General features: G+C 36.7%; 5 protein-coding genes and 1 non-coding gene across 9 annotated transcripts; 2 read left to right on the top strand and 4 right to left on the bottom strand.

The window, feature by feature from the left end:
- Positions 1 to 3,489: 3,489 nt before the first annotated feature.
- LOC112717239 (uncharacterized) lies at positions 3,490 to 4,383 on the top strand. The gene has a single exon (XM_025769329.1). The coding sequence runs from the start codon at positions 3,490 to 3,492 to the stop codon at positions 4,381 to 4,383; it is 894 nt and encodes a 297-aa protein (XP_025625114.1).
- Positions 4,384 to 21,683: 17,300 nt separating this feature from the next.
- On the top strand, positions 21,684 to 23,691 carry LOC112718150 (uncharacterized). The gene is made up of 3 exons (XM_025770043.3): positions 21,684 to 22,045; positions 22,151 to 22,818; positions 23,109 to 23,691. Exons 1-3 carry the CDS (start codon positions 21,887 to 21,889, stop codon positions 23,557 to 23,559), a joined length of 1,278 nt encoding a protein of 425 aa, XP_025625828.1. The 5' UTR covers positions 21,684 to 21,886; the 3' UTR covers positions 23,560 to 23,691.
- Positions 23,692 to 24,013: 322 nt separating this feature from the next.
- On the bottom strand, positions 24,014 to 31,043 carry LOC112714970 (membralin-like protein At1g60995). The gene is given in 14 exon segments (XM_025766676.3): positions 24,014 to 24,686; positions 25,011 to 25,108; positions 25,189 to 25,280; positions 25,658 to 25,764; positions 25,883 to 25,968; positions 26,307 to 26,423; positions 26,901 to 26,984; positions 27,115 to 27,194; positions 27,426 to 27,520; positions 27,678 to 27,736; positions 28,354 to 28,435; positions 28,529 to 28,954; positions 29,305 to 29,367; positions 30,662 to 31,043. Coding segments are annotated over 14 exon segments (2,019 nt in total). The 5' UTR covers positions 30,815 to 31,043; the 3' UTR covers positions 24,014 to 24,209.
- Positions 31,044 to 37,691: 6,648 nt separating this feature from the next.
- LOC112714969 (uncharacterized) lies at positions 37,692 to 44,407 on the bottom strand. 4 transcript variants are annotated; one of them, XM_072204517.1, is made up of 21 exons: positions 43,840 to 44,407; positions 43,599 to 43,731; positions 43,370 to 43,506; positions 43,230 to 43,275; positions 42,755 to 42,967; positions 42,156 to 42,659; positions 41,917 to 42,051; positions 41,583 to 41,798; positions 41,414 to 41,503; positions 41,092 to 41,336; positions 40,883 to 40,971; positions 40,399 to 40,439; positions 40,055 to 40,085; positions 39,824 to 39,946; positions 39,582 to 39,743; positions 39,358 to 39,453; positions 39,141 to 39,253; positions 38,858 to 38,993; positions 38,623 to 38,727; positions 38,169 to 38,521; positions 37,692 to 37,938 (listed from the first exon to the last, which is right to left on the bottom strand). In XM_072204517.1, exons 1-16 carry the CDS (start codon positions 44,112 to 44,114, stop codon positions 39,428 to 39,430), a joined length of 2,466 nt encoding a protein of 821 aa, XP_072060618.1. In that variant the 5' UTR covers positions 44,115 to 44,407; the 3' UTR covers positions 37,692 to 37,938; positions 38,169 to 38,521; positions 38,623 to 38,727; positions 38,858 to 38,993; positions 39,141 to 39,253; positions 39,358 to 39,427. The 4 variants fall into 4 exon arrangements, with proteins under 4 accessions (XP_072060618.1, XP_072060620.1, XP_072060617.1 ...); XM_072204519.1 differs by having other exon boundaries at positions 43,599 to 43,741; positions 43,840 to 44,205; XM_072204516.1 differs by having other exon boundaries at positions 39,358 to 39,743.
- Positions 38,321 to 39,423, bottom strand: LOC140175558 (uncharacterized). The gene is made up of 5 exons (XM_072204065.1): positions 39,358 to 39,423; positions 39,141 to 39,253; positions 38,858 to 38,993; positions 38,623 to 38,727; positions 38,321 to 38,521 (listed from the first exon to the last, which is right to left on the bottom strand). Exons 1-5 carry the CDS (start codon positions 39,421 to 39,423, stop codon positions 38,321 to 38,323), a joined length of 621 nt encoding a protein of 206 aa, XP_072060166.1.
- A 7,486-nt stretch (positions 44,408 to 51,893) lies between the features above and the next one.
- Positions 51,894 to 52,001, bottom strand: LOC112719418 (small nucleolar RNA R71). The gene has a single exon (XR_003161721.1). It is a non-coding gene; the product is annotated as a small nucleolar RNA R71 (small nucleolar RNA).
- Positions 52,002 to 71,691: the final 19,690 nt, after the last annotated feature.

Raw genomic sequence — 71,691 nt, 5'->3', positions numbered from 1 at the left:
GTTAAAGCACTATCTTGGAGGCGAAATTGATCGCCAGAGGTCCACTCATCTGCTGAACTAGCAGAACTGACCGTCAAGCTAGTGACGTTAAAGAAGCGCTTGTCGGGAGGCAACCCGATAATTTCGTATCCTTCACTATTTTTCGTAGTAGTTTTTCTTAGTTATTTTATTTTTATTGAGTTCTTACTAATTTTCTGATCATGCAGCTATATTCTCCTAGGAACCGAACACCTCAAGCTAAAAAAAATAAAAAAATAAAAAATAAAAAAATAAAAAAAATAAAAAATAATGCCACACGACGCGACCGCATCAGCGACACGTCCACGTCGCAAGGAGAGGGGAGAAAATAAAAACGAACAGAGAGTCACGCTGGAGCGTGGCTGGAGGCGTGCCAGTGGCACAAATCGCCCCCACGCGACCGCATCGCGGACGCGTCCGCGTCATGTGGGAATATTAGCCTCCCACGCGATCGCGTGACCCACGCGGCCGCGTGCCCTGGTTTTCGACGTAAAAAGGGTGCACAAACAAATATTGTGCTGGAGTGGTGCTGGCTTGGTGCTAGACGCATAATCCCCATCACGCGAACGCGTCGCCGACGCGTCCGCATCATTCCGTTCTGAAGCCACTCACGCGATCACATGTTCCACGCGATCGCGTCACCCCTAAATTGGCAAATATTTAAATTTGAACAGAGAGTTGTGCAGGCGCGAGGCTGCACTCACGCCCGAAGTATAACATGGGTCACGCGACCGCATGAACTAACTAAAACGTAATCACGCGAACGCGTGTCCCACGCGTTCGCGTAGCTTGCGCCACACTAGTTCACCGCCCAGTTTTCTTTCTCTCTCTCGCTCTCCCAATCCTATTTCTCTCTTATTCTTTTATCCTTTTATTTTTCTTTCCTCATAATATTTATCTCTTTCTGTTTTTAATTCTTATTTGCTTGAGGACAAGAAAACCTTTAAGTTTGGTGTTGACGCTTCGCTTAAAGCTTTTCTGTTTATTCCTATGGCACCAAAAGGGAGGCGAATCATCTTCACGGAGGAGCACAACCTGAAGAATAAAGTGACCGTTAGGATAACTAAGGTGATTGAGTTCCTTTCATTTTTATTCCTCCCCTCTTTTTTCTATGTTATGTTCTGGCTTTCTGCTATTTTGCTTTGTTTGTTGCATGATCTTTTATTAGTTAGAATTCTAGGACTAGTTTTTTTTAATTTCTTTAATGCTGAAAAGATGTTTCATATACCACTCACTGAACTTGAATCTAAAAAGAAAAGAAAAAGAAGTGATGTATTGCATGAGAAATTGAGTTTAATTCTAAGAATAGTCTTATTTACTTAAATGTGGTGGTATTTTCTGTGATTTTTGAATGCATGATATGAACAGTGTATATTTGAATTTGAATCAAGGGATGCTGATGTATAAGGAATAGGAATTTAGAGAATTATTATGCCTTCTCTGAAATAAATAGAAATTTAATCCTTGAAGCAAAAGAAACAGCTCAAAGAGCATCAATGACTAGGGAGGTCAGACATGATTAAAAGCTCAAAGAGTTGTTTTCCTAGTCATATGCTTGTGGTGTGATTGTGTCAAATAATCCTTGAGACAGAACACTTAGAGTCGAGATCAATTACATTTAACAGAGTATGCCAAAGGCTTTGAGCACCACTGTCTGGGAGTAATTAAAAGAAAAATCAGAACTCAAAGAGAGTTCCCCAGTTAAGTGCTTGTGGTGTTTCTGTGTCAAGTAACTCTTGAGACAAAACATTTAAAGTCACGGCTAGACTCAAGGTGCAAAGCACCAAAGAAAAATAAATTAAAGTAAATTTTGTTGTGTTCAAGGATTAAACTGAAATGTAAAGATCAGAGAATTCATAATATCATCCGGATTCTAATTCTGAATGACAATAACATTCTTGATTCAAAGGAGAGTGAGATGCCAAACCTATTCAGGATTATAGTTATAAACCCCACTATAAAAAGAGACATGAGCTTAATCGAACTCTCATTCTCATGCAAATTCACATCATGAGCTTATATTAATTTTGGTTGCTTGAGGACAAACAACAGTTTAAGTTTGGTGTTGTGATGCGTGAGCATCTTATCTATCTTTTCCTAGTAAATTTGCATCTAAATTGTTGAGTTTAATTTAGAATTAATTATATTTTAGCCACTATGGATGCTATTTTGAGTTTTGTACAATTTTATTTATTTTAGGTAGCATTCGGAGGGATTTGACGAAGTTTCTGCAAAGAAAAAGAAGAAACCAAAGAGATGACTAGCGAAGACCGACGTGGACGCATGGCTCACGCGATCGCACGGAATGGAGAAATCGCAATGACGCAATCGCGTGCCTGACGCGAACGCGTGGACTGGAATCTACACAATTGACCCGAACGCGTGGATGACGCGGATGCGTCACATGCGCGATCTGCAAAAATACAAATGACGCTGGTTACGATTTCTGGACTGTTTTTCACTCAATTTCCGGCCCAGAAAATACATATTAGAAGCTGCAGAATGGACAAATCAAGTGGTCCCCACCCATAAACTGAAAATCTGTTAATTAATTCGAATTTAAATTCAAATCTTATCTTTTAGGAAAAGATTATTTTTAATTTTTTATTTTTAAACCTATTAGGATTAGTAATAAATAGAAAACTCTGTACATTTAGACAGGTACCAGATTGTTACCAGAACCCTTATTTTTCTTCTCTGAACCATGAGCAACTAATCCTTCATTGTTAAGGTTAGGAGCTCTGTCTATTTGTATGGATTTATTCGTTTGATCTTTCTAATTTAATTCATGTCTTGATTTATATTTCAATAATTGTTTTTGCTCTTTACTTTATGAATATGGGTGGAACGGAAGTATGACCCATGTTCTAATTGAGTTCTTGTAAAACTTGGAAAAGCTCTTTACTTGAACAACAGCTTGAAAACATATTATACTGAATTTCTAATTGTTTGTATTTCACAGGATACGTGACATATAATCCCTTTATTTTTGGATAATTAGAATTCTTTTGGCATATAAACTAGAGATTGATCATCACCCTCTAATTGGAATTAATTGACCAAGGAATTGGCAATTAATGAATTTTAAAGGAGACTAGGAAGGTCTAAGGAATTAGGGCCTAGTCACATATAGTTTGCCATGAAATTATATCTTGCATGATTAAATTAGTTAGTGATAAAAATAAATCTGGAAAATAGATAACTCTGAAACCTTAACTGCTTTCTCAACATTTTATTCCCAACTCATTTAATTGTCTATCCTTTTGATATTCTAAGTTCGAACTTAAACCTTTTGAACATCTCAAAACCAATTTTTGCTTGCCTAACTAACCCAATCAATCAATCATTGTTGCTTGATCCATCAATCCTCGTGGGATCGACCCTTACTCACGTAAGGTATTACTTGGTATGACCCGGTGCACTTGCCGGTTAGTAAGTGTGGGTTATAAAATACCGCATCATGGAGCCAATATGTTCTTTCTCTTAGAAACTCATGTGAGTGGCGCTCGAGGCAACCAAATTAGGGGCAAGATTGGCTTTGACAAGTCCTTTCTAGTGGATGCAGTGGGTCATGCTGGCGGAATATGGTGTCTCTGGGATTCTTCTGTTTGGAGTGTGGATGTGCTAGAGCATCATAAACAGTTCGTACACCTAAAAGTCTCTAGTAATAACTCCAATCCTTGGCTTATTACTGCTGTTTATGGTAGCCCCCAGTGGGCAACAAGAAGAATGCTATGCCAATCTCTTAAATTATATGTTGCTAACGTTAACCTCCCCTGGTGTCTGGTGGGTGACTTTAATGCTATGTTACACAACCATAAGAAAAGTGGTGGAGCGCTGAGTAACAATCATTGTGCATGTAAAGAGTTTCAAGAGTGTGTTGCAGCTTGTGGCCTGATTGATTTGGGGTTTGCGGGCTGGCCATACACTTGGAAGAGGGGCAATCTTGTTGAGAGGTTAGACCGGGATTTGAGCAACCTGGAATGGCAACTTGCATTCCCAGAGGCTATTGTTAAACATATGCCCATGTTGAAATCAGACCACTCTCCTATTTGCCTGCAACTTTCTCCCGTTAGCGAGCAGAATAGAGGAAGAAGGCCGTTCTGCTTCCTTGCGGCATTGATCATGCACCCTGACTTTGGAAATGCTGTTGGTGCGTCTTGGAATAATCAGGGCTCTTGGGCTGAAGGCATAGTAAACTTTAAGAATAGGATCAAGGAGTGGAACAAGTCGTTATTCGGTGACATCTTCAGACAAAAGCATAGAATTCTCAGAAGACTCCAAGGATTTAACTCTAGTTTGGGGCACTCTCATAACTCCTATCTTGATAAGCTTCAAAAAGAGCTGTGGGTGGAGTATGAATAGATTCTCCTTCAAGAAGAATTTCTCTGGTTCCAAAAAGCTAGAAGTAAGTGGATCAATTTTGGGGATCGTAACACTAAATTCTTCCATGGCTCCACTATGGTTAGAAGACGCAGAAACAAAATAGTTTCCCTCCGGAATGACACCAGTGACTGGATAACTGAGAAGGTTACGCTTGAACATATGGCCACTTCCTTTTTCTATAATCTCTACACAGACAACACAAACCATACTCCCTTTATTCTGAAGAACATGTTTCCTACTATGAATAGCTCAGACAACAACACCTTAGGACGTAACGTGACAGATGAGGAGATCAAGGATGCGATGTTCAACATTGGTAGTTAGAAGGCCCCCGGCAAAGACGGACTTCAAGCTATCTTCTACCAAAGTGAGTGGAACAAAAATTGGCAGTGACGTATGCAATCTGACTAAAAACATTTTTCAGCACCCGGATAAAGTTGAAGAGGTAAATCAGACACTTATTACTCTTATCCCAAAAATAGAACCTGTGACACACCTAAAGCAGCTGAGACCCATCAGCCTCTGTAATGTTTCTTATAAGGTGATTACAAAAATCCTGGCTAAGAGGTTGAGAAGTGTCATGAACAAGTTGGTTATGCCTAATCAGTGCAGCTTTATTCCCAGAAGACAGAGCTCTGATAACATCATCATCACACAAGAAGTCATTCACTCCATGAGACAAAAAAAGGAGGAGAAAAAGGCTGGATGACCATTAAGATTGATCTTGAAAAAGCATATGACAGGCTCAAATGGAGCTTTATTAAGGAGACCCTTATGGACATTGGGTTCCCCCAGAATTTCATTAATCTAACCCTCTCATGTATCTCAACTGCCAGAATAAGGGTGTTGTGGAATGGGGAGGAACTGGAGGAATTCTCACCAACCAGAAGAATCAGACAAGGAGATCCATCTCTCCGTATATTTTTGTTCTTTGCATTGAAAAACTTTCCCAACTCATTAGTACAGCTGTGGAGCAAGATGTTTGGAAGCCTATTCGTCTAAAGAAGGATGGGCCGCCTATCTCTCACTTGTGCTTTGCGGATGATATTATTCTCTTTGCAGAAGCCAGTGTCAACCAAGCCATCATAAATAAATGTCTTGAAGCTTTCTGTCAAAGCTCCGGCCAGAATGTTAGCAAAGAAAAAACTAGAGTCTTTTTCTCCGGGAATATGGGTCACACTGTGCGAACAGTGATTAGTAATGTCTTGCAATTTGCCAGAACAGACAATTTGGAGAAGTATTTAGGAGTTCCCATTCTTCACGCTAAAGTAACAAAGAACACTTTTGAGGGTAGTATCAACAAACTCCATGCCAGATTGAACTCTTGGAAAGCCTCCACTCTCTCCTTGGCCGGAAGAACAACTCTGGTGAAATCAGTCCTTTCTTCTATACCTTTATATAATATGCAATCTGCCTTATTACCTACTGCTACTTGTAATTCTATTAAGAGTATTTGCAGAAATTTTATTTGGGGCGACACAGACCAAAATAAAAAGGTTCACCTCCTTAATTGGAAAAAATTATGTGAGCCGAAACAATCTGGTTGGTTGGGCATTAGACATGCAGATCACATGAACCAAGATTTTATGATGAAGGCTGGATGGGGGCTTGTAGCAAGGAAGGATGATCTCTGGGCCAGGGTCCTCCGATCAAAATATGGCTGCAGCAACGACACTATGCCCAAAGTGGCTAGAAGGCAAAGTAATTCCAACCTCTAGAAGGGTATATGTGCCTTTTGGGACAATGTGGAACGCAACTGCATTTGGAGAGTTGGCGATGGATCCCAAATTCGATTCAGGGATCACTACTGGGTTCCGGGAGTAGGCCGCCTAAGTGAATCCACAAACCATGTAAGCAATAGTCTTAATTTTTCTGAGATGCTGATGGAATTTCTTGATATCTCAGGGCAGTGGGATATGGACAAACTACAAAGGATGCTGCCAGAGGAGATTACTAAGAAGATTGTAGCTATTTCTCCCCCACCCCCTTGGAAGGAAGCTGACCACCTAGCCTGGGGGCCTTCTTCCGATGGATCCTTCAGTACAAAGTCAGCATACCAGCTAACCATGAAGGACCAACAGGTTCCAAATAAGAACTTCCGGTTGGTGTGGAATTGGCAAGGCCCTGAACATGTCAGAACTTTTCTATGGCTGGTAACTCACAATGCTATTCTTACAAACTCAGAGAAAAGGCGAAGACACTTGACCAATGATGATTCTTGCCCAAGGTGCCGGTGCCAAGAAGAATCAGCTATGCATGTACTTCAAGACTGCCCCTATGCTAAAAGCATCTGGCAAAGGCTTATCCCCCCTAATGGGATAGATTTTTTTCTCAGTACAGACCTCAATGAGTGGTTATCTCAAAACCTGATGGCCAATAATAGTTGGAATTGCCTCTTTGGTGTTGCGATGTCGTCTATATGGTACCTCAAAAATAAGCTTGTTTTCAATGAAAAATCGGTCCATGTCACAACGGCCATTAACCAGATTCGGGCGCGATCGGAGGAGTTTTTCAGAATTGCTAGAAGCAACTTGAAACCGCATAATATCCAAACTGCCGGTGTCTCTCTTATAAGTTGGTCTCGGCCTGAGGAAGACTGTGTTAAAGTTAATGCCGACGGTTCATGATTTGGACATACTAATATTGCTACTTGTGGTGGTGTCTTCATATATTCGAATGAGAGATTCTTAAAAGGGTTCTCCTGTAATCTGGAAAACTGCTCAATTATGCATGCAGAATTATGGGCAGTGATACATGGTCTAAACATTGCTACTACTAATGGCTACCAGAATCTCATTGTGGAATCTGACTCGGCTGAGGCCATTAACTTCATCAACCGCGGATGCCGCCCAGCCCACCCTTATGCCCCACTGATTCAGGATATCCATGTCTTGACAACTAGAATCCAGAAAATCACATGGCTACATTCTCTTCGTAAAGCTAACTTTGTGACTGATCTCCTTGCTAAGAAGGGACAGGAACTCCCTGTGATTGATCAAGCCCACCCCCCTTTTATTAGTTTTGCTCTTCTCTAGTGACTGTTTCGAGACCCTCTGTTTAAGGGGGTCTTGAGTTTTAGTTCTGCTTTGCTTGTTTGTTTTCTTTCCTTTGGGTCCTTGACCCCCTAGTTCACCAAAAAAAAAAAAATTGTGAATATATAAAAAAAAAACAAAAGTTATAAGGTAAGTATATTTTTGAAAAAAATATATAAGAAACTTATAAAATTTAGAGAAAAAATAAAATAAGTTTATGAACGTTTTTGAAATAAAGTATTAAATTTCTAAAGGAAAATTAAGTTTTTAGAAAATTGTAATGTTTATATTTTTATTTTTTTATTAGTCTATTCTCTTAGACAAATGTTTACGTAAAAGTCAAAATTTGGATCCTCTAAATTTTGAATTTCATTTTATAAGATAAAGTGTGATTTTTTACAATTTATTTTATAGGTGGGATCTAGAGAAAATATGATAAAAAAAACTATTTAAGGGTGAGAAATCACACTTTACTCTTTAAAATAAAAGTTCAACATTTAGAGAATTTAAATTCAAAAAGTAGAGTACAGTACTCATTAAAACATGATCTGCTAATAAAATAATAAATAAAATATATTTTAATTTTTATGTTATTTATACATAAAAAAATATAAAATTAATTAGTATGTAATTTATATAAATAATTATATTATTTTGTATATTTTTAATTAAATAATCAAATTTTAGAATAATTAAATCTGCCATAACAAAATAATTAAATCTATAATAACTTAATAATAAAATTTATTTATAATAATTTTTTTATAAAAGATCAAATACATATTTCAATATGCAATTCAATGATTTATTTTTGTGCATGTATAAGATGATTGATATAAGTCTAGCATTATAAGTTTTTAAATACTTGTTCGATTTCCAAAATCTTTTAAGTTGTAATTTTTTATATATTTTTAGAATCTATTAAAATAAATAAATAAACTAAAACTCTACGATGAAACATGTAAAAATGGAGAAACTTCAACAGCAAGACTGTTATAGTTACTCTCTGATCTCTTTATAACACAGTTATCACTCGAATTCACGCTTCACTCTCATTACAATTCATAATTCACAATTCACAACTAAAACAAAAAGTTTGTATCTGTTTTCGCTCTTCATTCTTATTCTTTTTGTCTTTTTGAGATTCTACCTTCTCCAACTACCATTTGTTCACTTTCTTGTTTAATTTCTCTGTTTTTCACTTCAATAACCGATGCAAATGCCAAACGAATAACAACCACCGTCAGAGACACACAAATGTTGCCGCCGAAAAAGGTCCGAGTCAAGATTAGAATATTCAAGAACATAGTGGCGGTGCTGTCCTGCTCCGACCGCCACAAGAAGCAGAAAGACGGCGAAAAAGGTAGTTACTACAATTTTTCTGCTTCTGATCGTCCTCTTAGCTATACATCTACAACCCCACCGATTCTGAGTGGCTACCCTTCCGACAAGTAACACTGGAAATTCATGACAGCCATGATGACAATGATGATTTTTAAGATGTTCTGATCCTATGTTTTTTTTTTCTTTTTGGTATAGAATAGTGCTGTTCCAGAGTAATGACATTTACATCCACTTTTAATTAGTAAGTATCTAATAAGATAGATATGTCTATCTATTTTAATATATAATAGGAAAGTAGTAAAGTGATTTGTGAGCCACAAGTGGAGAGTTTTATTGCCGACACGTAGAGCTGTGTGTGATTGACAAGTACTTGTTCTTAAAGTTGGGTACCTAGCAATTCTCAAATAAAGAAGTAATTGGGCAGGATTTTGATTCAAATTCAAATTGAAAATGGTAAAATGTAATTTTTTATTATTTGTTTTATAAATGAGACAAAAAAATTGTAAAAAAAATATTTAATAATAAAAAATTACACTTAACTCTTTTAAATAAAAAATTAAAATTAAAAAGATCTAAATTTATATTGTATTAATATATTAATATATAATAAACAACTAGTAATTATGTACAACCATTTTAAGTTTTCAACAGTCCTGTGCCCATGTAGTAAGGATTGAAGTAGAGAGATTATGTATGTAGTGTATGTTGACTATGTTCTAGAATTTAGATTACATTCATCGCAAATAATAAATATATATTATTATTTTTTTAAGAGTACTTTCAACGACCAATTTTAGGTTCCTTCCTCCTGAAGCATTTCACCTTTGTAAGTTGGTGATGCTATCACTCGAATGATGAAGTTAGTTAACTAAGAAGCTCTATATATCAAATTCATCACTGTAACTCTTTTACCTATTTGCTCTGTTTTCATCTACTCTCTCCAGCATTTTTCTACTTTCTCTCTTTATCAGTGTTGCAGTTTCTCAACTCGTACCTCCAGATGACCACAATAAAAACAGAAATATCCTATTCGCTTATACTTCAGATTTACCTCCATAATCTGATCATTTACCTTTGCAATTATCATGGATTTTTTTTCAGTTTCTGAGTGACATCAAGGCTGATTTGCACTTTTATAATTCTTGATTTCCTCCATTTTATTATATACGCTCCCACGTTTAACAGCTATAGTTACTCTCTGATCTCTTTATAACACAGCTATCACTGGAATTCATGCTTCACTCTCGTTACAATTCACAATTTACAATCAAAACAAAAGGCTTGTTTAACTTTTCGCTCTTCATTCTTATTCTTTTTGTCTGTCTGAGATTCCACCTTCTCCAACCATCATTTATTCACTTCTCCTGTTCAATTCTTCTGTCTTTCGCTTCAATGGCCGATGCAGATGCCAAACGAATAACCACCACTACCACCGTAAGAGATACACAGAGGTTGCCGCCGAGAAGGGGCCGAGTCAAGATTAGAATATTCAAGAGCATAGTAGCGACGCTGTCCTGCTCCGGCCGCCATAAAAAGCAGAAAGACGGGCAGAGAAGGCAGCTTAGCTCTACCTCCACAATCCCACCGGTTCCAAGTGGCTACCCTTCCTACAAGTAACACCTGATATTAACGACAACCATGATGACAACCGCCACAAGAAGCAAAAAGACGGCGGAGAAGGCAGCTACTACCTTAGCTCTATGTCCACAACCCCGCTGATTTCGAGTGGCTACCCTTCTGACAAGTAATACCTGAAATTAACAACAACCACGATGACAATGATGATTTCAAGATGCTATGTTCTTGTGTTTTTTTTCTTTTTGGTATAAAATAGTGCTATTTGTATATTATTACCTTTTTCTGTCTTAATTAATTAATGTATGTAGGTATATACATTAGTGGTCTAGACTTATAGCTGTTGACTATGTATATAAGATTTTACAACTGATTTTATTTGTATAATTATTACTCCTTCTTTGTGATTAAAATGTGTTGTTATCACCTTTTTTAGTTATATTGTTCTGAATTTCGAGAACAACAGTGTCAGAAATCTTAAAATGATTGATTATTCTTTCGAAACTTAGGACACTATGGGCTACAAAATTACCAAATTGGGGCATATCATTATGCATTAGACTTATATAAAATCATTTTTTTTTCATAAAAATTTAGTCTTAATAAATTTATTCACGAACAAAAATATAAATTAATGTTGAACTATTTTATCGCACATAGACCAATTTTTTGGAAGTGAAAACTTCAATTCCATTTGTTGAATTTTCCTGTTCTACTTTCTTATTCGTTATCAGGCAGCCATACAAAAGTTGGGTGGAACCGCTTTTCGAAAAAATCAGAGTTTAGTAAGTTATAGCAATAAATATAATAATTAGTTTTTACGGTAAAAGATATTTTAATAATCAAAACGATGTCCGATAGTTTTGTTAAGGTTAATTAAAAAAAATTGAAAGAGTACATAAAGAATAGACAAAAATAAAGAATGTTTTGTTATGTATTTTTTTTAAAAATTTTTATTATGGTATCAGAGCTCCTCTTAAACTCTGCTGATATTTATGGATAAACTAATCGATTCAGATTTTAAAATTCCTTCAACATTCTTCAATTTTTTATTAATAATATTGTAAAAAATAAAACACCAAATAATTAATTTACCTTATAAAAAAAAGCCAGAAAAAATGGGTCGTATAAATCAATAGCATAAAACTTTTCAGGATAATGACATTCACATCCGCTTCTAATTAATAAGTATCTAATAAAATAGATATATCTATCTATTTTAATATATAATAAGAGAGGAGTAGAGTGGTCTGTGAGCGACAAGTGGAGAATTTTATTGTCGACATGTAGGTTAAGCGTGGTTGACAGTTTGACACGTACTTACTCTCAAGACACCCGGATGTTCTTAAATAAAGAAGTAATTAGGCGAGATTTTGATTTAAATTCAAATTAAAAATGGTAAAGTGTAATTTTTTATTATTTGTTTTATAAATGAGACAAAAAAATTGTAAAAGAATATTTAAAAATAAAAAATTACTCTTAGCTGTTTTAAATAAGAAATGAAAATTAAAAGATCTAAATTTATATTGTGTTAATCTATTAATATATAATAAACAACTAGTAATTATGTACAATCATTTTAAGTTTTCAACAGTCTTGTGCCTCACGTAGTAAGGATATGAAGCAGAGAGATTATGTATGTAGTGTATGTTAACTATGTTCTAGAATCTAGATTACATTCATCACAGATAATAAATATATATTATTATTTTCTTAAGAGTACTTTCAACGACCAATTTTAGGTTCCTTCCTCCTGAAGCATTTCACCTTTGTACCTTGGTGATGCCATCACTCGAATGATGAAGTTAGTGAACTAAGAAGCTCTATATATGAAATTCATCACTGTAACCCTTTTACTTGTTTGCTCTGTTTTCATCCGCTCTCTCCAGCATTTTTTTACTTTCTCTCTTTATTAGTGTGTGCAGCTTCTCACCTCGTACCTACAGATGACCACAATAAAAACACAGAAATATCATATTTGCTTATACTTCAGATTTACCTCCATAATCTGATCATTTACCTCTGCAAATATCATGGATTTTTTCAGTTTTTGAGCGACATCAAGGCTGACTTGCACTTTCACAATTCTTGATTCCCTTCATTTTGTATACGCTGCCACGTTCAACGGCAAGGTTGCTATAGTTACTCTCTAATCTCTTTATAACACAGCTATCACTGGAATTCACGCTTCACTCTCGTTACAATTCACAATTCACAATCAAAATAAAAGGCTTGTTTATCTTTTCGCTCTTCATTCTTATTCTTTTTGTCTGTCTGAGATTCTACCTTCTCCAACCATCATTTATTCACTTCTCCTGTTCAAATCCTCTGTCTTTCGCTTCAATGGTCGATGCAAGTGCCAAACAAATAACCACCACTGCCACCGTTAGAGACAAACAGAGGTTGCCGCCGAGAAGAGACTGGGTCAAGATTAGAATACTCAAGAGCATAGTAGCGGCGTTGTTCTGCTCCGGCCGCCACAAGAAGCCGAAAGACGGCGGAGAAGGCAGCTTAGCTCTACATCCACAATCCCGCCGGTTTTGAGTGGTTACTCTTTCGACAAATAACACCTGAAATTAACGACAACCACAGTGACAATGATGATTTTAAGATGCCCTGTTCTTGTTTTTTTTCTTTTGGTTATAGAATAGTGCTGTTTGTATATTATTACCTTTTTCTGTCTTAATTAATTAATGTATGTAGGTATATACATCAGTGGTTATAGACTTGTAGCTATTGACTATGTATATAAGATTTTATAGCTGATTTTGTTTGTATAATTATTACTCCTTCTTTGTGATTAAAATGTGTTGTTATCACCTTTTTTAGTTATATTGTTCTGAATTTCGAGAACAACAGTATCAGAAATCTTAAAATGATTGATTGTTCTTTCGGGAGTTGGACACTATGGGCTACAAAATTGCCGAATTGGGGCATGTCATTATGCATTAGACTTATATGAAATCATTTTTTTTCATAAAAATTTAGTCTTAATAAATTTATTCACGAATAAAAATATAAAATTAATGTTGAACTATTTTATCGCACATAGACCAATTTTTTGGAAGTGAAAACTTCAATTCCATTTGTTGAATTTTACTGTTCTACTTTCTTATTTGTTATCAGGAGATACAAAAGTTGGGTGAAACTACTTTAAAAAAAAATGAGTTTAATAAGTTATAGCAATAAATATAATAATTAGTTTTTACGGTAAAGAATATTTTAATAATCAAAATTGTTGTAAGATGGTTTTGTTAAGGTTAATTAAAAAAAATTGAAAGAGTACACAAAGAGTACATAAAAATAAAGAATATTTTATTATGTATTTTTTTAAAATTTTTATTATGGTATCAGAGCTCCTCTTGAACTCTGCTGATATTTATGGATAAACTAATCGATTCAAATTTTAAAATTCCTTCAACATTCTTCAATTTTTTATTAATAATATTATAAAAAATAAAACACCAAATGATTAATTTACCTTATAAAAAAGGACAGAAAAAATGGGTCGTATAAATCAATAGCATAAAATTTTTCAGGATAATGACATTCACATCCACTTTTAATTAATAAGTATCTAATAAAATAGATATGTCTATCTATTTTAATATATAATAAGAGAGAGTAGAGTGGTCTGTGAGCGACAAGTGGAGCGTTTTATTGTCGACACGTAAAGCTGTGTGTGGTTGACAATATGACACGTACTTACTCTCAAAGTTAGACACCTGAACGTTCTTAAACAAAGAAGTAATTAGGCGAGATTTTGAATCAAATTCAAATTGGAAATGGTAAAGTGTAAATTTTTATTATTTGTTTTATAAATGAGACAAAAAATGTAAAAAAATATTTAAAAATAAAAAATTACACTAAACTCTTTTAAATTAAAAATTAAAATTAAAAAGATCTAAATTTATATTGTGTTAATGTATTAATATATAATAAACAACTAGTAATTATGTACAACCATTTTAAGTTTTCAACATTTCTGTGCCTCACGTAATTAGGATCTGAAGCAGAGAAATTATGTATGTAGTGTATGTTGACTATATTCTAGAATTTAGATTACATTCATCGCAGATAATAAATATATATTATTATTATTTTTTAAGAGTACTTTTAACGATTCCTTCCCCTTGAAGCATTTTATCTTTGTAAGTCGGTGATGTCATCACTCGAATGATAAAGTTAGTGAACTAAGAAGCATTATATATCAAATTCATCACTGTAATCATTTTACCTGTTTGCTCTGTTTTCATCCACTCTCTCCAGTATTTTTTTACTTTCTCTCTTTATCAGTGTATTGCAGCTTCTCACCTCGTACCTCCAGATGACCACAATAAAAACAGAAATATCTTATTTGCTTATACTTCAGATTTACCTCCATAATCTGATCATTTACCTCTGCAATTGTCATGGATTTTTTCAGTTTCTAACATCAAAGCTGACTTGCACTTTCACAATTCTTGATTCCCTTCATTTTGTATATGCTCCCACGTTCAACAGCAACATTGCTATAGTTACTCTCTGATCTCTTTATAACACAGCTATTACTGGAATTCACGCTTCACTCTCGTTACAATTCACAGTTCACAATCAAAACAAAAGGCTTATTTTTCTTTTAGCTCTTCATTCTTATTTTTTTGTCTGTCTGATATTCCACCTTCTCCAACCATCAATTGTTCATTTCTCTCGTTCAAATCCTCTGTCTTTCGCTTCAATGACCGATGCAGATGCCAAGCAAATAATCACCACTGTCACCGTCAGAGACACACAGAGGTTGCCGCAAAAAATGGGCCGATTCAAGATTAGAATATTCAAGAGCAGAGTGACGGCGCTGTCCTGCTCCGGCCGCCACAAGAAGCAGAAAGACAGCGGAGAAGGCAGCTTAGCTCTACATCCACAATCCCGCCGATTCCGAGTGTTACCCTTCCGACAAATAACATCTGAAATTAACGACAACCACGATAACAATGATGATTTCAAGATGTCCTGTTCTTGTTTTTTTTTCTTTTTGTTATAGAATAGTGATGTTTGTATATTATTACATTTTTCTGTTTTAATTAATTAATGTATGTAGGTATATACATATGTGGTTGTAGACTTGTAGTTGTTGACTATGTATATAAGATTTTACAGCTGATTTTGTTTGTATAATTATTACTCCTTCTTTGTGATTAAAATGTGTTGTTATCACCTTTTTTAATTACACCTGAAATCTTAAAATGATTGATTGTTCTTTCGGAACTTGGACCCTATGGACTACGGAATTGCCGAATTGGGCATGTCATTATGTATTAGACTTATATGGAATCATTTTTTTTTTCATAAAAATTTAGTCTTAATAAATTTATTCACGAATAAAAATATAAAATTAATGTTGAATTATTTTATCGCACATAGACCAATTTTTTGGAAGTGAAAACTTCAATTCTATTTGTTGAATTTTCCTGTTCTACTTTTTTATTTGTTATCAGGCAGCCATATAAAAGTTGGGTGGAACGCTTTTAGAAAAAAGCAGAGTTTAGTAATTTATAGCAATAAATATAATAATTAGTTTTTACGGTAAATGATATTTTAATAATCAAAACTGATGTTCGATGGTTTTGTTAAGGTTAATTAAAAAAATGAAAGAGTACATAAAGAGTACACAAAAATAAAGAATGTTTTGTTATGTATTTTTTTTAAATCTTTTATTATGGTATCACCGTATCAGAGCTCCGCTTAGAACTCCACTGATATTTATAGATAAACTAATCGATTCAAATTTTAAAATTCCTTCAATATTTTTCAATTTTTTATTAATAATATTGTAGAATATAAAACACGAAATAATTAATTTACCTTATAAAAAAGGCCAGAAAAAATGGGTCGTATAAATCTATAGCATAAAATTTTTCAGGATAATGACATTCACATCTACTTTTAATAGTAATTATCTAATAAGATAGATATGTCTATCTATTTTAATATATAATAAGAGAGTAGTAGAGTGGTCTATGAGCGACAAGTGGAGCGTTTTATTGCCGACACATAAAGCTGTGTGTGGTTGACAGTTTGACACGTACTTACTCTCAAAGTTAGACACCTGGCAGTTCTCAAATAAAGAAGTAATTGAGCGTGATTTTGATTCAAATTCAAATTGAAAATGGTAAAGTGTAATTTTTTATTATTTGTTTTATAAATAAGACAAAAAAAATTGTAAAAAAAATATTTAAAAATAAAAAATTATAGTTAACTCTTTTAAATCAAAAATTAAAATTAAAAATATCTAAATTTATATTGTGTTAATCTATTAATATATAATAAACAACTAGTTATTATGTACAACCATTTCAAGTTTTCAACAGTCCTGTGCCTTACGTGGGAAGGATTTGAAGTAAAAATTATGTATGTAGTGTATGTTGACTATCTTCTAAAATCTATATTACATTCATCGCAGATAATAAATATATATTATTATTTTCTTAAGAGTGCTTTAAACGAACAATTTCACGGTTCCTTCCTCCCAAAACATTTCACCTGTGTACATTAGTGATACCATCATTCGAATGATGAAGTCAGTGAACTAAAAAAACTCTATATATCAAATTCATCATTGTAACCCTTTTAACTGTTTGTTCTGTTTTCATTCACTCTCTCCATCATTTTTCTACTTTCTCTATTTATCAGTGTGTTGCAGCTTCTTACCTCTTATCTCCAGATGACCACAATAAAAACAGAAATACCCTATTCACTTATACTTCAAATTTACCTCTGCAATTCTTATGGATTTTTTCAGTTTCTGAGTGATATCAAGGCTGACTTGCATTTTCATAATTCTTTTTTCCCTTCATTTTATTGTATACACTCTTACGTTCAACAGCAAGATTGCTATAGTTATTATCTGATCTCTTTATAATACAATTATCACTGGAATTCACGCTTCACTCTCGTTACAATTCACAATCAAAACAAAAGACTTGTTTATCTTTTCGCTCTTCATTTTTATTCTTTGTTTTTCTGAGATTCCACCTTCTCCAACCATCATTTGTTCACTTCTCCTGTTCAATTCATCTGTCCTTAGCTTCAATGACCGATGCAGATGCCAAACAAATAACCACCATTGCCACCGTCAGAGACACAGAGGTTGCCGCCGAGAAGGGGTCGAGTCAAGATTAGAATATTCAAGAGTATAGCGGCGGTGCTGTCCTGCTCCGGCCCCCACAAGAAGCAGAAAGACGGCGGAGAAACAGCTTAGCTCTACATCCACAATCCGCCGATTCTGAGTGGCTACCCTTCCGACAAGTAACACCTGAAATTAACGATGACAACCGCCACAAGAAGCAGAAAGTACACGATAGAACATGTATTCATATGTAAAATATAATATAATAACTCTATTTAGAGTACTTAAAAGTATAATTAAAATAAAAAAAAATATATTTTTTATTGTACATAAATTATTTTAAAAAATAATAAATTGTTAAAATTAATAACACAAGTTTAAAATGATAAAATCTAACTTTCTTACAAGTATTTTTTATAGTATTTTTATTCTTTTAATTTTTAATTTATTCGTACTTTATTATGTAATTAATGATTAAATAAATTATCTTAATGATAAATTATTTTTTGTATTATCTTAAAGAAGAGATCAATATAACAGTCTAAAAAATAATGTAAAAATAATTTTTAAATAAAAAATAGATAATATTAAAATTTTTAAATACAAAAGTAAATTATATAGATAGATATTTAAGAGATAAATATGAAATACATGTCTAAAATAAATAAAACAGACAAAAATAATTCTCCATTTCTCAACAGTACTCCCATTTTGTCTGTTTTATTTATTTTAGGTATGTATTTCATATTTATCTCTTAAATATTTATACAATTTATTTTTTAAACTGCTATATTGGTCTCTTCTCTAATATAATACAAAAAATAATTTTTCATAAAAATAATTTGTTTAATTTTTAATTAAATAATAAAGTACTAATAAATTAAAAATTAAAAAAATAAAAATACTATAAAAAATACGGTAAGAAAATTAAATATTATTTTAAATTTCTGTTATTAATTTTAATAATATATTTATTTTTTAAATAATATATGTATGATAAAAAAAATATGTTTACTTGTTTGGAATACACATTTTATTATTATATTTGTATGTTCATAATTTTAATTATACTTTTAAATACTTTGAATAAATTTATTTTATTATGTTATATTTTACATATAAATATATGTTCCGTCATGTAATTAAATAAAGATATATTTTTTTAATAAAAAAATTTAATAACTAAAATTAACCATTAATTATGTGAATAAGCAGTGATACATAGCAAAAAGAAGCACTGGCTATACTAGGAAGGACAAGTTATGGGTGACGGAATTCAACGACGTGACTAAGGGATGATGCACTAAAGAAATAGAGGTTGTGTGGGAAGGCAGTAGATGGCGATGACGTTGGTGCTTCTTGTCACGAACGCAACGGTTCTTAGAATGACCGAATCTAAGTGATGAAGTGATGAACAAAAAATGGAGGAGTGGAATGTGCTTTAATTAACGGGAGTGGAGCTTTGATATTCTAAGAATAATAAATTATAAAATAACCCAACTATAGTTAAGATAAGGACCAATTACAATGTGACACATAATGAAAGGTAACTTACGTATTATTTTAGAGGGGGTTGGATAGTATCATATATAATATATGGAATATTTTAGTTGTATTTTATAATAGGAATATTGTAGTAATTTTTTATAAAAAAATATTAATTTATACCGATTTAAAATTTAATTTATTAATATTTTTGCTAAATTGATTTGTCCGATCTAATTTTAATAAAAATAATATAATTTAATTGATTATATGTATTAAATTTTAATTTTTAAAAAATATCTTAAAAATAGATATTTTTTACATCTTTATCTAAGTGGCTCTCTTATTTAAAAGTTACGAATTCAAATCTCATTCCTAATTTTAAAATAATAATAATAATAATATGTCTTTTTTTATTTAAATTCAAAATTCTTATATATATCACATGCGGTTCCTTAACCTTTCAGTCCACTCTATCTTCCAATCTGAGTCTACCCAGCAAATAAAGACAAAAGAAATAGAGAAGTTTGATTTCATAATCTAATACAGTAGGTTTCTTTTCATTCTCAACATCTACAACAAAATTAATGAAGATGACTAGCAAAATCACATGTGTTGCTATAGCTTGATCCTACACGATTCGATTTTTATACTCATAGTATAATAATATACACAAATGTGTTATTTGACCAATATAATTGAATTTTTATTTTATTATAACTATATTTCGTATTGATTTTATATTTATTTATTTTAATATTAAATTAAGTTAGCTTTTTTAATTTGATTGTATTTTCAACTTAGAAATAAACATTTTTCATGATATATTCTCAAATTATAGCCCTTTAATTTGATTATTAAAAATGTATTCCAATCTGATTGATTGCATTTTTAAGATCTAAGTATGGATAATCCAAAAATTGGAGAATTAGAGTTGAAGAAAACAGCTCTCATTAACACTCTTCCCGATCCAAGAGGCGGCAAGAGATGCTTCGTGGCCTCTATCTGCAGCCTTGGTTCAGATGGCAGTGCAAGCGGCATGCTCGGTGGCCGGCGCCGTCGCAACCGGCGGCATGAAAGAAGAGTGGTTCTGCATAGTGATGATCGGAATAGATACTGCACAAATTATTATTGCAAGACAACAAGATCTCCAATGTGGCGCAAGGGACCTCTCGGATATAAGGTCGTCACTCATCTGCACGGTGCACACTATAATATAATAATATAATATTTATAACTTTATATATATTCTATATTGCAAGACACACAGGATATATACTACAACACTGAACACACCAACACATAAATTTTAAAATTTTATAAAAGAGACATATGTATAATATAAAATATTTTTAGATAAGATTTATCTATTTTGTGTTTTAAAAGTAGATATTAAGTTTATAAATTAAAAAATTTTATTATAAAATAAAAATTTAAATTTTAATATATTTATTTTATTTTTATTAAATAAAAATATTTAAAATTTTTTTATTAATAATATTTTAAAATTTTATTAATATTAAAATATAAATTAATTTTTTAATTATTTTTAATATTTTAATTATAAAATATTTAAAATATTTTTTATTTTAATAAATAATAATATATACTATTTTTAATTTTTTTAAAAAAATATTAAAAATAAAAATAAATACATTGACATGATAATATTTAAATATATCTATATGTATCTAAACGAATATTAATAAATATTATGTTAAGAATATATTATATTTAAAATATGTTTAGCACATAGACACCGCAACTCAATAAAACATCCATATGTCACCAAAAAAAAATAAAACATCCATATAAATAGTATATATCCTTATATTCAAGAAATTAATGAATTTCATATTAATTATTTAATTATGTGCAGACTTTGTGTAATGCGTGTGGGATTGATTACATGAAGCAGGTTACGAGCAGAGGCAGTGGGGTTGCTACACTTCCAGATAAGGCAGAATTAGGATCAGATCATTCAAAATCACAAGGCTCTGCAGATGTTTAACACATCATTTTTCATCAACATATTGCATGTGTCATAGTTATAAAAGTTTGGACATATGAGCCTATATGATATTTATTTTTCAAAAGTTTCAGAAGACTTTTTATTAAATAATACCATTTATCGTTTATTTTTTTAATGCTAATTTTTAATTCCAAAAAAATTTATAAGATAATACAATTTATTGCGATAAATTTTTTTGAAATTTTGCTGTTGATATACTTTTATTTTTAGTTGATAGCTTATAGAGAAGAGTCATTTCTGCTTCTAAAATTAGATTTTGAAGTTAAAGAATTGTCAAAATATATCATTATTAATTAAACAAAACAATAAGTAAATACATAATTTTTTTCTTGTTTCTATATTAATTTTATCATATTATTAAGAAATAAATACTATTAATATCACAACTAATTTAATAAAGAATTATACTATATAATCAGTAAAATTTATCATTTTTACACGCTAATAAAGATATTTTTGTACTAAATTTTAATTCCTAAACATTTTATCTTAAATTTTAATAGTATAAAAATAAAATATTGACTCAAAGTATTGGCTAATATTGATAAAAAAGTATTAACTCCCTAACATTTCTCTTTTAATAAAATCTTATTACATTGAGAATAAAATTTCTCTAAATAAAATGAAAATATCAATTTGGAGTTATTGGCTACGTAGTTATATCCAACGGCTGCTATATATTTCCAACGAATTCATGATTATTATAGTTACAAGTTTAGCAAAAAATGTAGTGTTTGGATTTAGATATTGTTACTGCACCTAAATATAGTGCAAAATCCATGTAACATACCATGAACAGAACACAAATGTTTCGTTCAATGGCTTCATTTCTTCTTTCACCTTTCTGTTGTTTCCTACATACCTCTTCTCTCTTTCTCTCTACACATAATTATACGTATACGTATACGTATGGGAAGGCACCGAACCACGAACTCACAAGCATTTGATTTTCACCTTTTCTCTTTCTCTAATAAGATGCCAAAATCAAAATCTAAATCCATCAAAGAAATGAGCAAGGCCTACAAATCCCTTGTATCCAAAAAGCACCACGACAAGAAAGAAGATGAGGTATAATAAATAATATAATCTAAGCCTTTATCAAGTTTTGGAATCATCTATTATATGATTTATTGAGATAAATAATCTTGATTTTTGTTAATTATATATTTGCAGGGGATAACAGCACACCAAAGATTTGTGGAGAATGATGATAAAAAAAGAGTGGATGAAGATATTTGGAGTCCAAAATTTTTGTCAAGGGTAGCAAGCAGAAGATCCAAGACACCAACACCACAAACAAAGTCCCTCTTTAGAATTGGAAGCCGGCGTTGCACCACGCCAACGCCGACCTCCCTATCAAGAAGTTCTAGCCCCAGCAAGAACATCAATGATAACGATGATAATAATAATAATAACAATAATAATAGTAGTAGTAGTGGTAATAATAATAATAATAATGTGTTACCAGAAATTAGTTCAAATCCTCTAAAGAGGATCTTGAGCAGAAGAGGAACCACATCAGGTCCATTGTTAAGGAGCAATAGCAAATTAGAAATATCAGGGCCAGAGTTGATATACCATGCAGGATCTCATCGTCATGGTGCTTCTTCTATAATCAATGATATGGGAATGTGGATTCCTGGGGATTCTGAAAATGTTCCTGAAGTGTCGGTGTCAAGCAATCTGAGCCGTAGATTGACAACACCTATCTTATTTTCACAGACAACAGTTAGAAGGAAACCACCAGAAGTTGAGAAGATCATAGAGTGCACACTTGAGGACTTGTGCTTTGGATGCACCAAAAAGATTAAAGTTACCAGAGATGTTATCAAACATCCCGGGTATGTTTTTTCTTAAAGTGAAAGCTTGGGTTAAATTGATAGTTGAGAGCTGTCTATCAAATCATCTAACGGTTCTCAACTATCAACTTCATATGAAATTAATTGCACCTAAATTTTCACCTTTTCTTAATCTATCATGTCATCATCTTACACTTAGCATTTAATTTTAAGTTGTGTTATATGTACTTATTCGAATGAGATGTGCGATTTGCATAGAGACATAATGAGTATACAAAATATTTCTCTTCGAAAATTAGAAGAATATTACTTACTAACTAATTTTGCAACAGGGTAATGGTCCAAGAGATTGAGATTTTAAAGATTGAAGTGAAGCCGGGATGGAGAAAAGGAACAAAGATAAAATTTGAGGGAAAGGGTGATGAGAAACCTGGATACCTCCCTGCTGATATAGTGTTCATAATTGAAGAAAAGAAACACAATTTGTTTAGAAGAGAAGGCAATAATGACTTGGAAATATGTATTGAGATTCCTCTAGTAGATGCACTCACAGGGTGCTCTTTACCAATTCCTGTATTAGGAGGGGAGAAGTTGACTTTGTCATTTGAGAATACTGTTGTATATCCTGGATATGTGAAGGTTATTGAAGGTCATGGCATGCCAACCCTTAAAAACGATGGGAAAAGAGGTGACCTCCATGTCAAGTTTTTAGTTGACTTCCCCAAAGAATTGAGTGATGAACAACGGCAAGAAGCTTTTAGAATCTTAGAAAATTGTTGCTAATGATGATCATAGTTGTACATTTGTATATTTTGTATGCAGATATGAATGCATTTGCTATCAGTTAAAGACACAAATTTTCTGGTAATGATAGATATACAATTCATGCACAATGTTGGCATTGGATTATTTCTCCATAAGAAATAGCTGATAATTACATATATTTGTGTATATAATACCTATAACCAGTTAACCACTGTTTTGAGTATCTTACTAAACTTTTCTGTAAATTTCATTTTATTCTGCATTCAGCTCCTAAAATAAAAAAGTTGGTAAAATAAATAAAAAAATCTAATTATTCTTGAATGAAAATGATAATTAATTTTTATTTTATGATTTTACAAATTTTTCTTATTTTAGAGAATCTTTTTCCTCCTACTTTATAAGTTTTTTTTATCTTTTTTGGGGGAACAATTCCATCAACCTATAGCTTATTAGCTTTGACGAAGACAGAATAGACATCAAACCTTCAATATTTATGAAAGAAAAAAAAAAGCTATAAAGAATATACATACATTATATACACATTTTTTTTCGTTAGTTTTATTTTCATTTGGACCAAAGAAAGAGAGAAAGTTCAGTCACCTATATGATATGCCGTACAATATTCCTATATTAACAAGTACTTATGATCAAAATCTAATGTTCTACCACTATCTGTCATTATCCTGATTCTCACGGTTTTCATCGTGAGGAGTTTCAGCAAAAACTTGTCCTTGGTCTCTAACATCTCTGAACATTGAAAAAAACGAGTTGAGACCCTCAGATGAAGCACCTCCTAAGATCCATAACAACATAGAACTGAATGAATTCATGGAACCGGGGTTCGGACCACCTTCTGCTTGTCGAATGTCAGCTTGCCCAGGAATCTGCACGGGGTTGGCTACGCTGTCTTGATTGTTTTCTGGTCGTCCTGGAGGCTCAGCAACTCCTGCACTGTTCTGAGACGCCGATGGATCAAACCCCGGCCTGAACCCTGCCCCTGAATTTGAATCTGTGTTAGTTACTCCTTGGTTTCTTGTGTTCAATCTTGTGATGTGCAAGGTTGACGCAAGAATAGTAGATGAGGTAATGTGAAAGTCTTGTTGATGTGACCGTCGATTTTGCATGAATCTTTGCAATGCCGGTACCTAATAAACATAGTATGAGTTACACTTCAATTACGGAAATATGACAAACAATTAAATGTACAGAGAAATTTTTAAAACTTTTATTGAGATCTGAGAGTTATATTTCTTCTCCTAATAATAAAAAGAATTTCTTTTGATCACTTGTAAATTACAAAACTCAGTTGGCCCTTATTTCCTATCCCCTTCTTCAGGTTTTAGGACCTCATTTAAGATTAAACATGTCAATGATACCATTACCATGATAAGTGAAGAACCTAAGGAGTGTCCAATCTCCAATGCCTCAATGACACTGGGCCCTTTACTCAGGACTTGTAAAGTTGTAACACGCAACCTTTATCATTTCTTACCTCAACGATTCCAAAAGTACAGGATAAGATGTTGCATAAAAGCTGCTGTAGTAGATAGAGCCAAATATGAAAAACCTGGAATTTTTTTAAAAAAATTATTTCCAGATAATATTAATTAAATTGCACCGAGAAAAATAAAGCATTACGAACATTACCATATGAATAAGAGAAGAAATATATGTGAAAGACCAGAAAATACAGCAAAAAGAAGCGAGGGAAGAACTTCATTGAAATTGGCGTTCGGACACTGCATGTAAGATATCAAAACCATATCAGAAGTCAGCCAACACTTGCTTAATCACACTTATGTTTAAGAAAAGTGCAACAGACAGGACTATTCGTCATTTCAACAATTGCATAAGGACAATTGTCATAAGGATTCAATTAATTAATGAAACTTCATATGAACACCAGTCAAAAGAATCTATAATTATGGCCAATATATTTATTAAACAAAAGTAGTGTTACTTAAGCGGTAGCTCCTTATTACAATTCCCTATTTGGCCAAGAAGATTCAGACTAGGCCTCAAAAGGAAACTATCCAATATAGTCAAAAGCAAAAATCAAAACAGTGAATGTCTAAACCCAAGACCATACGAGTTCCAGAGAGAGAGAGAGAGATACCTAATGAGAGTAAAGAGTTCGCACAACCAGACAAGAATCAAGACCATGAAAGCAAGCAGCTGGTCGTCATAAAACTCAAAGAGAAAGAACAGAATACCAATCATAATCTGAAGAAATAACCCAAAAAAAAACAAAAGAAAACTATCAGCATGGCTAAGACTAAAATGAAATTGCACAACTGAGCATTCAGACAAATATTGTTTATCAGTTAAAATGAGTGCTTACAGGAACAAAAACCAGTGATTCAATTACATGTACAAAGATCAACTGAAATGTCGGAAGGCGATGCCGAGCATGGTGTTGAAGCTGCACTGCAAAGAGCCAAAGACTAGAAGATGTCAAAAGGGAGTCTCTTCCAATGTGCACAACACCATGAACTACTATGACATATTAGATAATGCCAAAGCTCAAATGAAGCTGTTCTTATGGTTAGCACACTTAATCCAGAAAACATAGTTGACAAAACACCTTCTGAATAAACATCCCAATTGCAAGGTGATAGCAGTCTTGTACAATCCTGATTGCCTCACATTTTAGGTGAATTTAGAAAAGCAAGTATCAATGGGAGAAATGGCTGAATAACAAGATAGATGAATACATGCAGGTGTCACAAAACTAATTTGCCACAATGAAAATAAATAATGCCTACCTGTAAACTTCAGCATACGAGTCTGTGTTTCTCTCAATGTAAATGATACAGACATTGTGGTAGTAAAAAATACAAACAAGGACATCATAAGCACACCGCATTTTGTTACTAGGTAGTCTGCATCGACAAAAATGATTTATAAGTTACAAGCCAACAGCAAACAGTAGTTAATTAATTGTAAACTGAAAAAGGTAGAGGATTTCTAGATGTAGTCTTTGTTTTTGGTGGGTGGTGTGCGTGTGTTTTTTTTGGGGGGGGGGGGTGGATTCCAGCCAATTGATTATGGTCTTTTGAAGAGACTGCACATTCTACTCTAGAAGATTTTTAAGACTTTTTTGCCCCAATACTCGAATAGAGACCTAAGGTATTAATGGTAATCACTTATTGTCAAATCATTTAAAGTATAACAAATATTGGCCCATTGAAATCTGAAATCTAGAGTTGAATATGAATTTCATGCCAAGTTCCTCTACGACCTACAGGATATCAGTAGGCAAATAGAAGATATCCATTAGTTAAAGTAGAGACTGCAAAATACAACATTTCTAAACAAGAGGTTCTCAACAAAGTAAATAGCAGAGTAAATCAACAAACCTCCAAACCTAGCTGGGCCTTCTGGAGGTTCTTGTGCATAGCTAAGGTTATAGAATTCTTTTGTTTGGTAGTTATACAGATAACCTGTGATTAAGTTCCAAAAATATTCAAGAAATAATTAAATGCTTATGGTTCAAGAAAAATGTGGGTGACAGATACTTGAGGTTAATGGAAAATTTTGTCAATTAGTTTATCCAGAGAGCAGACAGTTTACCTTGGCCAGGAGAACTTAATAAACTGTTGATCAAAATTGTATCATATCCAACAAATCTGTTTATGAGTAGTTGCTGCCACCTAGTAATGAGAAAGAAATTCAATATAAAATATAAAAATAAGATCAAGTCTGAGCAGCACATATAAATAACACTGTATCTCATCATGATGCTGGGAAAAAAAAATTCCCTATTAGCAGTAGGGTTTACAACTCTCAGTAGTACAACCACATGAAAGTAAGGAGTTAAGAATGAAAATAATGTATCCTTTCTTGACCCAACCCAACCCTGATAGCCATGTTAATGTCTTTACCTATTTCCAAAGCATGAGTGCCAAGCTGATATGCTAACATTGACAGTTCGTACATTATGACGGAACTTTGCACTTTCAGGTAACAAGAAATAACCCTGAAGAACAGAATAACATCACATGACAAACAATAATGATGTGCAGTCTATACGTAGCTTCAACAAACTACAGAACCCACCCATAGATATCAAAACCATGTACTATCTAGCAGAAAGTTCATAGTAAAACTCAACGTTAAGAACAATTATAATATACCTTTTCCGTAGTGTACAAATATGTAGGTTCAGATTTGCTCGCCTTTGTAAGCCATTGCACTGAAATTGAAAACACAACATACTGAAAAAAAAAATAACATGATGGAATGCGACTGAAAAAGAACAGAAAGGGAGAAAATCATAAATTCAGTAATTTAGGACATCTCCTAATGCAAAGGCTCAAAGATTCAATATCTAATTCATATTCCACCTGTTATGTATTTAATCCAATAACAGTAAAATTTGGAAAAATCTTGTGTTTTTTTTTGTAAGTCTTGCTAATGCAACTAGAGTTTGGAATGAACCCATCTATATCATATGCACAAAGCAACCATTAATAACATGTAAATTTGACCAAGTGAAGAAAATTATAAGCATGAAAGCTATCTGCATCTAGGTTAACCTGTTGGATTTGTTTTTGTTAAATTATTTAAATAACATTTAACCATTTCTCTACCTTTTTTGAGAATAAAAACATTCATTGAAAACCCACTTGTTTTTTTGGGCGGTGTGGGGAGGAGACGTCCACACACATAGAAAACTCGCAAATCACATGATTTTTGGAGAACGAAAATGAAAACCCTAACAATACAGGACGTGGATTCCCTAATAAGTGTTTGAAACTGCCTTTTTCTCTGCATTTTAGTCTCAAATAAAGTGTAAAAAATTGGAATTACCTGCATTACTGTTAAACTTCTCCAAATGAAGGATATGCATCCATTTGGGAATATCAAGATTTAGGCGTATACCAGCAATATCCTGCACTTGAGAATTTGAAGTTAAGCAAAGATTTGAATGAAGTCTATCATTTTCTCTATATAAAAAATCATGGCTAGGAATACTTCAGCTTACCCACAGCTTCTGGAAATTTCTAATTATCTGCACTGTGTGTCTCCAAATAAAGGAGATCCGCCTGTACCATTTTCTGCCAAAATGTGTAATAGCGGCTTTTAGGGTCTCTTTGGCTGATAAAGTAAAACTATTTCTATGCTCCTCTTTATCATTTTTTATGACAGTTTCTTCAATCACTGGCCTAGAATTTTGGCTACTTGTAGAGGTTTCAGCTTGATGAGTATCTGTCTTCCAAAACCTAAACACCAATTTTCCCCTCCTAGCACCTGAACCAATCCAATTCCACCAAAACTTTGAAGCCAAAAATGTCAATTCATCTCCATTGACATTAGCAACCTCTATTTTATCTTTTGCAACATCCGTTCCAGCAGAATCTATTTTGCTTGATTCAGAATCAACATGTGACCAAAAGCCAGCACTGGTTATCTACAATGATTATTTAAAAGTGTGTCATACATGCAGCAAGATAGCAAAAAGAACATAGATTATATCACAAATATTGTTATGAAACCACTTGTCCCAAAAGCTTATGTTGATAAATAGTTCTATATCTATAAAAAATTAGCTAAACCTTAAAGTAGGCGATTGGAGCTATACAAAGAAAGTGGGAACTAAATACAAGAAAAAGAAGAGTTATTGATAAATAAAAATCTTTAGGAGATAATTAAAGTAAGATATGAGACATTATCAATTTCACAAAGTTTGGTTCGTAGAGAAAAACTGCTAAAAGTAGATATTTGAATATGCATTATGAGAATTGGAAAAAATATATATACCTTAATCAGAATTAGTTGGGCTTCTGTTGTGTCGACTCCAGATAGCTCACTTGAACAACCGGGCTTCACAAAGAGGAAGAAGTATATACTTATAAGAAACCATAAATAAATAATTTTAAAAAAATGAATTTGATCTAACTCAAGCAATTAACTATGGAGGGAAAAAAAAAAAGAAAAAACTGGAACCACCTTGATTCTTGGGTAACCAAACACTATAACCCCGGGCATATATGGCTTTATGACCTCAATGGTTAAATGTCAAGAATAATAATGCAACGTAATTTGGACATGTAAAATGTGGGAAGACAAATGCAACCCCAAGAATGAATAGCTCAATGCTGAAGAAATCTCATGAACAATGACGAAAATGAGACAAGCAGCAAGTTTAGAGAAGTAAGAGAAAGACAAAGAAATATAAGAGTCAGATGATACTAGAGGTTTGAAATGGTATTCAACACAAGTGATTGCTTGGCACTTCACTAATCCAACTCTCGGTGTAAGAAACATCATACCAAATTTTCTCAGTGCTATTGTCTATTATAAGTATTTAATCGTAGTTCCAATATTGAGTTTTAAGGGGGATTCTATAATGAACTTATTATTACACCAATCACCACTTTGTGCTTGTTTTAAATTATGCATGCTTCAAAGGTGGTTTACAAAATTGAGCTCAATAGTGGCTTGACGGATTTGGCAAGTTTTGACTTAAAGTAGATTGCCAATGCACCGAGGAAAGTTAATTCTACACAAAATAAATGCTACCAAGTCACCCTCCTCTGATTCTGTCTGTTCTTAGGTCACTCCCACACTTACTAAAACATGGATGGGCTGGGAACAAGAAGCTGCGCTTGATTTCCCCAACCACAGTCACATTTTTTATTAGATATCGGATTATATCCATGTAAAAGTGAAAATGTGCCTCTTCAGCTCCTACTTATCTATTGTTAGCTGATATTATACAGGTTCTCTCAAGCATAGGTATAACGTAACAAACCAACAAGCAATGGTGCACCACAGGCTTTGCTGGGATTTCAGCTATGACTAGAAAGTGCACACAAATTCAGATATGCATTTATGTTTAGAGAGATTTAAAATTCTACCCACTGAACTTTAGCATTTAGAGTCATGATCATCTAGCAGATAAGCATAGTTCATTACTCCAAACACAGATTTTCTTGTTTCACTTCCGAGATTCTATCATTTAATTTGATGCATATTCAAACAGACATTGAAAATCCATCAGAAATCAACTGAGTTTCAGGCATAACAGAAAAATCTAATCGGAACAAAACATCAAATTCTAACAAGCCCTAACGATAAAGTTAAAAGGGGAAGAAGGAAAAGAAAAGATATAGACCTGCTGAACGTAATTGGCGTGCATAACAACGAGAATACAGAACAAGGTGATGGCAATAACAAGATACATATACTCTAAAGCAACTCTGAGTTTTGGGGTCAACATCTGCGAAAACCTCTCCTGCACGCGTATGAAGGTCTGCTCTGGATCCATCTCTTGCAATGAAAAACAACAAGATTTTCCCGAGAAACAGTGATGGAAAAAATCCAAGTTTCCGAAGTTCTGAAGATTGGTTTCGCTTTATTTATACGATCATCACGTTTTCAACGAAGAGTGCGATTACAGTTAATTAATTTACAAACACAAGCAAAATAAATACTTTTTCAAATTAATTAATTAATTAAGTAACATTTTTTCTTTCTCTTTTTCCCTCATCAGTTATGTACTGCCACTCTGCTGTCCCGGTATTTTAAGTAATATAATTAAAAAATAATATAATATAATTATTTATATTATTTAATATTTAATAGTTGAAGGCAAATTGACAAAATCATTATAATTTTAAAATAATAAATTTTTGCTTATAATTATAAGTTTTAAAATATTATTCATGTTTATCTTTATCTTTCAACTAGCATTGTACGATAAGTTTGTTTAAATTTTATAAGATATTATTGTTATCTCGAGACCTCTATAAAAGGAGGAGCTCACCCTAGTTGTAATCAAATTTTAAGGAACATTGCAATATATCCATTTTTACTATCTCACAAAATGTTCTAAATCTCTCTTCTCTTTCTGAAAATTTAACTAGTGTTATTTTTTTCTTCCTTATCCAATGTCATTAAATATGCTCTTCAGAGGATCCTATCACCAGAATATGGCACGGATAGAATCCACAGAAATTTCTCATAATGGAAAAAGGACTCAATATTATAATATCAAGTTGTGCTCGAATCCTTTAATTTCACTCGATGCAATGTTTAAAAGAGTGACAGGGATAAGCATCCAAAGGTATTATAGTATCGATCTCTTAGAGTACTGGAGATCCACCCCTGTGGTATCAAAGCCTCAGGTTTATAAGAAGAAGAAGAAGGTATTACTAGTTAAAGCAAGTAAGAGAGAATTACTAAATATGAACCCTTCATCGTCTCTAAGTTCTTCTGAACTCATCCATCATTCTACTTCTTTAAGTATAGAGCGCTTACCCTCTAGTCTAAAAAAAATCCTTGCCAATAAAATTGATCAAATAGTAGAATTTACCTATGTTTCAGAAGACTCCCGACCCCTAACCACTGAATACCCACTCATTAGCCCCTATTCTTTCTACCAAAGACAAAAGAAATCAACCCTCACCTCCATCCGCCATCTTATTACTAGAAACCCTTTGCCTCCACCAAAAGAAGTCATCCAGTCTTCCCATTTACAACAGTGTGGTTTAAAAGCTACTACTGCTGAACAATACATAACCCTAGAAATCGCATAAGAACTCATCCAAAATTATCAAGACTAAGGCTACACTCACTTACATCTGTGAGCAGTTAGGCTTATTCTAACTCTTCATGAAAGAAGATCCCTTTTGATGACAGCTAAAGTTGCTCTTTTGGATTCCACTTTCAAGGAATACCAACATGCCTTGATTGAAGCATTAGTTACTACACTCTCGAATGGGAGTGTCATCCTTACTATAACTCCTAATTTTACCATGAGATTATCGGACCCAACGATATTTCAAAGACTAAAAATCCAAATAAAGCTAGTTGGGGTAATTCAAGACTCTAATGCTGAACAGGCCATCCTGCATCACCAAGTCCTCTACAGAGTTCAAGATCATGCTCTTGATCTCAATCTCCCAAATACTACAGGAGAAGCATTATTTATGTTCACAGATAATGCCAGAGGACCAGCTATCGTAAACATTCCAGGAATGATCACCACTGAAGAAATTTCTTCTATCATTCTATTGGAATGGATTGCTGATTATGAAAAGACTTTCCCAAAGGAACAGGTTGATATTCATACTACAGCACCTCCAACTATTACCCACAATAGTGATGGAATGGTGATTACTATTTTTCAGAAACCAGGAGTAATCAAGCAAATTATTCTGCGAAGACCATCCTTTAGGAGGATTAATATGATCTCTCTTGTTCGGGTGCAAACAATTCATGATGAAGATGATCCACCTATACATTTCTATGAAAATGAAAAACCTGTTTATGTTTCTCATATAAATGGTCACTTCATTTAGGATGTTGATCCCTCCATGTGTGATTCTGATTGTGACTGTGCTAACCAATGGAATGACACTGATAATGAAGATTATGATAAGTGGCGGAAGAACAAGAAAAAGAAGAGATCACAGCAAGTCCCTTACTCATATAAGAGACCTAAACCCCCTGATGATATAGATGTGGCACCGATGTTCAGGAAGAAAAGGTTGTCCCAAAAAAGTTCTACAGATTATCTTTATCAGTCAGTCAAAATAATTCCATGCATTGCAACCCTCAAACCTTATGAGAAAGAATTTTCACCTTTAATGACCAGACTGGTGAAAAGAAAATCACTAGAAGACCTTATGTAATTCCTCAGGGAATTACTCCACATGGACATCAAGCAACAACTCCTCAAGAGGACGTCCTTAATTGGCACACAGATAATGCAGTCAGTTAAAATAAAGTATTGCTCCGAATAGACCACACTCTTGATGCTCTTGTAGAAAAAACTGAAGGTCTTTCAGCACAACTAGGTTATGTGATAGAACAAGTTGCTGAACTCAAAAACCAACTCTCTACACAGGTTTTTTAACTTGACCAAGAACTCAAAACCTATATTGACAATAGGTACTTTGGGCCAGAGTTCCACTGGAAAAATAGAGAACTGGATCAAGTTAAGGCCCAACTTTGCTAGATTGAGATGGACAAAGACAAAACAGCTATACCTCAGGCATTGGCTATAGACCCATTATCCATGTATCCTAAACCATATCCATCATATTCACCTGTCTTATTTCCCTCAACATATTCACCACCTAAAACCTTAGATTATGAATCCATCTTCAAATCCACTTATTATTTAGCCAGACAAGCAAACACCAAAAGAGATGTCTCTCCTCAAGGGCGACGTTACTCTTCTCAGCCACAACCACCTCAGTCACAGCTAACTCTCCATTCCAGACCTTGTCCTCCCTGGAAGCCAGCCAAATTTTCAGAGAAGATACACCCTTTAATACCCCTTCAAAAGACAAGGGTATCAAAGAAGGGTCACCTGCCACAGGCCGAACAATTAACACCCTTACTCTGGATAATCAATCACACAGTGAAGAAATCACTGATGAATCTAATGAAGAAACGGCTGAATGGTCCGAAAAAGACTATGAAGCAGACCTTTCAATGATAGGCATGGTCAACCCTGTAAAAGAAGAAGAGGAAGAGATAACTTCTGAAAGGGATGAATCATCAGCTTTAGTTAACCCTCCACAGACAGGATCTTCTGAAGTAAAAACTTCTAACAAATAGTTTACCTTTGATGATATCCCACCATCAAGATACAGAAAAAAAGGTTAAATGAATTTGGTGCTTGAGTTGAAACTACCATGACAAATCCAAATATTTCAAGCAGACAAGTCCTTGCGGATTTCATAAATCAAATGACTGGCAATCTCCGAAAATGGGTTAACAATCTTTCTGAATATGAAAGACTCAAGCTCATTAATAGTACTTTTTCCCAACTTTTGGGGATACTACACCAAGAATTCTTGGGAGACATTACAATCATCCAAAAAAGAAATTTCTAAGAGTATTTTGAAATGAAGTGCTGCTCACTCAATAGAAAGGATTTGGAAAAACATTACAAGAGGATGGCTGCTAAATATTATCCTCTTGAAGGAAATAATAATCCACCACTCAAACAAGTTTTCATGGCATCCCTGCCAGATGAACTTCAGCCAGAATTACAACGGGTGATGATGACTCTTTGCAAAGAAGTAACTACCACCACCATTAGAGAAATATATCAGCTGGTTCTAGCTGCTCTAGATAAACTGTGTGAACAACAACAGATGTTCAAACAGCTCGATCAAAATTCAAGTAAACTTAAAGGGGCATGCAGTAAGTCCTACTTGAAGATCAAATGCAAAGAACCTGGCATATGTGAACGTAAACCAAAAAAGAAGATACATTGGCAGCAGCAGTCTAGAACATTCTAACAGAAGACATTCAGAAAGGATAGAAGAAAGCAAAGATCTTACTGCTATTTCAAAGAAGAAAATCCCATACCAAAAAATCAAACAAATGCTTCATTTGCGAAAAACAGGGTCATTTTGCTAAATCATGTCCCAATAAGACAAAGAAGAAAATAAAAATGTTTCAATCTTTAATGGATGCAACCTCCATAGAAGTGAAGAGGATCTTGAATCAGTACTTAAAGAATAAGAATGGAAAGATGGTGAGACTCAATATGTTTTGCAAGATTCTGGCTCAGAGGAGAGCAGTTTAGAGGAAGACATCCCACCAAACAGGTTAATTTTTACCATAACTCCCATCGCTTCCATCACCACAAGAATTCCTAAAGGATCAAACATCCCAAAAGAAAAACTTGGATATTTTGAATCCTTAAGAATAAAGTAGATTAATGGTACTCCCCGACCTCATTTTGATTTGAAGATTAAGACGTCCATTTATTACAAACCACTAAGAACTGTTACGTTAATGGATACTGAATCTTGTGCCACTGTCCTAAAACCACATGTCTTACCAAAAGAAATGTGTGAATCTTTTCATAAGAGATTTGCGACAGCTAACAGTGAAGTCTTCACCATCAATCTCATTTCCAAAAATTCTATTGGACTAGAAATATTTTCTAGTCAGACCACTTGGTTCAGGGTACTAGGAAGTTACCTCCCAGACAAAGATGTCCTGTTTAGATTTGATGCCTTTTTTCGAACCCATGGACTACACATTAAACTCATTGGCCTAAGCTACAAAGGGCAATACTTGCCTTATACAAGAATACAAAGCATCCTTGAAATACAAGAAGCTCCTTAATGCTTGTTGTGACAGTCATGATCAATTCAACCATTTGACACCTTTGTGAAAAATTCAGATTTTTATGTACGCCTTTCTTTCAAAAAGAATGAGGACGTCAACCCAACAAAGGCCACGCACTCAGGAATGAATCCTGAAGATCCCAAATTAGCAGGAGCTAAATGTGCAGCTCTCCTTGTTCAAGGACTCATTGAGCTAACCAATTTTAACTGGATGTGTCAAGTCTTTCATGTTGAAAAAAGGGAGAGCCAAATAGAGAAAAAAAGAGGCTTGTTATTGACTATAAGTCACTCAATATCTTTTTGCAAAATGATAAATTTCTTCTACCAAGAATCTCATTTATTACACAAAGGTTGAATGGAGCAAAAATATTTAATAAGTTTGACTTAAAAGCTGATTTTTGGCAAATAGGTTCCATCCTGAAAATAGATACAAAATAACATTCTGTATCTTTGAAGCTCAATACCAATACCAGTGAGTGAACGGTAATACCGTTTAGATTTAAAGTAGCCCAATTTCTCTTTCAGAAGACAATCACCAAAATCTTTGATCCCATCCTACATTCCACGCTTATTTATATTGATTACATCCTGCTATTCTCAAAAGATTATAAAGCTCATAAGCACTCTTGGTCCAATTCATTCAAATAGTCAGAAATCAAAAAATCATACTGTCATAAAAAAAGAGTTCTCTTGCTAAAACAAAAATTGAGTTCCTTGAAATGATCTCCTGCTGAACGTAATTGGCGTGCATAACAACGAGAATACAGAACAAGGTGATGGCAATAACAAGATACATATACTCTAAAGCAACTCTGAGTTTTGGGGTTAACATCTGCGAAAACCTCTCCTGCACGCGTATGAAGGTCTGCTCTGGATCCATCTCTTGCAATGAAAAACAACAAGATTTTCCCGAGAAAAAGTGATGGAAAAATCCAAGTTTCCGAAGTTCTGAAGATTGGTTTCGCTTTATTTATACGATCATCACGTTTTCAACGAGGAGTGCGATTACAGTTAATTAATTTACAAACACAAGCAAATAAATACTTTTTCAAATTAATTAATTAATTAAGTAACATTTTTTCTTTCTCTTTTTCCCTTATCAGTTATGTACTGCCATTCTGCTGTCCCGGCACTAATTAGTTAATTATGTTTTATTCTCTGAATTATTAAAAAATTAAACCGGTCGATTACTTTATAAATTTTGATTAAATTTAATTCTCGTATTTTATAATTATTCTTGTTCATTTGTCAATTATCAATTATAAGTAAAATCACCAAATACCAAATAAGTAAGGATGTGTTTAGACGGCTAAAAAGTTAAACTTATTTTAGTAATTTTTATTTATATAATATTTTTTGAATAATCAGTTACGTGACAATTAATTTATATTTAAATAGTTTAGTTGAAATGTAATTTTAAAATAGCCTATTATATTTAAAACTTAAGAAAAAAATATTTTAAGTAATATAATTTAAAAAGAATATAAAATAATTGTTTATATTATTTAATATTTGATAGTTGAAAGCAAATTGACGAAATCATTATATTTTTAAAATAATAAACTTTTGTTTATAATTATAGGTTTTAAAATATTATTTTTGCTTATGAATATTTTGATTATAGACTTTTTTACCTTTTTTACCAAACAGTTTTTTCTAGATACTACTTTTTTGTTTTTTTTCAAAAATATTATTTAGAGTGTTCCCAAAATAGTTAATATTCAATTTAATTTATGAAATTTGATGTGGAACTTAAATTGATCCGCAAAAATATAATTGACTCAACTTGGACTCCAAAATTTACAATAGTAATTTACAATATATAATTTGAGGAGTGAATTTTTTTTTCGTTATAAAAATGTACTAAATAATATTTCGAGGGAGACTCTTAAGTAATAGTCACAACTTAAGAGTAAATTATTAAGAATCCTGTGGTTTTGACCAGATGTAATTTAGAAAAGATAGATTTTCAGCCATTTATTTATTGGATTTTCAAGTACAGTGATATTATAGATTCAAGATGCAGATAAGGACATAATACTAGCATTGAACAAAACTGAATAATATTATCACATATACTTTTGAAGAAAGTTCGGTACATAAACCTGACACAAAAGTCAACCCTCCAAACCACTGAAATAAACACAACCAAAATTTCATAATACAGATGCAAGTAAATGAATAAATAATTAAATACATAAGAACACAAGAAAATTTTGAAAAAGAAAGAGAAGAAAACAGTGTCTCCAAAAGAAAAACTGAAGAAGGCACTGGAAAAACGAGCAACGGCAGCCTGCAAGAAGTAAAAACCATCAAAGGTAAGCATAAAATTGTTGGCACTATAATAGAAAACAAGAGGCATAATTTAAAAAGGTTACAAACATTGATCAAAAGAACGCTTTTGCATAGAAGATCACAGGGGTAAAAGATTTGTTTAGTGTTTACCAGGGCAATGAATATAACAGTTTAAAGAGAACCTTTGGTACTACCGTATTAGTAACATTTCTGAAAAGGCAAACATACCTGGCAAAGGCAATGATCTTTGGCCAGCACCATAGCCACACAGCTCCAATTTCATTTCATAACAAGCCATTTCGATTTCGTTGTAAACATACTTGGTACATAACGGGAAAAAACCAAACAAAAATGTTTAAATTTTCTGTGTCTATACTATATCAACTTCTTGGGGCAAATGCAGATAATGCGTTTGCATGTGCAGGTGAGAGATTGCTCAGAATGGGCTGCATTTGTTGCCCATATAATGAAAGTAGATGAGAGAACGTTCTGCCCACTAGGGTTTTAACTTCAGATGTCTCATCAGGGGATGCCACCACTTGAGCTGATAGATTAACTAGCTCAGGGACTAGGGAGAGGATCTGCATTTCAATTAAAATGGATAAACAGAGTTTGGTATCAGTGTATATTATCCATTGAAGGAAACAAAAGACCGCCCGCGGGGGGCTGGGAACGCAATTACCTGAGGATTGGATGAGAATACAAGAGTGGAGACACAACTATAGACAGCCATAGACTCTTCACGGTCTTCCTTTAAAGGAAGAACTCTCAAGAAAACAGGAAGAACCTGTAAAAAAGCGTTCACAGAAATATTAAACTGAAAAAATAAAGGGTAGAGGTGCAATATACACGTTAAAATATTTGATTGCAGAAAAGAAAACCAAGTTGCATAATGACATAGTAGAGCAAGAACTAACCTGATTCAGTGGAACAGATTCAGGGTGTACCATAATCATCCTTGCCACAGCACCAGCTGCATTATCCCTCACTGCATCATCAGGTTCGGACTCCCCAAACAAGGGATGAAGTCCACGTAATATATTGTCATAGTATCTGGTATTCGATTAAGGAAAACACTGAATCAAGGTAAAAATAAAATGCAAGGTATATGTGGACATGATTTAACCTCTAAAGCAGCATATATTGACTGGCATATATAATCATGTACAGCTATCACATAGGTAGCATGCGAAAGGATACCTTAAAGCCAAGTCGTCACCATTTTTGCATAATTCTCCAACACAAAATGCAGCATTCCTTCTATTCGTTGCGTCAGATGATGCTAGTTCTTTGAGTACCAATGGCATCACTCTCTGAGAAAAATGCATCACATTTTACTTATCAATTATAACATAGTCAATGGAATCACATAACTGCAAAAAATAAAAATTAAAGAGAACAAATCAATAAAAAATACATCAACATAGGCCGCAATTGGAGAACCCATGTTCTGAGCAACTTCAGCAAGGCAGGCAACAACCATGGTCCTATCTTGAGGGGGACGGGAAGCTTTCTGCATTTCAAAGTGAGGATGTTAGTTTTGTGATTTGTTCCTAATTGTAAGACTTATGGGGCACCGACTTCCTGCAAATTTCATTAAAGGTTCAAATAGCTGTGCAAAGATGGGAGCGAATTGAGCACCCATAGACTTTGCAAATGCAGGGAGAAGATCAGATACAGCATCCATAAGCACTTCATCATGTGAAGCATCATCATCATCAATTTCACTGTCTGACTCTATCTGCTGACAAGCAGATTCCTCTCGAAGCAACAATGAAGTTGCTTCAACAAGCTGGGGCAAGTCTGGTATTGGAGAAAATCTATCGTTAGCATGATTTCAGAAAGATGAGTTCAAATGATAGGTCATGTAAATTTATGCTTACAAGGCTCAAGAGCTGCGAAACCAAAATCTCTTATGATGTCGGCCACACTAGTGCATGCTTGAGCAACCACTTCCTTGTCATCATCTTCAACCATAGTTTTGATGTAAATATTCATCACAGTATCTGTAGAATGTATCAGACTGATTAATCTATACAGATTAAATGAACGGGATTATCATCATGAACCCATACAACATCAAAAAGATTTACTATTCCAGTGGATGTTCTTACCAAGAAGTTTTTTTGCTTTTGCAGCACCATCCTGAAAAGTAAGCATCTATCAATTTTGGTGGCAATAAAAGAAAGGCTTCAATCTAGAGAACAACTATTTAAAAAGAGAGAGAAGCTACAATTCTTCATCTGTTCATCAAGTAGTACCAATCTCCACCATTAATCATGATAAGCAAATGAAATGTTGAGTGATCAAAATGGAGACACTAATTGCCAGTTACAGACTTACAGCTATAAACCTGAATCCAATATCAAATTACAGGGAAGGTACAAAAGATACAACTGGCAAAAAATGACACAACGAATAAAAGTGGATAAAGGAAAATAGCACTGATCAGACTTACATTTTGGCTTTGGAAGATAGCATGAGCTGTAGTTAAAATATCTGCAGTTTAAAAAAAAGCAAAGTGCATGCACGTACACATACACCTTAATCAGAATTCATTGATGAGATATATCAATGCAGTACTTGCGAGCACAATTAAAGCTTGAGAATTCATGTAAAATATGACCTTAAAACTAGCAAGCGAAATATATTATTAGTGCATTACATTTCTACTTCATTCTCATTGTATTGGAATGTCTGTATGATTAAATTGATAGAATTTATCATCATGGGAGATTTGGGCACATTAATTGGTACCTTTTAGAATAGTAATATAATATTATACACGGTAAAATGCATCTTGGGTGTCATCTACTAGAAAAATAACTTAAGGAAAGTACTAGAATCCTACCATGCATTAAATAAAAAAGACAAGCAGCAAACAGAAGAATAGGTATAGCAAACGATTTGAAAACAGATCATTATGATTAGTTTCCACTTACGTTTTAAAGCAATGATTGCCTGTAGTCTAACATCTTCATGGAAATAACTAGAGTGTTTGTCCAAGATTCTTAGCGTCTCCTCCAAATATCTTAAAATGATTTAAGAATTCAAAAAATTTAACCATCAATGATGATTTCCCCCTTTTTTTCGTTCTTTATTTGTAAACTGAGTAACCAAAACATAATTCAGAAATTCAGTCAAAGGATACGGAGCATAAGAAATCTTTGTGTGCTGCGCAAACAGGCCAAGGGCTTGGGTTGCAGCTGCCTTTTCATCCAACACTCCAGTTCTAATACTAATATTTCGAACTCTTGGTTCATCATGAGCTTCATCATCCGAAGAAACTTCTCCAAATCCATTAGCAATTTCATCATCGCACTCGTCAATATCCACCGCAGAGCCATCATCAAGATTGCAGGAAGAAAATGCAAGAGGCACAACATGAGGAAGATACTGTTTACCAATAAAAAGTTTCACTTATGTAAGAGTGAGTATGACATTGTAATGATATAATGCTAATCCATACAAACCTGTGCAAAACTATCTTCCAAAATCTCAGCAACATTGCTGAAGAATCCATGCGTGTACTCCCGAAGTTCACTAAACTCAAGCCCAAATCCCTGAAAATAACGAGAAAATAAATCCAGGGGGGAGGGGAAAAGCACAATCAGCAACAGAGTTAAGTGCAAAGGCACTTACTGAAATTGCAGCTTCTATGTAGGGAGGTAATATTGGTTCCATTCTCATTCTGCCAACGGACATTGCAACAATTCCGACTAATTCTGTTGCTCTTGCACGGCAACGGAGATCCTCGTCATTAGTTAACACCATGAAATTTTTCATCAGCTCTAAAACCCTTTCAGCATAAGGAAAGAAAGCCTGCTCTGCAGCAGAAGCAATAGAACCAATGGCAGACTGCAACAACACCACGTGAAAATAATGAGTTTTAATAAAACCAAGAAAGCTACGGCAATTCATTATGATCCTGAAAACCTTCTTTACAGGATGCTGAAGTGCTGAACGTTCCCCTTACCATGCATGTTTCTTGCAAATTACGGGAACTGTTTTGGAGAGCTGCCAATAATCTTCCCATCAAAGGATCTAGGAAAGGAAGGATTTCCTCACCCATGTTCTCGCAAAATGCAGCCAAAGCATAGTATGACTTTTCCTGCATAAATTAACAGATAATACTAAAAAATTTGCAGTTGACTTGAATCTTTTAAGTGGTAGCAGATAATCTATTGATAAATCATTCCTTTCCCCAGTGCATACCTTTACTTCATCAGATGCATCCTCAAGAGAATTTAAAATACATGGAAGAACACTCTCATAATGAGATACAATTTCAGGCTGTAAGTGCTCAGCAAATTGACCCAAAGCAAATGAAGCTGCCCCTCTGACCATTTGTTCCGGATCCCTCAGAGCTCCCAAAACAATATGGAGAACAGGTTCAAGCTTACTTTTCATGAGCTCCAAACAACCTTCTGAAATCACACCCAATGCAGTTACAGATGCTTCTCGAAACTTTGGATTTGCGTTCTGACTGCTTACAGAAGAAAATTCAAAAACTGGTGGATAAACATGCTTTGGAATGTTTAAAGCCATTGTATCAATAACTTCTGCAGCAGCTCTATCTGGTGCAAGATCATCATCATCACTTTCATCTGTTGATTCAGCAAGCAAAGGGCATAAAACTTGCAGGATAGGGATGACCAATTTATGCTTTTTCAAAGTGTTCGACTTGTACTTTGCCAGCCATGAAATAATCTGAATTGCCTGTTAGACATAGCAAGTTACAGTATGTGAGCAACATAGCTACAATAACAGGAGTATAAAAAGCTTTAGAAATATACTTCATGATACAAACCCACCTGATGACGTGTATTAGACTCCAAATTTTGACTCGAGCAAACCTCAAGGGAGAACTGCACTATGGATTTGACTGAATCTCCAAGAAGTGGTGCAGGAGATTCTATCAGCTCATCAAAAATTTCAAAAGCAATTATAGCAACATCTTCTTCTCCTGAAGCTAGGCATTGTCGTGCTACATTCAAGATACTTGGAATAAATTCCCGAAATTTGATCTGCACACATATAGAAAAGAAATCAGAAAAAAAACTAGGAGTGAGAATACACAATTTCAGGGAGTTGATTGCATCAAATTAAGTTTTCACTTATATGCCACTCAAATTTACGAGTTACAAACTCATTACTTACAAACCAATATGGAATTGGAAATCCTATTCTTCATTCTAACAAAACGCACAAACCCTTCAACCCTATAATCAAAATATATATTTTCCTTGTTTTAAAAAGATGAAATTACATAAAACAGCAGCGACTCACCACTTCATCTCCATCGTGAGTGAATTCCAGAAAAGAACCCACCGCCCTAACAAAACAGACATAGCTCTCTCCATAAGCAACAACAGATACTATAATCAGCGTTTGAACAGATACAACACAAGGAATGAACATTAGCTTACTTGAGGGCAGCAACTCTAACGCGGTTGCTAGTCTCATCCTGCAGGCACTTGAGTAGAAGAGCTTGAAGAGCAGCAAAATGTGGCCGGAAAGCGTTCCCAACTGTTTCAGTCAATGAGCTGAAGAGAATTAACGCCACCTTAGAATCCCAGGATCAATAGCACTCGGTTAGATGTCGAGTCCATCAAATAGGAATGCGTATGATGTGACAAAAGTAACATAAAATCTTACTTCGCGGTGGTCTTCCTGTGCACTCTGACTACACTGGAACAGAAATGGCAACAAATCCGGCCATTCCCCGGACGGAACGGCATACTTTGCAACAATGCTCACTACATTAGCACTCGCTTTCCTTACGGGAGGGCTGCACATTACTATGATCATATTCAATAACTAATTAACTAACAAAAAACGGTTACAACTGCATAACGGTTATCAATAACAGAATTGAACAGAAGAGTAACAAATATGCCTGTGCTCCATGGTGATGCTGTCGATGAGGGACTGCTTGACGAGCTGCTTGAGCTGAGGAGAGAGCTTGGCCCAGTGGCCGGTGATCTTCTTGCGGAGGAGGACGGCGGCGAGCTGGCGGACGTTGGGGGTCTTGGCGGTACGGAGGTGGTGAATGAGGGCGGGGACCACCTGGGGGTCCTTAGCGAGGCGCTTGATTTGGTCCTCTGCTTGACGGCGGGCGTCGTTGTCGGGCATGAGGAATTGAATCAGCAAGAGCTCCAGCGACTGCGCCATCTCTCTTTGGTTCTGAGAATTGAGAGATGGAGAGAGTGGAGGCTCTGAGGGTCAAGGGTGTGCGGTGCTGTGAGTGAGGGTTTTGCTTTGTGTTCAAGGGACTAAGGGGAGGTTAAGAGGTTGTATTTTTTTATATTATTATATTCATATATTTGGGTTGACAGGGTTTTTGATTTCGGTGATTTATTGTTGACTCCCTTCAGATTTTGGGTTTTGGAAGAATATGCTTTGGAGTTCAAATGTTTACTGTGTTTTGTTTGAACTTTGTCTCGCCGAACTCATCTCCTTTGTTTAGAACTTATCATTTTATTTATCAAACAAAAAATGGAGTTAAATACCGAAGTAATTCATGAGACTAACATCATGAATTAAAATCGTCTTTTAGATTTTAATTACATTAATTACGTTTTTGAAATTATCACATTAGCTTTTGATTTATTCTTTTTGATGTGGTTTGATACTTTGATGATATAAACTTCTTAGTAACACATATTTTTTATATTCAATTACATTAATTATGTTCTTGAAATTGATAAAAAAATATATTATATAAATTCTTCACCTATTTTTCGTTAATCGAATACTAATATGATTTAGATAAATTTTAAAATTTTTCTTATAAAAAATATTTGTTTTTAAAAATATGTAAAAATTTATAATTAAAATTGGTACATTTAAAGATATTAAAAATTTTAAATTTAAAAAAAAAATAGTGAATAGACTAATTTAGTGTATATTTATACCATATTTAATTTTAGTGATTAAAATGAGTTATTTAAGGTAAAATTATGACTAATTTAGTACATTTACAATAAACACATAATAAATAATACATAAACAAATAATGTTGCAACACATTGCACAAGTTGTACATGGCCAAATAATACCCATCTATGTAAGCATATTCTTTGTCAATTTATCATATAATTACACGTTGTCAAATTATAAAGTAATATGTGTTACTAATGGTCTAGGTTATCAAGCTATAGCAAGTCGTTAACGAAAAAATGATTAGAGACTAATATGATGTATTTTTGCCGATTTTAACATAATTGATACAATTAAAATCTCCAGAATTATTTTAATGCACGATGCTAATCTCGATAACTACTTTAGGACTTAACTCCATAAAATGAAATTCTTCATACTATATTTAGAATTTTATTTTAGTTGTTATTCTATTAAAATTTTATTCAATAAAAAAATAGTATAAGATAAATAAGTTTAAAAATAATCTGAAATTGATATAAAAGATTAAAAGAGGATAAATATTCTCAAATTTTTTTCTTAATTATTTAATAGAGTGTACTTTTATCATTTAATATTTTTTTATATTTTTTTTGTTTTACTTAAAAAATATAAAGTAAAATATCATATTTATTAAATAATTTAAACAAAATTAAGATGATCTATTTCCGATATAAAGAAGTTCGAAATTTAATAAATTGTATTTAAAAAAAAAGAATGGTATTATTTGATAAATGTAGTTATATATTAGTGACTTTATTGGTATAACGAATGCTTATTACATTTTTTTAATCTTTTGGTTATTAATAAATAAATTAACGAATACTTTTATTGTGTTCGTAGTAAACAAAGTTTTATTTTTCAATCATAAATGCATAAAAAATTTAACAAGTTTATAGTGATTTTGAACAAGTTAAAAAGTATTTAAGTTAATGTTCGGTAGGTCGGGTACCGGACGGTTCGTGGAGGTCTCAAAGATGGGGTGTGGGTTCCCGCTTATCTTCAAGGGGTAGTGCGAGCGAGGGATCAACCGAACTTTCGAGCACTTCAGGTCGAACAAGGGGTGTCACCTGCAAAAACACTCCGACGCTCAAGTTAGTAGAGTGTTTTAGGTGATGTGAGAGCTCAGAGTATGGTGACGTAACGTACCTTGGAGGAGGGGTAGGACCCTCCCCTTATATACCCTGTCAGTAAGGTAGGCCCCACAGGGGGAAGGCCTCCTTCCCGGAAGGTTCCTTCTCCACAACTGTCATGCAGCTGGCAAGAAAGGTGTGTGGCCGGGTCGTCAGCTGGACGGGTCATGCACAGTGACCTATCCAAATGGACCGGCAAGTCCTTGGGCCGGGTTGGCCGACGTGCCTAGCTGGGCTAGGCCGTAACAGTACCCCCAACGCGCCAGCTGTGGCCGCGAGCGCCGCTGGTGGCGCGTTCTGCTTCTCACTTCGCTGGTCGTTGCCTAATACTCGGTTGTTCGTGGTGAGGACGCGCCTTCCGCGCGTGTTGGCCTGTCTGTCGCTGGGGATAGTCTTTCGTCCCCTCGTTCTTCGCGTCAGGCATTTAATGTTCATAATGGGTTATTCAAAACCCTGTGCACAAAGACCACTACGCCCCTGCCCTTCGCGCTTCTTGAGTTGGTTTCCAAATTTCCCATTCAGTTTCGTTTCTCATCTCCTTACCATCATCCTACTCTTTTTGCACTTGCCTTCTACACTCTCCCCTTTTCCTGCTGCAATTCCTTGGGTTGATTGCGTTAGTTCTTCCTGCTTCTCCATATCAATACAGACATTTTGGTAAGCTTTATTTCTTGTATTTTAATCCTTGCGGTTTTACCTTGCTATTTATGCCATTCGTTCCTTGCTTTGCTTCTGTGTGCATGCTGCTTCTGTATATCGAGCGTTATTTAGCATTTAGATAGGCGCGTTAGGGGGGTTACCATTCCATCATTTTCTCTTCTAGGATTTACTTTGGTAATATATTTTGCTCCTTGTTTGATTGTAGTCATAGAGTAGGCAAGATGTAGTTTCTAGGCTAACTCCGATCTCCCGATCAGTTAGACTAACTGTGAGTGGTGCCCCACTGTAGGTATGGCCTAACACCCTGTTGCTCGGGTTCCCGTCGCGAGAGCGGCTTTCGACCGATATGCCTGGGTAACCTCGGACGTAAAGGACTCCCCAACCAAATGGGTGAAGAGGAGCTCACAGAGTTCCGAAAAGCCGAGTATTTGTGTGGTGGGATCGACGAGGAAGCCAACTATGTGGTCTACGTCCCCGCTCCTCACAAGCAGATATATGAGCTTAACCTACACTCCCCCCCAGATTGCCGACTGGATTTGGTTCTATAAGGCAATGTTCACCCAGTTGGGGGTTCGCATCCCCTTCTCCCCGTTCCAGATGGCGTTGCTCAATAGATGTAACGTAGCGCCGTCCCAATTACATCCGAACAGTTGGGCTTCCATCCGCTGTTACGAAATGGTGTATGAGTATCTAGACCTGCCGGTCTCTGTGGAGGTTTTCCTTTATCTTTTCACCCTAACAAACCCTTCCAAGGAAGGGAAGGCCAAGAAGGGGTTTATGTCGTTCCGATTTGCTCAAGGTCGGCGGATCTTTGGTTTATTCGAGAATTCATACCATGGATTCAAGGATAAATACTTTAAGGTTCGTTCCGCTGAAGGTCGGCATCCCTTTTGGCTGATGTTGGAAGGGGAACGGCGCATCCCGACCTATTGGAGTTTCGGGGCGGGAGCCAACGCCTTCATTAAAGTGACCTACAGGGGTTGTCTCCCCAAATAAGAGAGTTGTCGACGTGTTGTTGGCCGTCTTTTCAAAAAATCATGTTAACCCCCACCTCCTCATGGGTAACCGGGACGTCGCTATAAATTATATTTGTGAGTGGCTTTAACTTGAGTTTCTTGTGTCACTGTTGCTTTAATTTGCTATGCCGATTTCACGACTAATAGGTTTCTCTGTTTTATTGTAGTGGGAATGTCTACCAAGGTGACAGGACTTGACGCTTTATTCAACACCTTTCTGGCTGGTGATAGCAACGAAGAGCTGGCCAATGAGAACCAGGAGCCCCCCTCCCCCCCCCGAAAATAGCGAGAACCAGACGGTGCCTTCCCCCCATGTTGCCGAGGTGTCGCCTCGTAATGCTGCCGAAACGCATGCCTCTCCTACCCAAGGTGAAGTGGTCGGTAGTGGCGAGGGCTCGACCTCTCAACCACAATTTGAGGAGGATGACGTGGTTGTTGTAAGCAACCCGAAGAGGAAGAGGTCGTCTTCTAGCCCTGAAGGAGCCCTTACTGTGATGGAGAGGAACTTTGATGCCGCAAACCTTATGGATGCCCAGCTGCTTCCCGGCATGGAGGACTTCTTCCATGGTGGGGATCTTCCTTCTCAAGCAAGGTGGATGTACCGAACTCTTCTTTGCGGGTGATGAGCGGATAATTTGTACGCTTTTTGGCATTGTTTTTAGTATGTTTTAGTTAGTTTTTACTATATTTTTATTAGTTTTTAGTTAAAAATTCACTTTTCTGGACTTTACTATGAGTTTGTGTGTTTTTCTATGATTTCATGTATTTTCTGGTTGAAATTGAGGGACCTGAGCAAAAATCTGATTCAGATGCTGAAAAGGACTGCAGATGCTGTTGGATTCTGACCTCCCTGCACTCGAAGTGGATTTTCTGGAGCTACAGAGGCCCAATTGGCGCGCTCTCAATTGCGTTGGAAAGTAGACATCCTGGGCTTTCCAGCAATATATAATAGCCAATACTTTGCCCGAGATTTGATGGCCCAAACAGGCGTTCCAAGTCAGCTCAAGAATTCTGGCGTAAAACGTCGAAATTGGCACAAGAATGGGAGTTAAACGCCCAAACTGGCACAAAAGCTGGCGTTTAACTCCAAGAAAAGTCTCTACACGAAAATGCTTCAATTCTCAGCCCAAGCACACACCAAGTAGGCCCGGAAGTGGATTTTTATGTCATTTACTCATATTTGTAAACCCTAGGCTACTAGTTCTCTATAAGTAGGACCTTTTACTATTGTATTATCGTCTTTTGATCACTTGAATCTTTTGATCATGTTTTTATGATTGAACCCTCTTTGGAGTTTCTACACACCATAGATTAAGGTGTGGAGCTCTGCTGTACCTCGAGTATTAATGCAATTACTATTGTTCTTCTATTCAATTCAGCTTATTCTTGTTCTAAGATATTCATTCGTACCCAAGAACATGATGAATGTGATGATTATGTGATGCTCATCATCATTCTCACTTATGAACGCATGCCTGACAACCACTTTCGTTCTACAAGCAAACAAGGCTTGAATGTTTATCTCTTGGATCCCTTAATCGGAATCTTCATGGTATAAGCTAGAATTGATGGCGGCATTTAAGAGAATCCGGAAGGTCTAAACCTTGTCTGTGGTATTCTGAGTAGGATTCGAGGATTGCATGACTGTGACGAGCTTCAAACTCGCGATTGTGGGGCGTTAGTGACAGACGCAAAAGAATCACTAGATTCTATTCCGACATGATCGAGAACCGACAGCTGAATAGCCGTGCTGTGACAGAGCGCGTTGAACATTTTCACTGAGAGGATGGGAGGTAGCCATTGACAATGGTGAAACCCTACATACAGCTTGCCATGGAAAGGAGTAAGAAGGATTGGATGAAGACAGTAGGAAAGCAGAGAGACGGAAGGGACAAAGCATCTCCATACGCTTATTTGAAATTCTCACCAATGAATTGCATAAGTATCTCTATCTTTACTTCATATTTTATTATTCCTCCATAGCCATTTGAATCCGCCTGACTGAGATTTACAAGATGACCATAGCTTGCTTCATACCAACAATCTCCGTGGGATCGACCCTTACTCGCGTAAGGTTTATTACTTGGACGACCCAGTGCACTTGCTGGTTAGTTGTGCGAAGTTGTGACAAAGAGTTGAGATTGCAATTGAGCGTACCATGTTGATGGCGCCATTGATGATCACAATTTCGTGCACCATGTTTTTGGCACCGTTGCCGAGGATTGTTTGAGTTTGGACAACTGACGGTTCATCTTGTTGCTTAGATTAGGTACTTTTCAGAATTTTTAAGAATGAATTCTAGTGTTTCAAGGTGATGTTTTCATCATCACCAAAGCTGATTGATTCTCATCAATTTAGCTCTTGAATGCAATGTCCTGCTGAAACTTGGCTAGACATGTCTAATTCCTTTAGACTAAAGCTTTAGACTAACATTGCATGATTCCTGGAATTCTCATTAAGAATTTTGATATCCTTATTTTCTTTTCCATATAAATTTTCGAAAAAACCAAAAAAAATTACAAAATCATAAAAACCAAAAATATTCTATGTTTCTTGTTGAGTCTAGTGCCTCATTTTAAGTTTGGTGTCAATTGCATGTTTCTGTTCTTCTTGCATTTTTCGAATTCATGCATGTGTCTTCATTGATCTTCAAGTTGTTCTTGATGATTTACTTGTTCTGATCTTTAAATTCTCTTGTCTTGAGTGTTTTGTTGTTTCTCATATGCATTCTCCATTTGTTAGTGTTAGTAGTATACAAACTTCTAAGTTTGGTGTCTTGCATGCCTTGTTTATTTGATCTTTAGTTGCATTTTGATTATTCCTCATCATTAAAAATCCAAAAAAAAAATTTCTTTGTGTCTTTTCAAGTCAATAATACAGAGAATTGAAGATTCAGAACATACAGCAGAGGAATTACACAGAAAAAGCTGGGCGTTCAAAACGCCCAGTGAAGAAGGAAAACTGGCGTTTAAATGCCAGCCAGGATACCTGGCGCCCAAAAGGGTAGCATTTTGGGCGTTAAATGCCAGAATGTATACCATTCTGGGCGTTTAACGCCAGGATGGCACAAGAAGGAAGATCTTGTTTTCAATTCAAATTTTTTTCAAGTTTTCAAAATTTTTCAAAATCAAATCTTTCTCAAATCATATCTTTTCAATCATATATTTTCAAAATCAATTTCTTTCCATTTTCAAAAATACTTGCTAACAATTAATGATTTGATTCAACATTTTAAGTATGTTGCCTTTTCTGTTGAGAAAGGTTTAATGTTTGAATCATATCTTTTCTTGTTAGCCAAGTCATTGATTTTAAAAATCAAATCTTTTTAAATTGTTTTTCAATCATATCTTCTCAATCATATCTTTTTAAAACTATATATTTTCAATCATATCCTCTTAATCACATCTTTTTCCAAAATAGTTTTCAATCATATCTTTTTGATTTCTAATTTCAAAATCTTTTTCAAAAATCACTTTACTTCTTTCTCAATCTTAGTTTTTGAAAATCATCAATCAATTTTCAAAATTCTTTTTCAAAATCTTTTAACTTATTTTCGAAAATTTCTTCCCTTCTTCTCACATCCTAATTCTTCTACCTCCTCCTTCTATTCCTCTGACATCTCAAGGAATCTCTATACTATGACATAGAGGATTCCATATTTTCTTGTTCTCTTCTCTTTCATATGAGCAGGAGCAAAGACAAAAGCATTCTTGTTGAGGCTGACCCTGAACCTGAAAGGACCTTGAAGCGAAAGCTAAGAGAAGTTAAGGCACAACTCTCCATAGAGGACCTAGCAGAATTCTTCAAAGAAGAAGACATGGCAGCCGAAAATAACAACAATGCCAACAATGCAAGGAAAGTGATGGGTGACTTTACTGCATCTACTACCGACTTCTATGGGAGAAGCATCTCTATCCCTGCCATTGGAGCAAACAACTTTGAGCTTAAGCCTCAATTAGTTTCTCTAATGCAACAGAATTGCAAGTTCCATGGACTTACCATTGGAAGATCCTCATCAGTTTTTAGCTGAATTCTTGCAAATCTGTGACACTGTCAAGACCAATGGGGTTGACCCTGAAGTCTACAGACTTATGCTATTCCCTTTTGCTGTAAGAGACAGAGCTATGATATGGTTGGACTCACAACCTAAAGAAAGCCTGAACTCTTGGGAAAAGCTAGTCAATGCCTTCTTGGCAAAGTTCTTTCCACCTCAAAAATTGAGTAAGCTTAGAGTGGAAGTCCAAACCTTCAGACAGAAGGAAGGTGAATCCCTCTATGAAGCTTGAGAAAGATACAAATAATTGATCAGAAAATGTCCTTCTGACATGCTTTCTGAATGGAGCATCATAGGTATCTTCTATGATGGTCTGTCTGAACTGTCCAAGATGTCATTGGACAGCTCTGCTGGAGGATCTCTTCATCTGAAGAAAATGCCTGCAGAAGCTCAAGAACTCATTGAAATGGTTGCAAATAACCAATTCATGTACACTTCTAAAAGGAATCCTGTGAACAATGGGACGAATCAGAAGAAAGAAGTTCTTGAGATTGATACTCTGAATGCCATATTGCCTCAGAACAAAATATTGACTCAGTAAGTCAATAGGATTTCTCAAAGTCTGTCTAGAATGCAAGCTGCACCAGGCAGTACTAAGGATGCTTCATCTGAAGAAGAAGCTTATGATCCTGAGAACCCTTCAATGGAAGAGGTGAATTACATGGGAGAAACCTATGGAAACACCTATAATCCTTCATGGAGAAATCATCCAAATCTCTCATGGAAGGATCAACAGAGACCTCAATAAGGTTTCAACAACAATAATGGTGGAAGAAACAGGTTTAGCAATGACAAGCATTTTCCATCATCTTCTCAGCAACAGACAGAGAATTCTAAGTAGAGCCACTCTGACTTAGCAACCATGGTCTCTGATCTAATCAAAACCACCCAGAGTTTCATGACTGAAACAAGGTCCTCCATTAGAAACTTGGAGGCACAAGTGGGTCAGCTGAGTAAGAAAGTTACTGAACTCCCTCCTAGTACTCTGCCAAGCAATATAGAAGAGAATCCAAAAGGAGAGTGCAAGGCCATCAACATGGCCAAACTTGGAGAGGAGAAAGAGGCAGTGAGCGCCACTGAGGAAGACCTCAATGGATGTCCACTGAGCTCCAATGAGTTCCCTAATGAGGAACCATGGGAATCTGAGGCTCACACTGAGACCATAGAAATTCCATTGGATTTACTTCTGCCATTCATGAGCTCTGATGAGTATTCTTCCTCTGAAGAGGATGAAGATGTCACTGAAGAGCAAGTTGCTAAATACCTTGGAGCAATCATGAAGCTAAATGATAAGTTATTTGGTAATGAGACTTGGGAGGATGAACCCCCTTTGCTCACCAAAGAACTGGATAACTTGACTAGGCAGAAATTACCTCAAAAGAGACAGGACCCTGGGAAGTTCTCAATACCTTGTACAGTAGGCACCATGACCTTCAAGAAGGCTCTGTGTGACCTAGGGTCAAGCATAAACCTCATGCCTCTCTCTGTAATGGAGAAGCTAGGGATCTTTGAGGTACAAGCTATAAGAATCTCACTAGTGATGGCAGACAATTCAAGAAAATAAGCTTATGGACTTGTAGAGGATGTTCTGGTAAAGGTTCAAGACCATTACATCCCTGCTGATTTCATAGTCCTAGAGATTGGGAAGTGCATGGATGAATCCATCATCCTTGGCAGACCCTTCCTAGCCACAGCAAAGGCTGTGATTGATGTTGACAAAGGAGAATTGATCATTCAAATGAATGAAGAATCCTTCGTGTTTAAGGCTAAAGGATACCCCTCTGTAACCATGGAGAGGAAGCATGAAGAGCTTCCCTCAAAATAGAGTCAAACAGAGCCCCCACAGTCAAACTCTAAATTTGGTGTTGGGAGGCCACAACCAACTTCTAAGTTTGGTGTTGAACCCCCACATTCAAACTCTAAGTTTGGTGTTGGGAGGTTCCAACATTGCTCTGAGTACCTGTGAGGCTCCATGAGGGCCCACTGTCAAGCTAGTGACATTAAAGAAGCGCTTGTTGGGAGGCAACCCAATGTTATATTTATCTATATTTTCTTTGTTATTTTATGTTTTTTGTAGGTTGATGATCATGGGAAGTCACAAAATCAATTGAAAAAGCAAAAACGAAATGAAAAATAGAAAGAAGAACAGCACACCCTGGAGGAAAACTTGCTGGTGTTTAAACGCCAGTAAGGGCAGCAAATGGGCGTTTAACGCCAGAAAGGGGCACCAGACTGGCGTTAAACGCCAGAAAGGGGCACCAGACTGGCGTTAAACGCCAGGAAAGGGCAAGAAGCTGGCGTTAAACGCCAGAAATGGGCACCAGCCCAGCGTTTAACGCCAGAATTGGCATAAAGAGCATTTTTGCTCGCCACTTGGTGCAGGGATGAATTTTTCTTGACACCTCAGGATCTGTGGACCCCACAGGATCCCCACCTACCCCACCACTCTCTCTCTTCTTCACCCATTCACCAATCACCTCAACACCTCTTCCCCAAAAACCCCTTACCTATCAAATCCCACTATTCTCTTCACCACTCACATCCATCCTTCATAAAACCCCACATACCTCACCATTCAAATTCAAACCACTTTCCCTCCCAAACCCACCCATAATAGCCGAACCATACACCCCCTCTCCACTCCTATATAAACCCATCTTCACTCCTTCATTTTCACACAACCTAAACACCACTTCTCCCCCTTGGCCGAACCACATAGCCACCTCCATTTCCTCTATTTCTTCTTCTTCTACTCTCTTCTTTCTTCTTTTGCTCGAGGATGAGCAAAACTTCTAAGTTTGGTGTGGTAAAAGCATTGCTTTTTATTTTTCCATAACCATTTATGGCATCTAAGGCCGGAGAAACCTCTAGAAAGAGGAAAGGGAAGGCAAAAGCTTCCACCTCCGAGTCATGGAAGATGGAGAGATTCATCTCAAGGGTGCATCAAGACCACTTCTATGAAGTTGTGGCCATGAAGAAGGTGATCCCCGAGGTCCCTTTCAAACTCAAAAAGAGTGAATATCCGGAGATCCGACATGAGATCCGAAGAAGAGGTTGGGAAGTTCTTACCAACCCCATTCAACAAGTCGAAATTTTAATGGTTCAAGAGTTCTATGCCAATGCATAGATCACCAAGAACCATGATCAAAGTGTGAACCTGGACCCAAAGAATTGGCTTACAATGGTTCGGGGGAAATACTTAGATTTCAGTCTGGAAAATGTAAGGTTGGCATTCAACTTGCCCATGATGCAAGGAGATGAACACCCCTACACTAGAAGGGTCAACTTTGATCAAAGGTTGGACCAAGTCCTCATAGACATTTGTGAAGAGGGTGCTCAATGGAAGAGAGATTCAAGAGGGAAGCCTGTTCAACTGAGAAGGCATGACCTCAAACCCGTGGCTAGAGGATGGTTGGAGTTTATCCAACGCTCAATCATTCCCACTAGCAACCGGTCCGAAGTTACTATAGACTGGGCTATCATGATTCATAGCATCATGATTGGAGAAGAAATAGAAGTTCATGAGGTCATATCCCAAGAACTTTATAAGGTGGCAGACAAGTCCTCTACCTTGGCAAGGTTAGCCTTCCCTCATCTCATTTGTCACCTCTGTTATTCAGTTGGAATTGACATAGAGGGAGACGTCCTCATTGATCAAGATAAGCCCATCACTAAGAAAAGGATGGAGCAAACAAGAGATCCCACTCATGGACATGAGGAGATTCCTCATTATGAAATCCCTGAGATGCCTCAAGGGATGCACTTTCCTCCACAAAACTATTGGGAGCAAATCAACACCTCCCTAGGAGAATTGAGTTCCAACATGGGACAACTAAGGGTGGAGCACCAAGAACATTCCATTCTCCTCCATGAAATTAGAGAAGATCAAAGAATCATGAGAGAGGAGCAACAAAGGCAAGGAAGAGACATTGAGGAGCTCAAGCACTCCATAAGATCTTCAAGAGGAAGAACAAGCCGCCATCACTAAGGTGGACCCGTTCTTTAACTTCCTTGTTCTTTATTTTCTTGTTTTTCGAAAATTATGCTTATGTTTATCCATGTTTGTGTCTTATGATCATTAGTGTCTTAGTGTCTATGCCTTAAAGTTATGAATGTCCTATGAATCCATCACCCTTCTTAAATGAAAAATGTTCTTAATTGAAAAAGAGAAGAATTGCATGAATTTTGAATTTTATAACAGATTAATTATTTTGATGTGGAGGAAATACTTTGGCTTCTGAATGTATGCTTGAATAGTGCATATGTCTTTTGAATTTGTTGTTCATGAATGTTGGCTCTTGAAAGAATGATGAAAAAGGAGATATGTTACTGAGGATCTGAAAAATCACAAAAATGATTCTTGAAGCAAGAAAAAGCAGTGAATTCAAAAAAAACGAAAAAAAGGGAAAAGAAAAAGAAATAATAAAGTTGTGATCCAAGGCAAAAAGAGTGTGCTAAAGAACCCTGGACACCTCTAATTGGGAACTCTAGCAAAGCTGAGTCACAATTTGAAAAGGTTCACCCAGTTATGTGTCTGTGGCATGTATGTATCCGGTGGTGATACTGGAAGACAGAGTGCTTTGGGCCACAACCAAGACTCATAAAGTAGCTATGTCCAAGAATCATCATACTTAACTAGGAGAATCAATAACACTATTTGGATTCTGATTTCCTATAGAAGCCCATCATTATGAATTTCAAAGGATAAAGTGAGATGCCAAAACTGTTCAGAGGCAAAAAGCTAAAGCCCCGCTCATCTAATTAATACTGATCTTCATAGATGTTTTTGGAATTCATTGCATATTCTCTTCTTTTTATCTTATTTGATTTTCAGTTGCTTGGGGACAAGCAACAATTTAAGTTTTGGTGTTGTGATGAGCGGATAATTTGTACGCTTTTTGGCATTATTTTTAGTATGTTTTTAGTATGTTTTAGCTAGTTTTACTATATTTTTATTAGTTTTTAGTTAAAAATTCACTTTCCTGGACTTTACTATGAGTTTGTGTGTTTTTCTATGATTTCAGGTATTTTCTGGCTGAAATTGAGGGACCTGAGCAAAAATTTGATTCAGAGGCTGAAAAGGACTGCAGATGCTGTTGGATTCTGACCTCCTTGCACTCGAAGTGGATTTTCTGGAGCTACAGAAGCCCAATTGGCACGCTTTTAATTGCGTTGGAAAGTAGACATCCTGGGCTTTCCAGCAATGTATAATAGTCCATACTTTGCCAGAGATTTGATGGCCCAAACAGGCGTTCCAAGTCAGCTCAAGAATTCTGGCGTAAAACGCCGGAACTTGCACAAGAATGGGAGTTAAACGCCCAAACTGGCACAAAAGCTGGCGTTTAACTCCAAGAAAAGTCTCTACACGAAAATGCTTCAATGCTCAGCCCAAGCACACACCAAGTGGGCCCGGAAGTGGATTTTTATGTCATTTACTCATATTTGTAAACCCTAGGCTACTAGTTCTCTATAAGTATGACCTTTTACTATTGTATTATCGTCTTTTGATCACTTGAATCTTTTTATCATGTTTTTATGATTGAACCCTCTTTGGGAGGCTGGCCATTCGGCCATGCCTAGACCTTGTTCTTATGTATTTTCAACGGTGGAGTTTCTACACACCATAGATTAAGGTGTGGAGCTCTGTTGTACCTCGAGTATTAACGCAATTACTATTGTTCTTCTATTCAATTCAGCTTATTCTTATTCTAAGATATTCATTCGTACCCAAGAACATGATGAATGTGATGATTATGTGACGCTCATCATCATTCTCACTTATGAACGCGTGCCTGACAACCACTTCCGTTCTACAAGCAAACAAGGCTTGAATGTTTATCTCTTAGATCCCTTAATCGAAATCTTCGTGGTATAAGTTAGAATTGATGGCGGCATTCAAGAGAATCCGGAAGGTCTAAACCTTGTCTGTGGTATTCTGAGTAGGATTCGAGGATTGAATGACTGTGACGAGCTTCAAACTCGCGATTGTGGGGCGTTAGTGACAGATGCAAAAGAATCACTGGATTCTATTCCGACATGATCGAGAACCGACAGCTGAATAGCCGTGCTGTGACAGAGCGCCTTGAACATTTTCACTGAGAGGATGGGAGGTAGCCATTGACAATGGTGAAACCCTACATACAGCTTGCCATGGAAAGGAGTAAGAAGGATTGGATGAAGACGGTAGGAAAGCAGAGAGACGGAAAGGACAAAGCATCTCCATACGCTTATCTGAAATTCTCACCAATGAATTGCATAAGTATCTCTATCTTTACTTCATATTTTATTATTCCTCCATAACCATTTGAATCCGCCTGACTGAGATTTACAAGATGACCATAGCTTGCTTCATACCAACAATCTCCGTGGGATCGACCCTTACTCGCGTAAGGTTTATTACTTGGACGATCCAGTGCACTTGTTGGTTAGTTGTGCGAAGTTGTGACAAAGAGTTGAGATTGCAAATGAGCATACAATGCTGATGGCGCCATTGATGATCACAATTTCGTGCACCAGCGGGGCAGCCATAGCGAGGAAGGCAGAGTTTGCTTTGGCGCGGATGCAGTCTGTTCAGAGGAAACTCGAGTCTTCTGTTCAAGCTAATAATAAATTTAAAGTGGAAGTTGAATCACTTCGGGAGCAATTGGCCAAGGCGGAGAAAAAGGTCAAAGCAACCGAGGAGAAAGTCAAAGTGGCTGAGGAGAAGGTGAAGACTTCTGATGCAGCCGTTTCTCGACTAACCGAGCGGGAGCTGACTTTGGAGGGTCAGCTCAATACTGCTTAGGGTTGGGTGGCTGCATTGGAAAAGGAACGCGATGAGGCTGCCTCGTCGGCTTAGGCTACTCAAACTGAGGCTGCTGAATTTTAGAAGAAGTATAAAGAAACCGTGAAATAGGGGAAGAGTGCTATATTGATTACTGAGGAGGCTCTCAAACCCTAAGTGAGGATTGTGGCCCCCTGACTTCGACACGTCGGCAATTGGGGTCTTCAAGACCATTCGGGATGGCCAAATTGTCGATATGTCGAGGAAGTGATTCTCGTATTGTATAAACTTTGTAAATTTTATGGTTTTCATGAACTTTGTCGTGTAGCTTTGTGATCTTAACGATTTTATATGTTGGACGTTGTAATTTTGAATTACTTTGTTTAGAAAGTAGCCGCTTGGTCGACTTATGATCATTGTTTGTTCCTTTCTTAGTCGGCAATGTGCTTTCGCTCTATTTTGTTACCGTTTTGTTGGTATTGGCTTGTCGCTTGTGTTTATTTACCGTTGTGTTGGTAACTTGACGAAGCCAAGTCGTGGCTACATTGTTGCTATAGTCGTTTAAGTGTTAATTTGGGTTGTTCCCGGGGTGATCAGTCCTGGGGTACCGCGTCGCTATCGCGCTTATCCCTCATCATAAGAAATTCGTTAACATGGGATATAAAAGGGTAAAAAGTGGATTTAATCACAAGTGAACATTACTCGGCAGTTGGTTAGGTCTATGGCAACAATAAGTATTTGACAAAAGTAAATTATTTAATCATAAAGCACCTTGGGTCTTCCTGACCCTGGCCGGTCACCTACTCGGTGCACTTGGTCTGAGAATAAAATCTTCTTAAGTTACCCGCGTTCCACGTTCTCGGGACTTCCTTGCCGTCAAGTTTTTCCAACTTGTAGGCGCCCTTGTCGACTACTTCCTTTATCCCGTACAGGCCTTCCCAGTTCGCCGCCAGCTTACCTTCCCCCTGAGTCGGTAGCCCGATGTCGTTGCGCTGCAAGACCAGGTCATTTTGTTCAAATTCTCTCCTGAGCACTTTGGCGTTGTAGCGCAAGGCCATTCTTTGCTTCAGTGCCGCTTTCGACAAATGAGCCATTTCTCTAGCCTCATCTACCAGGTCTTTTTCCACAGCTTCTTCAACTCCTCCCAAGAGTAGCCACGGGCTCAGTTTGCCGACTTCTACAGGTATCATTGCATCCACTCTGTATGTCAAACGAAATGGTGTCTCCCCTGTAGTTGATTGCTGGGTTGTGTGGTACAACCAGATGACTGAAGCAAGCTCGTCAGCCCATGTCCCCTTCTTCTTATCAAGCCGCTTTTTGAGGCCTAGCAGGATGATTATATTCACAGCCTCGACTTGGCCGTTGGTTTGAGGATGTTCCACGGATGAGAATTTTTGCTTTATACCCAAACCGGTGAGGAACTCTCTGAACTTCTTATCGGTGAACTGCGTCCTGTTATCAGAGATAACGACCTCAGGGATACCAAACCGAGTTACTACTCGCCTCCACATAAACTTCCGACAATTAGACGAGGATATGATGGCCAGTGGCTCGGCCTCTATCCACTTGGTATAATAGTCAATAGCAACTATTAAGTACTTGACTTGCCCTGAACCGACCAGGAAGGGTCCTAGAGGTCGACTCCCCAGTGCGAAAAAGGTCGGGAAGACGTCAATAGACTCAGTTTGGTTGTTGGCACCTTATGAAAATTGGCGTTTTCCTGGCACTTGATGCATTTTCTCACGAAGTCTTTAGAATCCTTCATCATCGACGGCCAGTAGTAGCCAGCTCTGATGAGATTCCTTGCTAGGTCTTTGCCCCCGATGCGGTGACCGCAGCATCCTTTATGGACCTCCTTAAGCACATAGTCCATGGTTGGGATGTAAGCACTTCAGCAAGGGTTGGCTGAGTCCCTTCTAAAACAACTGGCCTTGTATGATTGCATACTTGGCCGCCTCCTTTCTCAACGCTCTTGCCGACTTCTCGTCTTCGGGGAGCTTACCGTTTTTCAAGAAGTCGATGATCGGGTCCATCTAAGAGGGATCTACTTTTGTTAAATGGAGGATAACTGTTGGTTCTTTTATCAAGAGTTGGATGAGAGATCGGTTTCCCGCTCCTCACTTTGTGCTTGCCAGCTTTGATAAGAGGTCTGCTCGCGTGTTCTTCTCTCTCGGGACGTGCTGCACCAAGACCTCCTCGAATTGCCTGGTTAACTCTCTGACCTTCTCTAGATATTTTTGCAGTAACGAGTCTCTGGCATAATATGTTCCATTGATCTGTGAAGTCACGACCTGTGAATCACTAAATATTTTTAATCTTGTGGCTCTGACTTCCCTAGCCAGGACTAAGCCGCCCAGAAAAGCCTCGTATTTTGCTTGATTGTTTGATACCGAGAATTCAAACTTGATCGACTATTTATATACGACTCCCGTCGGGCTTTCCAAGATTATCCCGGCTCCCCCAGATGTCTGGTTGGAAGCTCCGTCCATGTGGAGCTTCCATCGTGTACTCGGTGTCTCAGCTGGGTCTCCAGTGACTTCCACCAGAAAGTCAGCCATGGCTTGAGCTTTAATCGCATTCCTAGGTTCATACCGCAGGTCGTACTGGGACAGCTCAACGGCCCAAGTCATCATTCTTCCCGCTAGGTTGGGTTTCTAGAGTACCTGGCGGATTTCCTGGTCCGTCCTCACAATCACTTGATGACTTTGGAAGTACTGTCGCAATCTATGGGAAGAGGTCAGGAGCGCGAGTGCTAGCTTCTCTAACTTGCTGTATCTTAATTCTGCTCCCTGTAGTGCTTTGCTCACAAAATAGATTGGTTGTTGGATCTTTCCTTCCTCTCACACTAAGACCGCCGCCATCACTTCATTAGTTATGGCCAAGTACAGGTATAGCGGTTCGCCGTTCTTGGGCTTCCCGAGAACAGGTGGTGTCGCAAGTGTCTCCTTGAAATGCTTGAATGCCTCTTCACACACCGGGGTCCATTCAAACGCTATCCCATTCTTCATCAAGTTGAACAATGGTAATGCTTTAGCAGCCGACTCCCCGAGGAATCGGGACAGTGTGGTGAGCCTTCCTGCCAACCTCTGAACGTCTTTGATGCACCCTGGGCTCTTCATTTGGAGTATTGATTCACACTTTTCTGGGTTGGCCTCCATCCCTCTTTGGGTTATCATAAACCCCAAGAATTTTCCTGCTTCCATGGCAAAGGCACACTTAAGCGGGTTGAGCCTCATGCTGTGTTGTCGAAGGGACGTAAATACATTTTCCAGATCGCTTATGAAGTCCTCAGGTCGGGTGGTCTTTACCAGGATATCGTCTACATATACTTCCACCGTTTTGCCTATAAGATCGCTGAATATCTTGTTCATCAACCTTTGGTAGGTGGCCCTTGTGTTTTTCAGCCCGAACGGCATTACCTTGTAGCAGTATGTTCCCCCTGGCGCTATGAACGTCATTTTTTCCTCGTCTAGCCGGTGTATCGGTATATGATTGTAGCCAGAATAAGCATCCATGAAGCTCAGATACCGATATCCCGCTGCCGCGTCGACGAGCGCATCTATGTTGGGGAGGGGGTAGAAGTCCTTGGGACGTGCTTTGTTAAGGTCGGAGTAATCCACGCACATCCTCCATTTTCCATTGTGCTTTCTAACTAGAACTACGTTCGACAGCCAAGTCGAGTAGTCGAGTTTCCGGATAAATCCTGCTTTAAGAAGGTTGGTTGTCTGCCGGGCCACCTCCTCTGCCCTTTCTTGTGACATTTTCATTCTTCTCTGAGCCACCGGCTTGGCTCTCGCCTTGATGGCCAGGTGATGCGACATGAGCTGGGGGTCTATCCCCCGCATGTCAACTGGCGTCCAGGCAAACAGGTCGCCATTAGCCCTGATCATTTCCATTAGAGGTTCTTTCAAGTTGTCATCGACCCTAGCGTCGAGGTTGGCGAGGAATACTCCCGATGCCTCTTTGGATTTCTTTCTAAAGGAGAGACTTGCATTGTCGCAGGTGACTGCCATTTCCAAGTCTCCCTTTATGGATTCCACGGATCCGTCATCAGCGATGAACTTCATTATCAGAATCTTTGTACTGATCACTGCCCCGAGATCATTGATAGTCTTTCTTCCTAGGATGACGTTGAAGGTCGTGGAGTCTCGCAGAACCACGAACTCCGCCATTTCTGACTTTCTCCCCTATCCAAGTCCTATGGATACCGGTAGGGAGATTATCCCATTGGGCTTAATAAAGTGGTCACCTAACCCTACTACACCGTGCTAGTGAGTCCTTAAATCAGCATCTCGAAGACCCAAAGTATCGAACATGTTACGGAACATGATATTTCAGTCGGCGCCGGTGTCTACGAGGATCCGCTTGATCAGGCCGGTTCCCACTCTGGCCGTGATGACCATCGTAGGGTTTTCCATGATCTCATTAAACCATTGGTCCTCTGGACCAAATGATATGGACGGAGTCCTCTTGGAGTTTGGCGCAGGGCTGGACAACGAGACCGCTAGGACTTTGGCATCCTTCTTGTGCACCGACTTTGACCTTAAAGCCGCGTCTCTTCCGATTACCACGTTTACTATGGTAAGGCCGTGCTCATGGTCCTCGGGCTCTTGATGTCGCTTCACCGCGCGGCTCTTGTCCTCTCCATCTCGGTCCCGATCTCGTCTTCTCGGCCCCCTGATGAGGTAGGAGAATTCGGATAGCTTTCCATCCCGGATCACTTGTTCCAGCGCATCCTTTAGGTCAAAACAATCCTATGTCTTGTGTACATAGCCCTTGTGATAATCACAGTAGAGGTTCTTGTTCCCTCCGATTCTGTCCTTTAGAGGTTGGGGCTTCAACAGAATGCTATTCTCAGCTATCTACTGATAAACATCTACAATGGGGACTGTGAGGGGGGTATACGTGGTAAACTTGCCCACTCGGGGAAACGGCTTGAACGTCTTGGTCAGCACTCTGTCTTTGGCGTGCTCCTTCATCCTTTCCCAGCTACCGTGCTGCCGGGGTTGGTTATAGGCAGGCTGCCGCTTGTTGGCTGCCACCACTTTACTGACTTTTTCATCGTTGATATATTCCCTAGCCACGTTCTGGATTTCCTGCGTCGTACACACCGGTTTGGTGGTAAGATGCTTCCTAAAATCCTCATTCAGAAGTCCATTCGTCAAACATAAACTGGCCACCGAGTCGGTTAGACCGTCAATTTCCAGGCACTCATCATTGAACCTATCCAAGTATTTTTTGGTTGGTTCATCGGGTCTTTGTGTCACCCCGAGTAGGTTGATCGGGTGCTTCGCCTTTGCGATGCGGGTAGTGAACTAGGCCAAGAAAGCGCGGCTGATGTTTGAAAACTTGACTACAGAACCTTGTGGGAGGTTGTTGAACCACCGAATTGCAGGTCCTGCTAGGGTGATCGGGAAAGCCCTGCATCTCACCTCGTCCCCCTCCAAGTTCATCCTGGCCTCGAAGGCCATCAAGTGCTCTTGTGGGTCTTGGGTCCCATCATACCTCATGTCTATTGGCTTATCAAAGTGCTTTGGTAGCCGAACCTCGAAGATTCAGTGATGGAAGGAGGTTGCACCCATGATCACAGGGCGTCGTGTTCTCGTCGGCCTTTCTTCATCTTCTTCCCGACGCAGTTTCGTAGCTGGTCTCCTTACAGGTCAGGTGTAGATTACCGGGTCGCGCCATCTTCTTGGCGATTCCCGGTTCTCTTCTTCGAGGCTATCCGACCCAGATCGCGGGCTTGGTGTACGCCTAGAACGACTTCTCTGGAGAGTTCTCCCTCGTCTATTGGGAGATCGTGAATAGTTTGGTTTGGGAGTTTGTTGACGACACCCTTGATCTGCCAGTTGGCGCTCCAGGTTCTGCACCCTATGCCGCAGTTCCTGCATTATCCTGGCACTGTCACTGCCTGTTCTCCCGAAGGGGCGTCTTTCTTGTGAACGTGATGATGTCTCAAGGTTGGGGGTGTGGGTTCCCGCCTATCTTCAAGGGGTAGTGCGAGCGAGGGATCAACCGAACTTTTGAGCACTTCAGGTCGAGCTGGGGGTATCACCTGCAAAGACTCTCCGACGCTCAAGTCAGTAGAGTGTTTTAGGTGATGTGAGAGCTTAGAGTATGGTGACGTACCTTGGGGAGGGGTAGGACCCTCCCCTTATATACCCTGTCAGTAAGGTGGGGCCCCACAGGGGGATGGCCTCCTTCCAGAAAGGTTCTTTCTCCATAGCTGTCATGCAGCTGGCAAGGAGGGTGTGTGGCCGGGTCGTCAGTCGGACGGGTCATGCACGGTGACCCATCCAATTGGACCGGCAAATCCTTGGGTCAAGTTGGCCGACGTGCCTTGCTGGGCTGGGCCGTAACAGTTAAAGAAATAAAAATTAAAAAATATACAAATTAAGATCATGATAAACCTATTTTATTAATTGCCTATATGATAATATCAGAATTTGTAATATGTAACTATACTATTTTAATGCTATGAAAAGTTTAAAACTAAGAAGAGCAACAAATATAACAAAATTGTCAATAAATTATAGTTTAAATAGTATAATTTTTTCATATTTACCTAAGAGATCGCGGGATTTGAGTCTTCTTATTTTTAGTAGAAAAAAAATATTTATGCAAGATTAGTATTTTTTTTCTTTACCATTAGCCCCTTTATGTTCTCATCTTGGCTTTGGCTCTTTTCTTTAATTTCTCTCTTTTTAGAAAGAAACAATAAAATAAAATAAAATACAGATAATGTAATTATAATATTCAAATGACAAAAGATTTATGAATGAATAAAATACGATTCGAAGCTATAACATAAAATCCAACATATATAACTGAAATCAGCTAAATATTTTTGTGGAATTGAACACAATAAAATATAATTAATTATTAGAATTTCTAAGGTGCCGAACTAACTATTTGTTTCTGTCACTGTTTTTCTCTCCTTCTATCACATTTACAAAATTTGATCAGTTAGATCGATTTAATTTTGAACCAAAAATTTTTATTGTTCAATTTTTCATGTAAAAATGCTTATTTAAAAATCGAATATAAACATTGAATTTATCATTTTTTTTCAATCAATTATTTTTACTTGTTATTTTTGTTAAATTTTTCTTGTGTTTTGAGGATTCGTTTTTTTTAGAATCTATTTTATTATTAACTATCTGTTTTTGAATCTATGTTATTTCGAAAGTAACGTTTTATTCAATTTTTTGATCTATTTGTTATAATTTATAAATTTTGGATATGTATTTAATAGTTCTATTTCATTTTGGATTTGTTTCTTTTAAAATTTGTTAACCTTGTTTGTATTTATATTTCTTGTTTTCTCTTTTTTATTTCTCTATAGATTGTAATTTTCTCCTGTATTATTAAGATATGAAGATTGTTATTTGATTATAATAGTTGTTGATTAATTATTTAATAGGAACTTAGAAGTAGTACTCTCTTAGTACTCCTTTGTTTTAGTTAGGCAGTTTGTTGAGGTCTGTTATCATTAGCCTTAAGGTCTGTTATCATTAGCCTTATTGAGCTGTACAAACTTAATTAGAATAGTATAGCCATATATATAGTTGTCATTAGTATTGTAATTAGTATGATTCTGTTGTAAAATAAATAAAGAAGATATAATAAAATAAAGTATAAATAAAAATGCTACTATCAGTATTTACCAATACTATTATACTACTATAAAGATAATATATTAATATTATATTAGTAGTATACGAAGAGAGAAAGTAAAGAAGTGTTTTATTGTATAAGAAAGAGAGAGAATATTTGTTGTTAATATTGCTGTGTGTAACAGTTAGAAGCTTAAACCTCTATTTATATACGTACATGAGGTAGCTCTTTCAACTTCATATTAAATGTAGTCATTCTTGAGAAACTATTTCTCATGGAAAATGGGCATCCACGTAAGGTGTGATAAAGTATCCTTATCACAACACTCCCTCTTGGATGACCATTTAGGATTATTGCCTCGTTAAAACCTTACTAAAGAAAAATACAGTGGGAAAAAACCTTAGTGAAGGAAAAAGAGTACAATATCCTTTGTGATGGAGACTGCCTCATTAAAAACCTTGTCAAGAAAAATCCAATGGAAAAAAAACCTGACCAAGAAAAAAAGAGTACAGTTTCCTCCTCTTGCCGATATTATTTTATATCTCGAAATCGGCGCATCCCAATCTGATGTACCAATCTTTCAAAAGATGATTTTGGGAGTGACTTTGTGAATAAATCTGTTAGATTATTGATGAGCGGATAATTTATACGCTTTTTGGCATTGTTTTTAGTATGTTTTTAGTATGATTTAGTTAGTTTTTAGTATATTTTTATTAGTTTTTAGTTAAAATTCACTTTTCTGGACTTTACTATGAGTTTGTGTGTTTTTCTGTGATTTCAGGTATTTTCTGGCTGAAATTGAGGGTTCTGAGCAAAAATCTGATTCAGAGACTGAAAAGGACTGCAGATGTTGTTGGATTCTGACCTTCCTGCACTCGAAGTGGATTTTCTGGAGCTAAAGAAGCCCAATTGGCGCGCTCTCAATGGCGTTGGAAAGTAGACATCCTGGGCTTTCCAGCAATATATGATAGTCCGTACTTTGCCCAAGATTTGATGGCCCAAACCGGCGTGGCAAATCAGCCTCAGAAATTCCAGCGTTTAACGCTGGAACTGGCATAAAACTTGGAGTTAAACGCCCAAACTGGCATAAAAACTGGCGTTTAACTCCAGAAAAGGTCTCTACACGAAAATGCCTCATTGCTCAACCCAAGCACACACCAAGTGGGTCCGGAAGTGGATTTTTAAGTCATTTACTCATTTCTGTATACCCTAGGCTACTAGTTTACTATTAATAGGATCTTTTGACATTGTATCAGTACCTCATGACACTTTACACGTTTCTCTTTGTATCTTCCACAGCATGAGTCTTTAAACCCCATGGGTGGGGGTGAGGAGCTCTGCTGTGTCTTGATGGATTAATGCAATTACTACTGTTTCTCATTCAATCATGCTTGCCTCCATTCTAAGATAATACTTGTTCTTAACCCGGATGAATGTGATGATCCGTGACAATCATCATCATTCTCAACTATGAACGTGTGCCTGACAACCACCTCTGTTCTACCTTAGATTAAGTAGTTATCTCTTGGATTCTTTAACCGGAATCTTCGTGGTATAAGCTAGAACTGATGGCGGCATTCAAGAGAATCCGAAAGGTCTAAACCTTGTCTGTGGTATTCTGAGTAGGATTCAATGATTGAATGACTGTGACGTGCTTCAAACTCCTAGCAGGCGGGGCGTTAGTGACAGATGCAAAAGAATCATTGGATTCTATTCCTGCCTGACCGAGAACCGACAGATGATTAGCCATGCTGTGACAGAGCATAGGAACATTTTCACTGAGAGGATGGGAGGTAGCCATTGACAACGGTGAAACCCTACATACAGCTTGCCATGGAAGGAGTCTTGCGTGTTTGAAGAAGAAGACAGTAGGAAAGCAGAGATTCAGAAGATGGAGCATCTCCAAAACCTCAACCTATTCTCCATTACTGCGAAACAAGTAATCATTTCATGTTCTTTTGTTCTTTTTCACAATCAATCCTGATAATTTCTGATATCCTGACTAAGATTTACAAGATAACCATAGCTTGCTTCAAGCCGACAATCTCCATGGGATCGACCCTTGCTCACGCAAGGTATTATTTGGACGACCCAGTGCACTTGCTGGTTAGTTGTGCGGAGTTGCAAAAGTGCGATTGCAATTTCGTGCACCAAGTTTTTGGCGCCGTTACCGGGGATTGTTCGAGTTTGGACAACTGACGGTTTATCTTGTTGCTTAGATTAGGACTATTTTTGTTGGTTTAGAGTCTTTTAGTGAGTCTAGTTCATATTTTAAGTTTGGTGTCAATTGCATGCTTTTGTTTTTCTTTTAATTTTCGAATTTGCATGTTCTTAGTCCCTTTTTGATTCATAAAAATTCTAAGTTTGGTGTCCTCTTTGTGTTTTTTCCTTAAAAATTTTCGAAAATTAGTGTTTGATTTTCCAAAAATTTTAAGTTTGGTGTCTTTTTGTTGTTTTTCTCTTTCCTCTTTTCAAAAATCAAATCTTTTTCATAAAAACTTTTCAATCAGATCTTTTTAATTGCTGTTTTCAAAATCTTTTTGATTAACTAATTGATTCAGTTCTCAGTTTGCTTTGATCTTATTTCCTTTTGATTTTCGAATTTTTATTTTAAATTTCTTTTATTTTAATTTATTTTTTTCGTTAATTCAAAAAAAATAAATATTTTATCCATCATGGACCTAAGTGGAATTGATCAGTCCAAAAGGACTCTGGGGTCATATGCTAACCCCATTACAGCTGCATATGGGAGTAGCATATGTACACCTCCCATCAAAGCAAGCAGCTTTGAGCTAAATCCTCAACTCATTATCATAGTGCAGCAAAATTGCCAGTATTCCGGTCTTCCACAGGAAGAACCTACTGAGTTTCTGGCACAGTTTTTACAAATTGCTGACACAGTACATGATAAAGAGGTGGATCAGGATGTCTACAGACTATTACTGTTTCCATTTGCTGTAAAAGATCAGGCTAAAAGGTGGTTGAATAACCAGCCTACAGCAAGCATAAAGACATGGAAACAGTTGTCAGACAAATTCCTGAGTCATTTTTACCCTCCAAAGAGGATGACACAGCTAAGGCTAGACATCCAGGGCTTTAAACAAGAGGATAATGAATCCCTCTATAATGCCTGGGAGAGGTATAGAGGTATGCTAAGGAAATGTCCCTCTGAAATGTTTTCAGAGTGGGTACAGTTAGACATTTTCTACTATGGGCTTACAGAAAGAGCTCAGATGTCTTTAGACCACTCAGCTGGTGGATCTATACACATGAGGAAGACAATTGAAGAAGCTCAAGAGCTTATAAACACTGTTGCTAGAAATCAATATTTGTACTCTAGCAATGAGCTCTCTCCAAAAGAGGAAGTCATGACAGTAGTCACTGACCCTAATCCTCAAGAACAGATGATTGAGCTTAATCAACAATTGCTCCGGATGACAGAATAGTTAGCAGAATTTAAGGAGATGCTCTATGAAACTAAAGTTGCTAACAAGAACATAGAACTGCAGTTGAATCAAGCAAAACAGCAAATATCTAAACAGATAACAGAGGAATGTCAAGCAGTTCAACTGAGGAGTGGGAAGACACTGAATAGCACTGCTCAAAGTAGCAAAAAAGCCAAACAATGAACGATTGACAGGGGATAACCAAACCACTGTTCAAATTCCCTCTGAGGACAGTAAGAGCCCAGAGAGGAATGTTATTGGCGTTCAAACGCCAGAGAGGGAAGGAAAGCTGGCGTTAAACGCCCATTCCTTGCCCAGTTCTGGCGTTCAAACGCCAGAAAAGGGGGAAAAGTTGGCGTTAAACGCCCATTTTCCACCCAATCCTGGCATTCAGATGCCAAGGGAAGATCAGACACCTGAGAGTGCTGACAGTAATCCCTCTAACAAGGCTTCTTCAACCACTTCTGTAAGGAATAAACCTGCAGCATCTAAGGTTGAAGAATATAAAGCCAAGATGCCTTATCCTCAAAAACTCCGCCAAGCGGAACAGGATAAGCAATTTGCCCGCTTTGCAGACTATCTAAGGACTCTTGAAATAAAGATTCCGTTTGCAGAGGCACTTGAGCAAATACCTTCTTATGCTAAGTTCATGAAAGAAATCTTAAGTCATAAGAAGGATTGGAGAGAAACTGAAAAAGTGTTTCTCACTGAAGAATGCAGTGCAGTCATTCTGAAAAGCTTACCAGAAAAGCTTCAAGATCCAGGAAGCTTTATAATACCATGCACATTAGAAGGTGCTTGCACCAAGACAGCCCTGTGTGATCTTGGAGCAAGCATCAATCTAATACCTGCATCCACTATCAGAAAGCTTGGGTTGACTGGAGAAGTTAAACCAACCCGGATATGCCTCCAACTTGCTGATGGTTCCATTAAACACCCATCAGGCATAATTAAGGACATGATTGTCAAGGTTGGGCCATTTGCCTTTCCAACTGACTTTGTGGTGCTGGAAATGGAGGAGCACAAGAGTGCAACTCTCATTCTAGGAAGACCTTTCCTAGCAACTGGACGAACTCTCATTGATGTACAAAAAGGGGAAGTAACCCTGAGAGTCAATGAGGATGAGTTCAAGTTGAATGCTGTAAAAGCTATGCAGCATCCAGACACACCAAATGACTGCATGGGCGCTGACATTATTGACTCTCTGATAGAAGAGATTAATATGACTGAAAGCATAGAATCAGAGCTTGAGGACATCTTCAAAGATGCTCAACCTGATCAAGAAGAATCAGTGGAAACAAAGGAATTTTCGAAAATTCCTTAGGAGGAGGATAAGCCTCCCAAACCTGAACTCAAACCACTACCACCATCCCTGAAGTATGCATTTCTGGGAGAGGGTGACACTTTTCCAGTGATTATAAGCTCTGCTTTAAATGCACAGGAAGAGGAAGCACTGATTCAAGTGCTAAGGACACACAAGACAGCTCTTGGATGGTCCATAAGTGATCTCAAGGGCATTAGCCCAGCTAGATGCATGCACAAGATCCTGTTGGAGGATAACGCCAAGCCAGTGGTCCAACCACAGAGGAGGCTAAATCCAGCCATGAAGGAGGTGGTGCAGAAAGAGGTCACTAAATTACTAGAGGCTGGGATTATTTATCCTATTTCTGATAGCCCCTGGGTGAGCCCTGTCCAAGTTGTCCCCAAAAAGGGAGGCATGACAGTGGTTCATAATGAAAAAAATGAACTGGTTCCTATAAGAACAGTCACATGGTGGCGCATGTGTATTGACTACAGAAGGCTCAATACAGCCACCAGAAAGGATCATTTTCCTTTACCATTCATAGACCAAATGCTAGAAAGACTAGCTGGTCATGATTACTACTGCTTTTTGGATGGCTATTCAGGTTATAACCAAATTGCAGTAGATCCTCAGGACCAAGAGAAAACAGCATTTATCTGCCCTTCTGGCGTGTTTGCCTACAGAAGGATGCCTTTTGGTCTGTGTAATGCTCCTGCAACCTTTCAGAGATGCATGTTATCCATCTTCTCTGATATGGTGGAGAAATTCCTGGAAGTCTTCATGGATGACTTTTCAGTATATGGAGATTCATTTAGCTCCTGTCTTAATCACCTAGCAC

This window comes from Arachis hypogaea, chromosome 10 (assembly GCF_003086295.3).
Source record: "Arachis hypogaea cultivar Tifrunner chromosome 10, arahy.Tifrunner.gnm2.J5K5, whole genome shotgun sequence".
NCBI lineage: Eukaryota > Viridiplantae > Streptophyta > Magnoliopsida > Fabales > Fabaceae > Arachis > Arachis hypogaea.
The sequence above is the reverse complement of the archived record's forward strand: the minus strand, read 5'-3'. Positions and strand labels throughout refer to the sequence as shown.

Excerpts from the sequence above, each read along its gene's own strand:
- LOC112717239 (XM_025769329.1), top strand. The coding sequence starts at position 3,490 with ATGTTCTTTCTCTTAGAAACTCATGTGAGTGGCGCTCGAGGCAACCAA.
- LOC140175558 (XM_072204065.1), bottom strand. The coding sequence starts at position 39,423 with ATGGTTGTTGCCTGCCTTGCTGAAGTTGCTCAGAACATGGGTTCTCCA. Across the intron at positions 39,254-39,357 it reads CAATTGCGGCCTATGTTGAT|AGAGTGATGCCATTGGTACT; the intron begins GTATTTTTTATT and ends CATTTTTCTCAG. Across the intron at positions 38,994-39,140 it reads GGTGACGACTTGGCTTTAAG|ATACTATGACAATATATTAC; the intron begins GTATCCTTTCGC and ends ATCGAATACCAG.
- LOC112714969 (XM_072204516.1), bottom strand. The coding sequence starts at position 44,114 with ATGGCGCAGTCGCTGGAGCTCTTGCTGATTCAATTCCTCATGCCCGAC. Across the intron at positions 43,507-43,598 it reads CACAGGAAGACCACCGCGAA|GTGGCGTTAATTCTCTTCAG; the intron begins GTAAGATTTTAT and ends TGGGATTCTAAG. Across the intron at positions 41,337-41,413 it reads TGGAAGATAGTTTTGCACAG|TATCTTCCTCATGTTGTGCC; the intron begins GTTTGTATGGAT and ends ATTGGTAAACAG.
- LOC112718150 (XM_025770043.3), top strand. The coding sequence starts at position 21,887 with ATGGGAAGGCACCGAACCACGAACTCACAAGCATTTGATTTTCACCTT. Across the intron at positions 22,046-22,150 it reads ACGACAAGAAAGAAGATGAG|GGGATAACAGCACACCAAAG; the intron begins GTATAATAAATA and ends ATATATTTGCAG. Across the intron at positions 22,819-23,108 it reads GATGTTATCAAACATCCCGG|GGTAATGGTCCAAGAGATTG; the intron begins GTATGTTTTTTC and ends ATTTTGCAACAG.